The sequence below is a fragment of the Lathyrus oleraceus genome, chromosome 3, assembly GCF_024323335.1.
Source record: "Lathyrus oleraceus cultivar Zhongwan6 chromosome 3, CAAS_Psat_ZW6_1.0, whole genome shotgun sequence".
NCBI lineage: Eukaryota > Viridiplantae > Streptophyta > Magnoliopsida > Fabales > Fabaceae > Lathyrus > Lathyrus oleraceus.
In genome coordinates, this window is record NC_066581.1 from 205,386,021 (window position 1) to 205,458,109 (window position 72,089).

General features: G+C 36.1%; 2 protein-coding genes across 3 annotated transcripts; one reads left to right on the plus strand and one right to left on the minus strand.

Annotated features, from left to right (window-relative positions):
* Positions 1-33,849: 33,849 nt before the first annotated feature.
* Positions 33,850-35,081, minus strand: LOC127126319 (sugar transporter ERD6-like 6). The gene is made up of 6 exons (XM_051055228.1): positions 35,048-35,081; positions 34,905-34,967; positions 34,756-34,815; positions 34,491-34,556; positions 34,343-34,402; positions 33,850-34,238 (listed from the first exon to the last, which is right to left on the minus strand). The coding sequence occupies exons 3-6, from the start codon at positions 34,798-34,800 to the stop codon at positions 33,867-33,869; spliced, it is 543 nt and encodes a 180-aa protein (XP_050911185.1). The 5' UTR covers positions 34,801-34,815; positions 34,905-34,967; positions 35,048-35,081; the 3' UTR covers positions 33,850-33,866.
* Positions 35,082-58,295: 23,214 nt separating this feature from the next.
* Positions 58,296-60,427, plus strand: LOC127126321 (uncharacterized). Of its 2 annotated transcripts, none has more exons than XM_051055229.1 (3): positions 58,296-58,463; positions 59,835-59,942; positions 60,031-60,427. In XM_051055229.1, exons 2-3 carry the CDS (start codon positions 59,849-59,851, stop codon positions 60,174-60,176), a joined length of 240 nt encoding a protein of 79 aa, XP_050911186.1. In that variant the 5' UTR covers positions 58,296-58,463; positions 59,835-59,848; the 3' UTR covers positions 60,177-60,427. The 2 variants fall into 2 exon arrangements, with proteins under 2 accessions (XP_050911186.1, XP_050911187.1); XM_051055230.1 differs by lacking the exon at positions 58,296-58,463 and adding an exon at positions 58,729-58,806.
* The last annotated feature ends 11,662 nt before the right edge of the window (positions 60,428-72,089 follow it).

The window sequence follows — 72,089 nt, forward strand, 5'->3', positions numbered from 1 at the left end:
ACTTTCTCCAGTGGGTCGCTATCCCCAGACTTTATTTGTCTCCTTGGCGAGTAGTACAATTATTGACATCCCCATCGAAATCGCGAGCAAAGTTGTTGTCACTCTCCCCAGCGCGGTTGCCAGCGGATTTGTCTGTTTTCTCAGCACGGTCGCTTTCCTTTTGGAAGACTCGGTAAGTCAGTGGTTTGATACCCGATACCTTACCTTTTCCCCGGCAAAGTCGTCAGTGGAGTTGTTTACTTTCTCCCTATCAGGATGGTTGTTATCCTCAGCAGAGCAGGATTTATTTTCCTATTCCGTGGTTGATTGGGTTGATATCCCGGTATTTTCATCCACTTTCTCCAGCATCTGTCTGCAGAGCGGTTGTTATGGCAGTATTGCCTGTTGAACCTCCTTCAATCCCCGGTATGGTCGGTTGATGACTCCGTTATCCAGAGATTGTATTGATTTCTTGATTACTCTTCGATCCTCAGTAGAGCGGATTTTGTTACAGAATCTGCTGATGTGATCCATCGGATGTATGTTCGCCCCGAGTAGAGAGGCTTGTTGCAGAATCTACTTGTTTGGTGTTTTCCTTCCTCAGTGGGTTGTTCCCCAAGAGAGTAGTTGATGGTATCCCCAGTAGAGTTGCTTGTGCAGCCAAACTCTATCCGGTGACCTTTGCTCCCTCAGTGGGTTGTTCCCCGATGGAGGTATGTTGGATCCGTTTCCATAGCAGTGTTTGCTAGGATCCCCTGCAGATGTTTTGAGATTTTCTCTTGTTCCCCGACAGATTTGTCTTTGTGGCTCTTTGCCTGTTGTGACTTTCTGTGCCCTAGTTGGGATGATCGCTGATCCATCGCTCAGAGATTTGGTATTCTCCAGATATCTCTGATTCTTTTGCTTCTGCTTCCCAGCAGTACTCGCAGATCTTTGCTTTATAGCATGTAGATCTCCAGCAGAATTGGCTTTCCAGTTGGTTTTCCCCTGGAAGTATAATACCGGACGTTGGATTCCTGGACCTGTTGTGTTAGAAATGTCTGTTTTGTCAGCATTTATCAAACATAAATCACGCATAATCATGCATATTCATAAAACATTCAGATATTCATGTTGCATTTTTGCCATATATCCTTTGTTTGTTGTTCCCTGCTATGGTGATATAGATCTTTATAGATCTTCCTAAGCAGATGTCGGGTGTTAAATTTCTCCATATAGAGTCAGCCCATAAGCAGAAAGTGTCTGTCTTTCCTTCTGCAGTTCCCCACTGAGATATACCCTCGTGGATGACGGTTTCTTCCGTTTCCTCCCAGCATATATATTGGGATGGAGTTTTCCTATTTGAGTTATATCCTCATTAGGACGTGTCTTGATTCAGTCTGTCTTTTCGGATCTTTCCTGAATTGACATTTGTCGTCTGTTCATTGTGCTTCCCTGTGGTGATTTTTATCCCCAGTGGAGTTTCGGGCCTCTACCCTTATACCGGTAGTTGTAAGTCCTATTGTTCCTTGTCCTCTTGGCGGGATTTGTGGTTATATACCTTTCATTCCTCCGCAAGAGTCGATTTTGGGCCCCTACCCTTATACCGGTAGTTGTAAGTCCTATTTTCCTGGCTTCTTGGCAGAACTTGTGGTCATATACCTTTTAGTCCCCAGCCAGAGTTGTTGGTTTTCTACCTGATAGTCGGTAGTCGTAAATCCTAATTCCCTGCTCTCCAACAGAGTCTGTGGTCTGTTATAAACCTCATTTTGGTTTCTCGTGCGGATTCGTGATTTATTCTATCCCCACGCAGAGTTTTTGGTTTTCTACCCCGTATTCGGTAGATGTAAACCCCAATTTGTGGTTATTCCCACCAGAGTACGGCTTCTACCCCGTATCCGGTAGTCGTAAGTCCTATCTCTTTTCCCCTAGCAGCGGTAACCTTTGTGGTTCGGTCTGGCTGATGGTGGATCTTCTGTTGTTGTGGTGTTATCCCAAACAGAGTTTTGTTCCCTGTGGTGATTTATATCCCCAGTGGAGTTTGTGGTCTTCTACCCCGTATTCGGTAGCTGTAAATTCTATGTCGCTGTGATTTTTCTCTCCGGCGGAGTTGTATCTTATGATACATGTGGATAATTGCCGGTTGCTAGCAATTTTATCCTCAGCTGAGTCTTTGGTTTCTTACCCAGTAGTCGGTATTGTTAAACCCCTTGTTTCCTCAGCCAGATTTTTGGTCCTCTGCCCCGTATTCGGTAGATGTAAACCCTAATCTCTTTGTGGTTATCTTCATTCAATATTCGATGTTGATATTCCTCCCTGCTTTGGGTAGTTGCTCTTGAGTAAGCACTTGTATTCCCAGCAGTCTTCTGGATCATTGCCGGATGCTTGCAATGTTATCCTTTTGAAGTCGCCAGTGGGTCTTTTCACCGTTTGCTAGTGATTTGTTCCCCGGATCATTGATTGTTTATCAATGTATTCCCAGCTTGTGTGGATAATTGTCGGATGCTTGCAATTTATCCCCAGTGAGTCTTTCATTTACCCTTTTGCTGGTAATGTTGTTACTCCCTTTGATTGGTCATCATTATATGCCTGTTTGGTATCCCGATGCCTCTCTTTTCGGACGATTTATCCTTCATTAACCCTTATACCGGTTGTGGATAATCTTCCATGCGAGTATACTATCCACGTTCTGATGGTAATGGATAATATATCTCATGCACTCTTCAGTTGAAGCCTTTTGTGTTTCCCTGGTCGAGTAAGATTCGTTGTTTCCCTTTGCGGAGTCGAATATTTCTTTGTTGTTGGATAATTGCCGGATGCTTGCAATTTATCCCCTTGAGTTGTCTTTCGTTTACCCGGATGCTTGGTAACGATTGTCTCTCTTTTTGGTTAGTCACCTATTATATACTTCGGTATCCCTGGTGTCTTTCCCTTTCGAGTATATTATTCACGGCCTGCCGGTAATGAATAATATGTCTCATGCGCTCTTTAGTTGGAATCCTTTGTTGATTTTCCCCAACTGAGCAAGATCCGTATTCTTTGTAGGATCGAATGTCCATCCTTTAACCTGTTTGTGTTTCGGATGTGTGTTTTGGCATATATACCAATTCACGTTTTCGGTAGATCACCTATTATATACTTCGGTATCTCTGGTGTTTCTTACCATGCGAGTGTATTATCTACGTTCTGACGGTAATAGATAATATGTCTCATGCGAGTATCTTATCCACGGTCTGCCGGTAGTGGATATTATATCTCATGTACTCTTTGGGTTTGTGTCCCCAGTTGAGTAAGGTTCGTTTTCCCGTTGTGGATTCGGATGTCCATCCTGTAAGTCGATTTTGCTTTTTCAAGCCCTCCTTTCGGATGATGAGTGTCTTGGCATATATACCAATTCACATTTCGGTCGGTCACCTATTATATACCTCGGTATCCCTGGTGTTCCTTTCTGTCTACTCCCTATTATGACCTTGGTCCCCTGTGGAGTTAGATTTTCCTGAGTTTTGTACCCTTTGTTGGTCTTCCTCAGATGTTGGTTGATTGATATCTCCCACCCTTATACCGGTCTTAGATATTCATTCTTCCTGAGTTTGTTACCCTTATACCGGTAACACCTCACTTCTTGTTGCTTTTTCCCAGGAGAGTCTCTTTGTTAGACATTCCCCTGTGGAGTTTCCTTTGGTGATTTTTACCCTTTTCTATATGGGCGTTTCCCCAGTATATGCATTTCCCGGCAGGGAGGTTCTATGTGAATCTTTTCCTGGTCCGAGTCCGGATTTTTATCCGAAGTATCCTTTATGGATAATTGGAGTCAGCTTCTGTCTTTCCAATGGATTTATTTTCCTCCGGAATTCTTTATTCCCCAGTGTGAGTCCTTTGCTTCCCCAGCAAGTTCTCCAGTCCGATGTCTGTTTTCTCCACTCGGAGTCGTGTCTAGTTCACGCTGTGTCAGTTTTGTATCCCTAATCAAAGTCGTGTCCTGCTCACGCATTCTTTTTTCTTACTATCCCCTAAAAGAGTCCCAATAAGAATCTTATTAGAGTCTCTGTTCCTGGTGAGTGTATTACTCCGATGGATCGTCTTTTCTGCTGTGCGAATCATATATTCTCCACAGAATTTGCTTTTGCATGCATACATCTGCAGCATGAGGTCTCTTAGGGACCAAAATTCGTCTCATTACTATTATTTAAGCCCATTCTACCGCGTCGAGATGAAGATTTCTAAACTTCACTTCTCCGGCTAGAATGACCTTAAATAGGGGCATCTGTAAGACCCCAATTTTGGCCCTAAGATCCCTCATGGCCCATATCATATCATATCATGGCCTCAAGGATCATTGCATACCCTAGCTTGCCCTCCTAGTGGGTGGGATACCTTGTGAGTGTGGTTCTTGATCACCAAGCATGTATTGCATTGTATATCATTGCTTTTCATATGTTCACTAACCAAAAGTACAAAAATATTGTCATTTAACCTTGTTTCTTGCAGCTGAAGCTGACTAAGTCAACACAGTCAAATCAGGCATTGAGCAATTGATGGTGGCCATTCTTGAAGAATGTGGGCACCATGATCATTCATAAAGAGTTCATATAACTTGTGATATCATTTGGAATCAAGATCTCAATTGAAAGAGGCTTGGAATTCATCAGAACATGGCCCAGTCAAGAAAAGTCAACAAAAGTCAACTGTGGTCAACTGTGCATTTAATTAGAATTTGGAAGGTGTGGGATGGTTAGAAAGACCTCATTCATGTCCATACAAGACTCATTTGACATTTCAAAGATCAAGGTTGAAGGATTTGAAGTCAGACAAAAAGTTTCCCAAAATGGAAATGACCTGTAATTCTCACCTGCCCAAAATGGAAAGTTTTTCTCCCAAATATTACGTGTCCAAGAAAGCTTCAAATGGAATTTTGTCCAACATGAAAGTTGAAGATCTTGTTCTCACAATTCCAAAATGTCCAAGAACTTGAAGATCCCATGTATGGTTGTCAAGTTATGGTCCAGTGAATTTCAAAAATGACCCATAATCAGGAGGGCATAACTTCCACATGGATTGTCCAAATTGCAAGTTCTTTATATGCACAAACTCCATTTGACATGTACTTTCATGGTGCATAATTGGATTTCTTCAAAAGTGGTCAATGCAAAAGGTCAAATTTCAACTGGACTGTTAAATGAACCAGGGGCAAAATTGTCCAACTTGTGAAATAATTGGAATTTTTGGATGGGGATTTTTGCAACACCTCACAAATGGCATTTGAAACTTGTTGGAATATTCATAACATGCCAAGGCTTCATGGTTTGGAAATTAGCTTTTGAAATGAACTTGAAAAATGGACAAAGTACCATCACATAGTGAAATTGAGAAATATGCATCCAATGGACATGAGACTAATTCCAATAGCTTCCAAATGATATTTGTGGTTTGCTTGAGGTGAAAAACCACTGTTACATTGATCAAAAGCATCCAAGGGCAAAAAAGGCCAAAATACACATACAAGCTACTTTTGCTAATCACCAAGTTTGGCTTAATCATGATTAATTGTTGGATTAAGTGGTAGTATATATAGTTAATTATAACTGTTTTCTCAAGGGACTAATCACAATTCACAAATCCAACAGAAAAATCCAAAGCAAAAACTCTCATTTTCTCTCATTTTGCTCCAACTTTCACAACACTTTTCTTGATCATTTCATCAAGATCTCATCAATTTTGTGCGAATTTCTCTGTTGATTCACAACTTGCAGGTAGTATTGAACTTCTGTTGATCAAGATTGAAGCAAAACCATGGCCGATCCAAGCTGTTGCAAAGTCTTCTTCTCCAATGGCAGTTGGTGATTCTTGATGATCCGTGCATCTTTGAGCTAAAAGAACACCACTATACGCCTTCTGAATCAATATCCTTGATCTGTTTCACTGTGAATTGGAGCTCAACACATCCAGATTCCGCACTGCACACTCTTAAGGTTGGAAATCAAAACTCGCGATTGCCTCAATTATGTTAGGGATTTGGTAGAGTAAATCGTTGTAGAGTAGTCTGAAATTTGTGGATTGTAATTTCGTTGTAAATTGATTGAGTTATCGTCGATTGAAATTTGTATGCGTTATCTTCTTTCGCTCGATTCGCTCCATACATGAGGTTCTGGACGATTTCACTAGGATATTCGAGTTCTACTCGATTAAACCTTTCCAACGGTATGCGTTTCGTCGATTTCCATGGAGATTCGATCTTGCTGGGATTTCCAGCCAAGAACATGGAAGAACTTGATGAAGTTCTTGAAGATTTTCTGCAGAACGCGTTTTGATCCTGAACGCATGGCTTCTATTCAAATTTCGTGTTTCCCTCTACACTCCAGCGAATCAAATGCCGCCACGTCATTTAATTGGACGGTGCCGTTTTGGCCTTGGCATCCAGAATTACGAATCTGCCATTTCATTCATAATTAATTGCTAAAATCTAAATAAATCCTAAATAATTATTTCAATAATTCAACAAAACTTCAAAAAATCATAGATTAACCAATATTCATCCAATTAATTTGGGACTTTTTTTTATGATCTCCATTTTTAATCTACTTTTTTTTTAGGCATAGAAATTTAAGTTGTGCCTGGTAGAAAATTTAATTGGCATAGGGATGTTCATCATGTGTGCTATTTTTATGTGTTTTACCATTTTAATCATAAAATGACCATGCCTTACCCAAATGATTTGAAAATTCACATGATGATTCTTGACCCTCTCCTGGAGATTTTGACATATGATTTGTAATTTTTGGACCTCTGGTTTGTTAGATGTGATTAATTCTTTTTGAGTGTGACAATATGTGTCACACTTTGATATGCTGAGTTTATGAATTATTTTTCCATGCTTCCATTAGGCCTATGGTTCTGATTTTTTGCATGAGATACCTTTGATATGTTAACTTTCAACATGAATTTTTTTGGATTTTAATAATCCATTTTCTAATTGATTAGGATTTTTGTCTACTGCTTAGCATTTTTAGGGCTTTGCTTGTGTCACATTTTTACCTATGTTGCCAAATCCTTATCCCTAACCCTATGAATATGAAACTTGGTGGAGTAGTTTCTAACATGTATAGCTTTCATTTGGCTTTGGTCCCATTAATTTCCCATTTGATATCACTGTTTTACAATTTATTGAAGTTGACATGTGATTTGTAATCTAATTTGGTTGTGTTTTTGCATGCCTTGACATGTTGAATTAATTCCCATAGCTCCACTAGTCCAAATGGCATGAAAATTAACATGTGGCTTGTTGAATGTCCTCTGTTTAGGATATGATTTTTGTGGAATTTTCTATGCTGTTTTGATATTTTTTTGGATGTAATCATTCTGGTTGTCCATATGTGATTCAACATTGGTTACTTTGTCTTAATTTGTGCATAAAATGAAATTAGTGCATAGTTTGGATATGAGACCAATTGGGATCTCTTCTTATTTGAATTATCTTGACTTTGAATCATGATTCACTTGCTGTTTTAAGTTTTTTCCCTCCTTTGGACCCTAGGCTTGGCCTAGTGGTCTTGTTACTTATGTTTGAGCTTGACTTTGACTTTTCAGGTTAAAAAGCTAGTGCCTTAAGGAGGTTGATCCATAATTGAGTTGTTTACTTTGATCATTGTATACTAATTTGTTTGTGTTGTAGGGTGCTTGGTTCACATGGACTTGGTGCTATGCACATCATTGTTTGATTGTTGATTGATTCTTATTGTTGTTGTTTTGTTTATGTTGGGATGCTGATTATATTTGACTGATTTCAGGTACCCTTAGTTGCTCAGTTCTCTTAAGAACTTGCATTGCTTTGCTTAAATAGCAATTTGCATTGAGGTATAGCGCCTTCTTCTTCATGTAGTCTGGAGACCCGGCCTGTTATTTGGCCGGGCAAACTGTCTGAAGTCCTCCTTAAGAGGCGATGTTTGTGATTGTTTATGTTTGTCCCAAGCAGGAAAAGTCCTCATTTGAGGCAATTGGTGGATCAAAGAGATAAGTAGCCTATCTCCCACTATTCTGTGAGTCTTCTCCTTGCTCCCATTACATGGTTGTAGCATTGAGATCCAAACCCAAGATCTATAGAGTCTTCAATCGGGGAAAGAGTTCCATCTTTCTGAACTCCCCCACATTCTTATATTTACATGCTCTCTCGGACTTGAGATAGAAGCAATGAGGCACACCCCTCATACCCTTCCATCTGCTTCACCTTAGCCCCTCAATGGCAAGGTTAAGAGCGACGCTTACCTCTTACAGTGGACTTTCATAGTCAAACCCTTTTGCTTGAGCCTCATTGAATGGTTATAGCGTGTGCTACTTGAATTTATGTGATTGATTACTTGATTCATTTATACATGATTACTTGATTTGCCATTGTGCATTTACTATCATTGATTGCCGTTGTGCATTTATCATCTTTGTTTGCCATCAGTGCATGATCAGTTCTTTTGTCCTTGTGACATTGATGTTTTCCCATTGAGGACAATTGTAAGTCCATATTGATTGGCTTTTGTTCCTATGACATGGAAGAGATAGAGTGTAAGACCTCATTGGTCACTCATATCTTCTTTGCTCTTTGTTTGAGCATTGTTGTTGTATGTGAGGATTCATTGTAAGTCCCTGTGATGTGGCATTTGTATTCCTAGGATCATACTGTGGAGGTTAACATAAGTCCAGATGGATTGGCAGTTGATTTCCCTGTTTTTTTTTTTGTTTTATTCTGATGGAGATTAGTGTAAGTCCATAGAGTGGCTTCTGATATCCTTACTTGTTTTAGGAGACAGGTATAAGACCATTGAGTGGCATCCAGTATCCGCTTTTATTTACTTTCATCTGTTACCATGTTCATTGCTCATTTGTAGCCTATTCCTAAGGACCCACTTGAATCATCTTCTATATGATTTCAAGAGGCGGACCCTCTTAAGAAGTTTTACATACCCACCATTCCATTCATCTCATTGTGTCCTACCTTTTCACACATGTTTAAAAACTTGAAATAAGTGTTGTGCAAACATTCTCACTCTTTCCAAATTAGAAACTTGGACCTTAAGTCCATGATTTTCCAAACTTCATTTTTGTAAATACTTCATTTTGAATTGACTTTAATCATACTTTGACCTTTTGTAAATAATCCAAATAACTTCACCCATTCAAATGATTTTGTGGCTTCGTCCATGTTTGTTAAGTTTTCATACATTAGCTATAGGTTTGATTTACCCTAGTTGGTTGATATTAATCTCACCTATTTGTCCTTAGTTGATTGAATTGTAAGTCTTCCTTGCTTATTATAGGGTTAACCCCTCTCTAGCAAGTTGAAGCTTTTCTCACATGGTGGACTTGTTGTTTCTTAAGGTTGAGTTTTCTCCCGTGGGTAACGTAAGACCTTTGAGCTTGTGTTTTAAAATTGAAACCACTAACTTTTGGAAGTTTTTAGCCGAACTACGAGGTTTTGATCCTGTAAAGGTACGTAGGCAATGGTTATCCATCCAAACACAAAAATAATTAACATGTACATTCTTTTCTCATCATCCCAATCATGTTTGCACATCACTTATGTCATAATAAATAATAATTTTGTACAACAAAGTGTGAAAAGGGCTCCCTAGGAGTACCTAGGACGTGATGGGTGCCTAACACCTTCCCATTGCGTAATTTACCCCTTACCCCGATCTCTGATCTTTTTTCATTAGTTTTCTACGTGTAAAACTTCTTAGGTTTTTGTTCGCTTTTTAACCAGTCCTTAGGATAAATAAAAGTGTGGTGGCGACTCTATATTCATTGTATACATTGCTTGTGATTTAATCAATAGATCATATAGCGACGAATACACCGCTACAACATACAAGGAAAAATTATACTGAAACATTAACACAAGAAAACCTTCCTGCTCTCTAAATCTTCACGAAGCTTTTGCTTATAACGTGAATCACTTTGTTCATACTATTGTGATACTTGCTTATCTTAGAAGCACTCTAGATTACATAAATCTTTTATCTATTGTTTGTTTATTTCCTCAAGTGACTCTGTGTAGTCTGTATACTTGAGAGGGCTAAGAGATTTTTATCTTAGACGTTGTTTGTAATCTTTCAAGATTAGTGGATTAAGTCCTTGTTGAAGGCGAAATCACCTTGGCCGGGTGGACTGGAGTAGCTTTGTGTTATAAGCGAACCAGTATAAAATCATTGTGTGGTTTTCTTTTTGAAAAGCGCTTATTTTTCCAAACAATTCAAACCCCCCCCCCCCCCTTTCTTGTTTTTCTCACCTTCAATTGGTATCAGAGCTACGGCTCTGTTATTGATTTTCTAATCAAACACTTAACCGTGTAGAGAGATCCAGTACGAGAAAAACAATGGCCCACTCAAATGAAAGAGATTCTTACAATGCTAAGCCTCCTGTTTTTGATGGAGAGAAATTTGATTACTGGAAAGATAGAATCGAAAGTTTCTTTCTGGGTTATGATGCTGACCTCTGGGACATAGTCACAGATGGATATACACCTCCAGTCTTAGAAAATGGAGCTGAAGTTCCCAGAAACAAGATGTCAGAAGATCAGAAACGTATCTTCAAAAATCATCACAAGGCCAGAACAATACTTCTAAATGCTATATCATACAACGAATATGAAAAGATCACCAACAGAGAGACAGCCAAAGATATACTTGACTCTCTGAAGATGACCCATGAAGGAAACTCCCAAGTCAAGGAGACGAAGGCTCTGGCGCTTATCCAGAAATATGAAGCCTTCAAAATGGAAGATGACGAAGCTATAGAGGCTATGTTTTCTAGATTTCAAACTCTTATTGCAGGTCTTAAAGTGCTAGACAAAGGATACACGACTGCAGATCATGTTAAGAAGATAGTCAGAAGTCTGCCAAAGAAATGGAGACCTATGGTTACTGATCTGAAGCTGTCAAAGGATCTGAACAATATCAGCCTTGAAGAACTTGTTAGTTCTCTCAGAAGCCATGAGATAGAACTAGAGGAGGATGAGCCTCAGAAAAAGAACAAGTCCGTAGCGCTAAAGTCCAGATCTGAAAGACGGAAACCTGACAGAACCAAAGCTCTCCAGGCAGAAACTGAAGATACTGACGATTCTGAACCAGAAGACTCTGATGATGAAGAAGAGTTGTCCCTACTAACCAGAAGAGTCAAGCAACTCTGGAAAAAGAGGAACAACAACTTCAGAAGACCAAGACCCAGAGGGGATCGATCAGAGTCAACTTCAAAAGGTAAAGCTAACAAAGATATTACCTGTTATGAATGTAAAGAAACAGGTCATTACAGAAATGAATGCCCCAAGCTGAAGAAAGACAACTCTAGAAAAGAAAGCTTCAAGAAAAATACCTTCAGAACAAAGAAAGGATTAATGGGCACCTGGGATGATAGTGAATCTGGATCATCAGAATCTGACTCTGATGAACAGGCCAACGTAGCACTTATGGCTACCACATCCAGCAGCTCAGATGAAGAATCTGAAGAGGTATTTTCTGAACTTTCTCGTTCTGATTTAGAATCATGCTTGTCAGAAACTCTAAGCTCATATCAGAAATTAAAACAAAAGTTTAAAAACATCAAAGGCTGTCTTAAAGCAAAATTTGAAGAATGTAGAGAACTTGAGATAACAATTTTATCACGAGAAGATACAATCAAATCTTTAATGTTAGAAAGAGATGGAGCAAAAAGAAAAAGCTTAGAATTAGAAGAAGCGTTATCTCAAACTCCACAAACTTCTAATGCAATAATTTATAAATACGAAGAAGCCTTTCAAGAATTTCTGAAAAATGGGATAGATAGGAGTATTATGGCATCCATGATTTATGGAGTTAGTCAGAACAATAAAAAGGGAATTGGGTATGATTCTAAGGAAGATAAAACTTCTACCAGTAACCAACTTAAGTCTCCCTTTTCATATCATTACACACACACACAAGAACAAAAATTTAAAAATGCTAGAAAACCCAAAGTTATAAGAAACTCTGGGAAAACTAATCTGAAAGGACCCAAGAGATTCTGGGTACCAAAAGATAAGATTGTGTATGTTGCAGATATCCTATGCAGCAAAGTTCAGACACCAGTCATGGTACCTGGACTCTGGATGCTCGCGACACATGACGGGAAGAAAGTCTATGTTCCAAAGTCTGGAACTTAAAGATGCTGGATTTGTAGGCTTCGGAGGAGATCAGAAAGGAAGGATCATAGGCTCCGGAACTATTGGTAATGGTACTCTTCCCTCTATATCTGATGTTCTTTATGTGGAAGGATTAATGCATAACTTGTTATCCATAAGTCAATTAAGTGATAACGGTTATGATGTAATCTTCAATCAAAAAACATGTAAAGCCATTAATCAGAACGATGGCTCTGTCCTTTTCACAGGCAAGAGGAAAAACAACATTTACAAAATAAATCTTTCTGATTTAAAAGATCAAAATGTTAAATGTCTAATGTCAGTTCACGAAGAGCAATGGATATGGCATAGACGCTTGGGCCACATTAGCATGAGGAAACTTTCTCAGCTAACTAAACTCGAGTTAGTCAGAGGCCTACCTAAACTGAAGTTTTCTTCAGATGCTCTGTGTGAAGCTTGTCAGAAAGGAAAATTTTCAAAAACATCTTTTAAAAAGAAAAATGTTGTTTCTACCTCTAAGCCTCTGGAACTTCTTCACATTGACTTATTTGGTCCTGTGAAAACAGCATCAGTTAATGGAAAGAAGTATGGACTAGTCATTGTTGATGATTACAGTCGCTGGACATGGGTAAAATTCCTAAAGCACAAGAGTGAGTCTCACTCTGTATTCACCAGTTTCTGTTCCAAAGTGCAAAAAGAATTTGACTCTAAAATTATTAGAGTCAGAAGTGATCATGGTGGAGAATTTGAAAACAAAGATTTTGAAGAATTATTTGATTCTAATGGAATATCCCATGATTTCTCCTGCCCTAGAACTCCACAACAAAATGGAGTTGTAGAGAGGAAGAATAGGACACTCCAAGAGATGGCCAGAACCATGATCAATGAAACTAATGTAGCAAAGCACTTTTGGGCAGAAGCTGTAAATACAGCGTGTTACATTCAGAATAGAATCTCTATAAGACCTATTCTAGAAAAGACTCCCTATGAACTGTGTAAAGGAAGAAAACCAAACATTTCATACTTTCATCCTTTTGGATGTTCTTGTTTTATATTAAATACTAAAGAACATCTGAACAAGTTTGATTCCAAAGCACAGAAAGGCATTATGTTAGGATACTCAGAACGCTCTAAAGGCTACAGAGTATACAACACAGAAACCAAAATTGTGGAAGAATCAATTCATGTCAGATTTGATGATAAGCTTGACCCTGAAAAGTCAAAGCTAGTTGAAAAGTTTGCAGATTTGGAAATCACTCTTGTAGAATCTGATAAAACTCCAGAAGCAACTGTCACTCAGAACTCTGAAGAAATTAAATCTCCAGAAATCCCAAAGAAAGTCAAAAGTCGTATCAATGTATCTGAAGATTTGATTCTGGGAAACAAGGACGAACCTGTCAGAACCAGATCCACCTTCAGGACTTCTGAAGATACTCCTCTGGGACTAGTGTCTCTGATTGAGCCTACGTCTTGTGATGAAGCACTTCAGGATAACGACTGGGTGGCAGCTATGCAAGAAGAATTGGATCAATTCTCAAAGAATGATGTCTGGGATCTCGTTCCTAAACCCAGAGGCACTCATGTCATTGGAACCAGATGGGTTTTCAGAAACAAGCTGAACGAGAAAGGAGAAGTTGTCAGAAACAAAGCTCGACTGGTAGCTCAAGGTTACAGTCAACAAGAAGGTATTGACTATAATGAAACCTTTGCTCCAGTCGCGAGGTTAGAATCTATTCGTCTTCTTGTATCTTTTGCTATTAATCACTCTATCAAATTATATCAAATGGATGTCAAGAGTGCATTTCTTAATGGTTATATTTCAGAAGAAGTGTATGTCAATCAACCTCCAGGCTTTGAAAATTCAAATTTTCCAGAACATGTTTTTAAACTTAAGAAATCCTTATATGGACTCAAACAAGCTCCCAGAGCTTGGTATGAACGATTAAGCAATTTTCTTCTGGAACAAAATTTTATCAGAGGGAAAGTTGATTCTACACTCTTCTGTAAAAACCTTAATAATGATCTCATGATATGCCAGATTTATGTTGATGATATTATTTTTGGTTCTGCTAATATCTCTGTTTGCCAAGAATTTTCTAAGTTAATGCAGGCAGAATTTGAGATGAGTTTAATGCAAGAACTAAAGTTCTTTCTGGGAATTCAAATTAATCAAACTCCAGAAGTCACATACGTCCATCAAAATAAATATATTAAAGACGTTCTGAAGAAGTTTGACATGACTGAATGCAACTCTGCAAAAACTCCCATGCACCCAACTTGCATTCTTGAAAAGGAAGAGGTTAGCAACAAGGTTTGTCAGAAGCTCTATCGAGGTATGATAGGCTCTCTTCTCTATCTGACTGCTACTCGTCCTGATATTCTCTTTAGTGTCTGTCTTTGTGCCAGATTCCAATCAGATCCTAGAGAATCTCATTTAACAGCAGTTAAGAGAATTCTTAAGTATCTGAAAGGAACTCCTAACCTGGGCCTGATGTATGAGAAAACATTAGAGTATAGACTCTCGGGTTATTGTGATGCAGATTATGCAGGAGATAGAATAGAACGAAAAAGCACTTCTGGAAATTGCCAGCTTCTGGGAAACAATCTGATATCCTGGGCTAGCAAAAGACAATCAACAATTGCTCTATCAACTGCAGAAGCAGAATATATCTCAGTGTCACTGTGCACAACTCAGATGCTCTGGATGAAGCATCAGTTAGAAGATCTGCAAATCTTTGAGAGTAACATTCCTATCTTTTGTGATAATACTGCTGCTATTTGTTTAAGTAAGAATCCCATTCTACATTCCAGAGCCAAACATATTGAAATAAAACATCATTTTATCAGAGACTATGTTCAGAAAGGGATAGTAACATTGAAGTTCATTGATACTGAACATCAATGGGCAGATATCTTTACTAAGCCTCTAGCTGAAGATAGATTTCTTTTTATCTTAGAACATCTGAACATTAAAAATTGCCCTGAGTGAAGCATGGCTCTGAAAATGTAAAATGAGACTCTGATAAAAACAAATACACTTCTGCCTCTGACTCTGATACTTCTACCAGTTAAGAAGATATCTGAGTTAGAAATCTCCAGGAATCAATCTTTTGGTATTCCTGAAGATCAGATACATCAACACGTGGAGCACTAAGCGTCTAACCCTAGAACTTCTAGACAGCTGTCAAAAGAAATTCAAAGGTCAGAACGTTTGAAATCTCCTTGAGCAGTGTGCGTACTGTGGGATTAGACATTCATTAATTAGTTGTAATCATTTTTTCCCCCAAGCGTGCTTACTTGAGCGTTGTGCTAACGCAATTTAATGTGTCGTTTTGCATGTGTTTTACTTAGAGTATATAAACACTTTTCTCACATTTCACACACTTATCACTCTCACTCACTCTAAAACCCTAAACCCTCTCTGAAGTATTCTCTGCAAGTTCTTTATCTTCATCAATCTTCATCTTCTCTTTCACCATGGACGCTCAACAACAACAAGTCTTTAACTTCTCTCAAGAAATGGAATCAAGTTCTACTGCTCAAACCTCAAGCATTCCAACACCAACGGTTACAGGCGTCACCATAACCCCTGTTTACAAAGAACCCCATGTTCTTGACCGTGAACGCCATATTAACCTTTCAACCCCTTTTGAAGGATTGGACGTGTTGTGTGAATCACTAGTTGATTTCGACAACTTGAAGAGAAATGGCGTTGATCTTACTGAAGAGCTTCGTAAACAAGGATGGGAAAACTATTTCCAAAGGCTTTATGGTCCTGTTTACCCTCTTCTCATCAAGGAGTTCTGGAGGTTTGCAGATGCAGATGACCACTTCATCGTCTCATATGTTCTGGGGGTGAAGACTGTTATTACTGAAAGGTCAATTGCCTCCCTGTTGAACATGGAAAGGAGTGGAGGAAAAAGGATTTACAACATCCCTCCTAGGTCAAAGCGCATTACTGATGTAATCAACCCAACAATTTTCAAACCCAACACTGAAGGAAATCCTTCAAAGAACAAAGAGCTGCATCAGAACCTCAGAGTATGGCTGAAGATTATTCTGGGAACTATTCACCACCGTCCAGCCTCTAACTCCTCTGACTACATCAATGCAGACCAGAAATGCATTCTGTACTGCATTCAGAAGGGTGTGAAGATCTGCCTCCCTGCTCTCCTTTTCAGATATCTGAGAGATTCTGTCAAAGAAACCAGAAACAACATGAAGCCCAGATCCTACATTCCTCTGGGAAGATTGTTATCTGATGTCTTCATTGAGAATGGGCTGGTGGATCATCTGGAGAAGGCCAAGCTGATGCTAGATCTGGCAATAGATGTTGGGAAGCCTCTGAATGCCAGAAATCTCAAGAGTATGGGGATAATTAAGAAGATTCATGTCAGACCCACTCTGGATACATCCTGGGATTGTTTGAAAGATCAGAGGAAGATGCCTCATGGCCTTGCCAGGTTCTTCAAAAATGAACCCAGAGATGCTGTTGCTATCTATCTTCAGCGTCTGCTGGATGATGGTGTTGACATCTCTGACTTCAGCCTTGACGACTGTCTGGATTCAGAAGAAGATTTCGTCAGATACAAGAGAGGTCTCTCTGAGAAGAAGATAGCACCTCCGGCAAAGAAGGCAAGACTTGAAGAAGCTTCTGGAAGCAGATCTTCAGCTCCTCTGAATATATCTACTGGTACGTCTGTTCCTTCTGTTACCACTAATCCTCTGATGGCTTCTTCTAACCCTCTCTCTTCACAACCTATTTTTACTACCTCTGAAATCCCACCTTCAACCACCAGAACCTCCCAACCTTCACCAGTTCTAAATGTAGCCCGTACATTCATACCTCCCTTTGAACCTAAACAAACCTACCAAAGCACTTCCTCTTCATCATCCTCAGAACCAGAATCACCCCCATATGTTTCCATCTCTTCTGACCCAGAATATCCTGACCCTGATTCCCCAACCATAGCCACAATTTATGCTCATAAACTTGCTTCACAACAACAAACACAAACACAATCTGAAGCAACTTCACCTCCACCACAACAAACAACCACCATACCTTCTGTAACTCAACCCTCTGAACCCCACACCTCTGATATCACCCCACCAAACATCTCCGCTGCACCTGAAGCTGAAACTGAACCCTTAGATTTAAACCCTCTTTACGCTTCACCCCAAACATCTGAACCTCAACTAGAAGCAGAATCTGAACCCCAACCTGAATCAGAATCTGAACCTCACACATTAAATCTCAGCCCTTCAAACTCTCCACCTCATACCTCTGAACCTGAACATGAACCTGAACTTTCTACACCTACCCTTGAGGAAGCCATCATGCAGGTAGCAGAAGCTTCAGTACAAAAGGTCAAGTCTCTGACCACTAACTCTGAAATCAGTGATGATCCTAAATCTGTAAGGACACACTGGAACAGAGTCATTGGCTGGATGACCTCTGAGTCTTTTAGACTGAAGAGCATATCTGAACAAGTCAGAAATGGCTACATCAGAGATGCTGAGGCAAGACTCCAGGAGAGACTTGCCAGAGAGGCTGAAGCCAGGAGGCTAGAGGAAGAGAGATTAGCCAAGGAAGCTGAAGAAGAAGCACGAAGACTGGAAGAAGAAGAAAAAGCTCGTCAAGCTGAAATCCTAAGGGAAAAGGAAGCTGAAGCTAAGGCTCTGGCGGATGCAGAAGCACAAGCTGCTGCTGAAGCTGAAGCTCAGCAGGCTCTGACTCTGGGGGAGTCCTCTTCTGTGATCCCTATGGTTCTTCAGACTCTGAAAGAACTTAAGCAAGATCAGAATGAACTCCGGGCCAGAATGGACAAGCAAGATACTATCAACGACAACATCCAGAACATGCTTGCAATGCTGCTTCAGAGAATGCCTCCGCCTCCGAACCCCTAGGCACTTAGGATTTTTATTTATTTTGCTTGCCTGTTGTTTCTTTTTTCTTTGCCTTCTCTGGATCTGATGTTTTCTTATTTTTTGTTTTTGTGCTTCTATTTTAATACAATGTTTTTCTCTTCCATTATTTATTTTTTACCATGTCTTTTTGATTCTGACAAAAAGGGGGAGAAGTCATTAATAGCTCTGATGAAAATATTGTCTAATACCTTAAGCATTCTGCAACATATTTCTCTTAAAATAAAATTATCTAACTTGGACTTAAGAAATTGCAGAAAGTTTCAGAAACCTCTTTACTTAAGAAACTCTGGTAAGAACTTCTGAACTCCCTAGCACTATCTCAGGGGGAGCTTCTGTCTATCTAATCTAATATTATTCATGTTTCATCTGCTAATTAAGGTTGTTTTGTCATCATCAAAAAGGGGGAGATTGTAAGAACAAAAATTATTCTACAACAGATTCCTTGATTTTGATGATAACAAAGGATGAAACCAAAAATGGCACCCTAACGAAAAGTTTCTGAGTGTGCAGGGTTCTAAAGAAAGAAGGAAGAAATCTGATGATGTCATCAGATACAAAACCAGATCAGATACAAATCATCAAATGATCAGAAGCATCTGAAGTGAAAACAAGTTCAAGAAAGTCTAACTCTGAGCAAAACAACAAGTATCAGAAGCATCTGAACAAGAAGTAGCTCTAAAAGTTCTGACTCTGAACAACGCTATCTCTAAGCTCCAGAAGTTATCAGCGCTATCTGAAGAAACTATCTGAGATCTACGTCAGAAGCAAGATTCCAAGACTCTCCAGAAACACAAATACTCTGAGCATGGAATTGCTAAGCATGAAAGAGTAACGTTAAAGTCAAGTAAAGATTTGCAAATGGTTTTCCTAATTAAGAAAGAGACGTTAATCTCCAATTTCAATAAAGGAGATACTACTTGTGGTAAGTAGTCATTTCAAGGAGAAAAAGTTATCCTGCAGAAGCTGTTTATGTTATGGCGTAAATTCATCTTATTACTCATCAGTTTTAACTACTACCTCATTGATCTATATAAAGGATTGCAAATCAACATTCAAAAACTACTACACATACAAGGAAAAATTATACTGAAACATTAACACAAGAAAACCTTCCTGCTCTCTAAATCTTCACGAAGCTTTTGCTTATAACGTGAATCACTTTGTTCATACTATTGTAATACTTGCTTATCTTAGAAGCACTCTAGATTACATAAATCTTTTATCTATTGTTTGTTTATTTCCTCAAGTGACTCTGTGTAGTCTGTATACTTGAGAGGGCTAAGAGATTTTTATCTTAGACGTTGTTTGTAATCTTTCAAGATTAGTGGATTAAGTCCTTGTTGAAGGCGAAATCACCTTGGCCGGGTGGACTGGAGTAGCTTTGTGTTATAAACGAACCAGTATAAAATCATTGTGTGGTTTTCTTTTTGAAAAGCGCTTATTTTTCCAAACAATTCAAACCCCCCCTTTCTTGTTTTTCTCACCTTCAATTATGCAGGTTGATCCTAAAACCCATTGAACATAATGATCCAACACCATCTCCCAATTTTGAATCCCCTGTATTCGAGGCAGAGGAAGATGATGTTGAAGGGATTCCTGATGAGATTACCCGTCTCCTTGAGCACGAGAAGAAGATCATTCAGCCGCACCTTGAAGATTTGGAAACAGTCAACTTGGGGTCTGAGGATTGTGTTCGTATGGTGAAGATTGGGGCACTCCTTGAAGAGTCTGTCAAGAAGGGATTGATTGAGTTGCCACGAGAATATTCCGATATCTTTGCTTGGTCGTATGAAGACATGCCGGGTCTAGATACTGATATTGTGCAACATTTCCTGCCTTTGAAACCTGAGTGCGTGCCTGTGAAGCAGAAGCTCAGAAGAACTCATCCAGATATGGCAGTGAAGATCAAAGAGGAAGTTCAGAAGCAAATTGATGCGGGGTTTCTGGTGACTTCTACATATCCTCAATGGGTGGCCAATATCGTGCCTGTTCCTAAGAAGGACGGAAAAGTCCGTATGTGTGTTGATTACAGAGATTTGAATAAAGCTAGTCCGAAAGATGATTTTCCTCTACCACACATTGACATGTTGGTAGACAATACAGCTAAATTCAAAGTCTTTTCCTTTATGGACGGATTTTCCGGATATAATCAAATCAAGATGGCACCCGAAGATATGGAGAAGACAACATTCATCACACCTTGGGGAACATTCTGTTATCGAGTGATGCCCTTCGGTTTGAAGAACGCCGGAGCCACGTATCAACGAGCTATGACTACCTTGTTTCATGATATGATGCACAAGGAGATAGAGGTCTATGTTGATGATATGATTGCTAAGTCTCGAACGGAAGTTGAACATGTTGAGCATTTGTTGAAGCTTTTTCAGCGTCTGAGGAAGTTTAGACTTCGTCTGAATCCGAACAAATGTATATTTGGAGTCCGTTCCGGCAAGTTGTTGGGTTTCGTTGTTAGCGAGAGAGGTATTGAAGTTGATCCTGCAAAGGTCAAAGCAATACAAGAGATGCCTGCACCCAAAACTGAGAAGCAAGTCCGAGGTTTTCTTGGCCGCTTGAATTACATTTCCAGATTTATATCCCACATGACTGCCACATGTGCGCCGATATTCAAGCTCCTTCGGAAAGATCAGTCTCATGATTGGACCGAAGATTGCCAGAAAGCTTTCGACAGTATCAAGGAGTATCTGTCTGAACCTCCGATCTTGTCTCCGCCTATGGAAGGAAGACCTCTGATTATGTATTTGACTGTTCTTGAAGACTCGATGGGTTGTGTACTCGGTCAACAAGATGAATCAGGGAAGAAAGAATCTGCTATCTACTACCTCAGTAAGAAGTTTACTGATTGTGAGTCTCGGTACTCTATGCTTGAGAAGACGTGTTGTGCTTTGGCTTGGGCAGCTAAGCGTTTGCGCCAGTACATGATAAATCATACAACTTGGTTGATATCCAGGATGGATCCAATTAAGTATATCTTCGAGAAGCCTGCTTTAACTGGGAGGATTGCCCGTTGGCAGATGTTGTTGTCTGAGTATGATATTGAGTATCGAGCTCAGAAAGCTATCAAAGGTAGTATCTTGGCTGACCATTTAGCGCACCAGCCGATTGAAGATCATCAGTCAGTTCAGTATGACTTCCCTGATGAGGAGATTCTGTATTTGAAAATGAAAGATTGTGATGAGCCTACACTTGATGAGGGTCCGGAACCTGGTTCCAGATGGACGATGGTGTTTGATGGCGCTGTAAATTAATATGGAAACGGAATTGGGGCGGTGATCATTACTCCTCAGGGCACACATATTCCGCTTACAGCAAGGCTAACTTTCAAATGCACGAATAATATGGCAGAATACGAGGCCTGTATTATGGGACTGGAAGAATGTATTGATTTGAGAATCAAACATCTTGATGTATATGGTGATTCGGCCCTGGTTGTCAATCAGATCAAGGGTGAATGGGAGACGAATCAACCCAGTCTTATTTCATACAGAGATTATGCAAGGAGGATTTCAACGTTCTTTACAGAAGTTGATTTTCATCATATTCCTCGAGAGGATAATCGGATGGCAGATGCTCTTGCTACACTTGCTTCCATGATTGTTGTGAAGTATTGGAATGAAGTTCCCAACATTGCCGTGATGCGCTTGGATAGACCAGCTCACGTATTTGCAGTAGAAGAAGTGAATGATGACAAGCCTTGGTATTTTGATATCAAGAATTTCCTCCAGAACCAGGTCTACCCGCCTGGGGCATCTGTGAAAGATAGGAAAACTTTGAGAAGGTTGTCAGGCAGTTTCTACCTCAGTGGTGAAGTGCTGTATAAGAGAAATTTTGACATGGTTTTGCTCAGATGCGTGGATAGAAACGAAGCAAACCTGTTGATGACTGAGGTCCATGAGGGTTCATTTGGTACTCATTCCAATGGACATGCCATGGCTAGAAAGATGTTGAGAGCAGGCTACTATTGGCTGACAATGGAGTCTGACTGCTGCAAGTATGTGAAGAAGTGCCACAAGTGTCAGATTTATGCGGATAAGATTCATATTCCTCCGACACTTCTGAATGTGATTTCATCACCATGGCCTTTCTCTATGTGGGGAATTGACATGATCGGCATGATTGAACCGAAAGCGTCCAACGAACACAGGTTTATTCTCGTAGCAATTGATTACTTCACCAAATGGGTCGAAGCCGCTTCGTATGCGAATGTGACCAGGCAGGTGGTTGTGAAGTTTATCAAGAACCAGCTGATTTGCCGTTATGGTGTGCCAGAGAGGATCATTACTGATAATGGATCTAATCTGAATAATAAAATGATGGATGAGTTGTGCGCCGAGTTCAAGATTGCACACCATAATTCCTCTCCCTATAGACCTAAGATGAATGGGGATGTTGAAGCTGCTAACAAGAATATCAAGAAGATCATCGAGAAGATGACAGTTACATACAAAGATTGGCATGAGATGCTACCATTTGCTTTGCATGGATATCGTACATCTATACGCACTTCAACAGGGGAAACCCCTTTCTCTCTTGTTTACGGCATGGAGGCTGTTCTCCCAGTAGAGGTGGAGATCCCATCAATGAGAGTCTTGATGGAAGCCAAGTTGACTGATGCTGAATGGATTCAGAGTCGTTATGACCAATTGAATTTGATTGAAGAGAAACGATTGACTGCCATGTGCCATGGTCAGTTATATCAGCAGAGAATGAAGAAAGCATTCGATAAGAAGGTCAAGCCTCGTGTGTTCCGAGAAGGTGACCTCGTGCTCAAGAAAGTCTTGTCTTTCGTGCCCGATTCCAGGGGCAAGTGGACTCCAAACTATGAGGGTCCATATGTTGTTAAGAGAGCCTTTTCAGGCGGTGCTTTGATGCTTACAACAATGGATGGGGTGGATTTCACTCGTCCTGTGAATTCAGATGCAGTCAAGAAATACTTTGCCTAAAGAAAAAAAGTATATGCAAATGAAAAACAGAATAGCTCGCTAAGTTGAAAACCCGAAAGGGCGGCTTAGGCAAAAATGAGCGTCTCGATGGAGAACCCGCAAGGGTGATCCAGGAAAAAGTTAGAGACTTAAAAAAGTATATTTGCATCCCGCTAGATTGAGTACCTCACCCTGGGGCAATCTAGGCAATAATTAGGGATTTGGCAAGTAACTGCATCCTGACAAGACTTTCTGTTCCACAGCCGTCTTTTCGTCAGAGATTCTCGATTCGTCGTCGACTGAAGCTTCGAATACATCGAGATTCAAATTGGTAGAGAAAGGATCATTATGTTCAATGTAGCCCTCTCCCAATATATATCACTGATTTCAAATTTGTACAGATCTATGGAGTCTTGCCATTTGCAGGCTACCATTCCATCAAATCAATTTGAGCTTTTTATCCAATTATTTGCACTCTTATTTGTTTCAATTCAACAAATGTTTTGCATGTTTTAATTGATAAAATATCATTGTTTTAAACAAAGAATTTTTCAAATTTTTGTTTTAAACAAAGTGAACATTCATTATGATGAAAGGATACTTAAGAATCTCTCAGTGCTCTCCCGAGGGTGGCATGATTTCCAACAGGTAAGACATTTGTTCATATTCCTGGCATTGGTTGTATCCTCTTTATCCCGCTTTTTGTTGGGGTTGTCCCCCAAGCAGAATTTATTGGTGGGGTTGTTCCCCAGTATAGTCGCTAGCAGAGGTGTTGTTGAAGACTTCGTTTTCTTCTCCAGCAGTAGTCTCTCCCCAGTGCAGTCGCCAGCGGAGTTGTTGTTTCTCTCCTCAGCATGGTTGCTTTCCATTTTTCCCAGCTTAGTCTGCAGAATGGTTGTTGTGGCAGTTTTTGCCTATTGAAAACTCTCTCAATCCCCAGTAGGGTCGGTTGGTGGCTCTAGCGTCCCAAAGATTGGAGTGGTTTCCTGATTTGCTTGTGATCCCAGTAGAGTGGCTTATTGCAGAATCTACTTGTGTGATCCGTCGGATATATGTTCTCCCCGAGTAGAGTGGCGTGTTGCAGAATCTACTTGTGTGGTGCTTTCTCCTTCAGTGGTTTGTTCCCTAGAAGGATAGCTTACAGCTTTCCCCAGCAGAGTTGCTTGTGCAGTTAGATTCTACTTGGATGATTCTCCTGTAGTGGGTTGTTCCCCGGAGTTGTTTGGAGTTGCTCTTGCGGCAGTTCTTGTTTGTTTCTCAGTTAATACTGGGATCCCCTGCAGAATCTCGAGATTCTCTCGTTCCCCTACAGATTGGTCTTGGTGGCTGCTTGCCTGTTGTGACTTTCTGTACCCTTGTTGGGTTGGTTATGGATCCATCACTAAGAGATTCTGCGATATCTCTTGTTTTGCCTCCCCCAGATCTTTGCTTTTTAGCATGTGGATCTCCGCAGATTGGCTTTCCAGTTGGTTTTCCCCTGGAAGTATAGTACCGGGCGGTTGATTCCTGGGCCTGTTGTGTTAGATATGTCTGTTTTGTCAGCATTCATCAAACATAAATTACGCATATTCATGCATATTCATAAAACATTCAGATATTCATGTTGCATTGTTTGCCATATATCTCTTGTTTGTTGTTCTCCTGCTATGGGTGATATAGATCTCTTCAATATATCTTCCCAAGCAGATGTCGGGTGTTAAAATCTCTCCATATAGAGTCAGCCCCGTAAGCAGAAAGTGTCTGTATTTTCCTTCTGCAGTTCCCCGCTGAGATTATCCTCGTGGATGACGGTTTCTTCCGTTTCCTCCCAACACATATATTGGGATGGATGTTCCTATGGAGTTATATCCTCATAGAATGAGTCTTGATTTAGTTTGTCTTTTCGGTTTGGTCCCGAATTGGCACTTGTCAACCGTTTCTTGTGCTTCCCTATGGAATGAGCGAATGATTTGCCCAGTAACCGGCATTAATTCTTTTATCCCCAGCGGAGTTTTTTGAGCCTCTACCCAGTAACCGGTAGTTGTAAGTCCTATGTTCTTGCGTCTTGGCGGAATTTGTGGTTATATACCTTTTATTCCTCAGCAAGAGTTGTTGGTTTTCTACCCAGTAGTCGGTAGTCGTAAATCCTGTTTGCCTGCTCTCCAGCAGTTTTGTGGTTTGTTATAAACCCTATTATTTGTTTCCCGTGCGGATTTGTGATTTTTTTCCATCCCCACGTGGAGTTGTCGGTTTTCTACCCAGTAGTCGGTAGATGTAAACCCTAATTCGTATACCCCCACCAGAGTATGGCTACTACCCCGTATTCGGTAGTTGTAAGTCCTATCTCTTTTCCCCTATCAGAGGTAATCTTTGTGGTTCGTTCTGGTTGATGGTGGATTTTGTGCTGTTGTGGTTTTATCCCCAACAGAGTTTGCGTTTCCTTGTGGAATAAGTTGAATAAGTGCTCAGTATTTGGCCTTCATTCACCCTGCCCCCAGTGGAGTCTGTGGTCTTCTACCCCGTATTCGGTAGTTGTAAATCCCATGTTTTGGTTGTTCTCTCCCATCGGAGTTTTGTACGTTGTGGTACAGTTGGATAATTGCCGGATGCTTGCAATTTTATCCCAGCTGAGTTTTTGGTTTTCTACCCAGTAGTCGGTAGTGGTAAACCTCTTGTTTCCTCAGTCAGACTTTTGGTATTCTACCCCGTATTCGGTAGTTGTAAACCCTAATTTCTCCTCTTTGCAGAGTTAACCTTGTTGTTCATCCTAACCGATGACGGTTACTCGTTGTGGTTATCTTCATTCAATATTTGATGTTGATATTTCTCCTTTTACTTGTGGATAATTGTCGGTTGCTAGCAATTGTATCCCCAGCAAGTTGTTTTCTGGATAATTGCCGTATGCTTGCAATTTTATCCTCTTTGAAGTCGCCAGTGGGTCTTTTCACCGTTTGCTAGTGATTTGTTCCCCGGATTATTGATTGATTCTCAATATACCCCCAGCTAGTCTTTATGGATAATTGCTGTTTATGCAATTCATCCCCGGATCATTGATTTTTGTACCAATGCATCCTCAGCAGATCGCCTTTCATTTACCCGTTTGCTTGGTAATGATTGTTGCCCCTTTGATTGGTCATCTTTATATACCTAGTTTTGGTGTCCCGATGCCTTTCTTTTCGGTCGATTTATCCTTTGTTAACCCAGTAACCGGTTGTGGATAATCTTCCATGCGAGTATGTTATCCACGTTCTGACGGTAATGGATAATATATCTCATGCACTCTTCAGTTGAAACCTTTTGTGTTTCCCTAGTCGAGTAAGATTCGTTATTTCCCTTTTGCGGAGTCGAATGTTTGTTGTTTCGGATAATTGCCGGATGCTTACAATTTATCCCCTTTGAGTTGTCTTTCGTTTACCCGAGGCTTGGTATCGATTGTCTCTCTTTTTGGTTAGTCACCTATTATATACTTCGGTATCTCTGGTGTCTTTTCCTTTCCGAGTATATTATTCACGGTCTGCCGGTAATGAATAATATACCTCTTTCACTCTTTGGTTGGAATCCTTTGTTGATCTTCCCCCAGTAGAGTAAGATTCGTATTCTTTGGAGAATCGAATATCCATCCTTTAACCAGTTTGTGTTTCGGATGATGAGTGTTTTGGCATATATACCTATCCACGTTTTCGGTAGATCACCTATTATATACCCAGTAACCGGTATCCCTGGTGTTTCTTACCATGCGAGTGTATTATCTACGTTCTGACGGTAATAGATAATATATCTCATGCGAGTATTCTATCCACGTTCTGACGGTAATGGATATTATATCTCATGCACTCTTTGGGTTTGTGTCCCCAGTTGAGTAAGATTCGTTTTCCCGTTGTGGATTCGAATGTCCATCATGTAAGTCGATTTGCTTTTTTCAAGCCCTCCTTTCGGATGATGAGTGTTTTGGCATATATACCAATTCACGTTTCGGTCGGTCACCTATTATATACCTCGGTATCCCTGGTGTTCCTTCCTTTCTGCTCCCTATTATGACCTTGGTCCCCTGTGGAGTCAGATTTTCCTGAGTTTATGTACCTTTCTCAGGTCTTTCTCAGATGTTTGGTCGATTGATATCTCTCACCCTTATACTGGTCTTAGATATTCATTCTTCCTGAGTTTGTTACCCTTATACCGGTGACACCTCATATCCTTGTTGCTTTTCCCCGTGAGAGTCTCTTTGGTAGACACTTCTCCAGTGGAGTATCCTGTTGTGATTTTTACCCTTTGCTGTATTGGCGTTTTCCCCAATATGTGCAATTTTTCCCGGCAGGGAGGTTCTTTGTGAATCGTTCCTTGGTCCGAGTCCGGATTTTTATCCGAAGTATCCTTTGTGGATAATCTGAGTCAGCTTGTGTCTTTCCAATGGATGTGTTTCCTTTGGAAATCTTCTGATCCCCAGTGTGAGTCCTTTACTTCCCCAGTAAAGTCTCTAGTCTGTTTTGTTTTTCCCCAAATCAAAGTCGTGTCCTGCTCACGCATTTCTTTTCATTTTTTATCCCCATAAGAGTCCTGTTAGAGTCTCTGTTCCTGGTGAGTGTATTACTCCGACGGATCGTCTTTTCTTCTGTGTGAACCATATCTCCACAGAGTTGGTGTCTTTTACATGCATACATTTGCATCATGAGGTCTCTTAGGGACCAAAATTTGTCTCATTACTGTTATTTAAGCCCATTCTACCGCGTCGATATGAAGATTTCTAAACTTCACTTCTCCGGGTAGAATGACCTTAAATAGGGGCATCTGTAAGACCCCAATTTTGTCCCTAAGATCCCTCATAGCATCATGTCATATCATATCATTGCCTCAAGGATCATTGTGCACCTTGCTTGCCTCTTAGTGGGTGGGTTGTCTTGTGAGTGTGGTTTTTGATCACCAAGCATGTTTAGCATTTGTATATCATCGCTTCTCATTTGTTTATTAACCCAAAAGTACAAAAATATTGTCATTTAACCTTGTTACTTGCAGATGAAGCAACATTAGGTCAAGACAGTCAATGCAGCCATTGAGCCATAGTTGATGGCCATTCTTGAAGAATTTGGGCACCATGATCATTCATAAGAGATTCATATGAGTTGTGACATCATTTGGAATCAAGATCTCAAGTGGTAGAGGCTTGAAATTCATCAAAGCATGGCTCAGTCAACCAAAACCCTAGCAAAGTCAACTGTGGTCAACTGTGCATTTAATCAGGGATTTGATGGTGGGAGATGGTTGGAAAGGTCTCATTCATATCCATACAAGCCTCATATAACATGTCAAACATCATCCTTGAGGAATTGGAGGTCAGACAAAAAGTTTCCCAAAATAGCAAGTGACCTGTAATTTCCAATTGCCAAAAATGGAAAGGTCTTCTCCTCAAATTTACATCATCAAGCAAGCTTCAAATAAAATTTTGTCCAACATGAAAGTTGAAGATCTTGCTCTTGCCTTTCCAAAAAGTCCAAGAACATCCATTTCTCATCTGTGGTTGGCAAGTTATGATCAAATCATTTTCAAGAAATCTTGAACTTCAAGGAGGCATAACTCTTGAACCAAATGGCCAATTCATGTGATTCTTTTTTGAGCAAATCCCATTTGACATGAGCTATCATAACCCATCATTACATTTCATTAAAAATCATCACATAAAAAGTCCATTTTTCAAGTAATTCATTTTGAATTTTTGGAGGGAAATAGTGAATTTGAAAACCATGCATCATTTTCATGCCAAACCAATTCAAATGGCTTTAAAACAGGTTTTGTGACTTGCTGCAAGAAGAATTACACTGTTCCATTGGTTGCATTTGGAAAAGGGCATTTTTGCCAAATTGCATAACAAGCTTCATTTCACTAATCCATTTTTATTTGGCCTAATCATGTTTAGCAAGTGGATTAACAGGTACTATAAGATCTTAATCATAACAGAAAATCGAAATCAACAATCACAATCTCAGATCCAAATCAAAAATCATCTCAATTCTCTCAAATTCTCTCAATTTTCTTCAACTTTTTTCCATCGATTTTCTTGATTTCTTTTGCCTGCTCTTTGTTCCAATCATCACTTGTAGGCTTTGTGAAGATCTGTTGAAGCAAGATCGGGGAGAATACTTGAAGATCGTGACTGTTGAAGCAAGCTCACTCACATGGCAGTTGGAATTTCAAGGAGAATCTTGCATTGTTGAGCTACTTCTTTGCTTCCATACATCTTCTTCATCATTGTAGAATTACTGTTTCACACTTTCAGGCATTGAGAAGCTCAATTCCAGCTCTGCATCATTAACAAGGTGAGAATTCGACGCTCCTAATTTGTGAAATCAATGTATGCGTCGTGTAGATCTTGGCATGTAGGTCATGTTAAACTTTGAATCGTGTAATTTCGTTAAGTTTTGAGTTAGCTATGCTGTTTTGAACTTTGACATGAGAAACTTCCATTGCTCGATCTGGTTAACATGCTTAGAATTAGGAAAAGTTATTGCTGGATTAATGATGTGTGATGCATGACGTTTCGATTGATATGTGGATTGTGAATTTCTGTGAACTTTGGATCTTGAGATGATGAACACGATGAGTTTGTGAAGAACATTAGGGTTTCGTGTCCAGATCTTGCTTTGATCCGTCCTTAGCCTGGCCTGCATGCGTGTTTCTGTTTTCTGCGCATGGACTGGTCCACTTGCCAGCTTCTCATTGGTCAAGCGTTTCACTTAAGTGAAACGCAGCGTAGCATGTTGGCGCCGGTTTTTGAATGTTCTTGATATTTACAAGTTTGCCATGCGCTCCATTATTTTCATTTTATTTTCCAAATTTTTATTTCATTTCATGATCAATCTTCAAAAAATCATAAAAACTTCATGGATGATCCAAATTGAATGGGATTTTCTGCATTGATCTCCATTTTTCCCCTAGTGTTTTACTAGCATGATAGCAAAAGTTGTGCACGGCCTGTTTTTATTTGGGTCTAAGGGTTTTGTTCATGTATGCTTTTTGACTATGCTTTACCATTTTGTTTGTGAAATCATGATGCTTGAACCTATGAACATGAAATTTTACATGTGTAATCTAGACTCATTCCTGGTCATTTTGGTATATGGTTTTTGATTTTTGCATTCCTGGATTTTGAGATATGATGTGATCTTTGGAGGTGTGACAATGTATGTCACACCATTTCTTATTCATGTTCTTGATTTTATTTTCCATGCTTAGGCTATTGCAATTGCCCTGAAATTTTGCATGTTGAATCTTCTGGATGTCTAGTTTGAGCATGATTTTTCCTGGAATTTTTGAATGCATTTTCTATTTGTTTGAGAATTTTCCCTCTGTTTGACCAATTGTGAACATTTTGTGAGTCATGATCTCATATGTTTTGTGAAATTCTTGTGGCTTATTGGATGGACTTGAAATTTGGCATGTGTATTATAGACATCTTGAAGTTTGCCATGGCTTTGGTTTCATTCATTTATCATATTTGGTTGCTGTTTTATGCTTACTTGAAGTTGATGCATGATTTAGTGACTTGTATGAGCTTGTTTGAATATGCTTTGACTTAGGGATTTTAATTGACTTGCTTCCCTTTATCCAATTGACATGATTGTTGGTGTGCTGCTCATTGAATGTGTTCTGTTTAAGCATGATTTTTCTTGAAATTTATTGAGCCATTTTGGTATTGATTTGCTTGTGTTCATTCTGTTTGCTCCAATGTGTTTCAACTTGTATAGTTTGACATGATTTGCTTAGGAAATGCAATTGGTGAATAGTTTTGATATGAGACCAATTAGACTTTGTTCTTATTTGATTAATCTTGATTTTGATCAACTTTCATGTTCTGTTTTGGTCTATTTCTCCTCCTTTGACCCTAGGCTTTGGCCTAAGGGTTTACTTCTCATGTTTGAGTTTGATTTTCAGGTTGAAGAAGCAATTGCTTTAAGGAGATTAATTCAAGTTGATTGAGTTTGGTTTATTTGATTGTTATGAACTAACTTGGTTTGTTTTGTAGGATGCTAGCTCATTTCATTTGAGTGTGTGCTTTGCACATGTGATTGATTGTGTTGACTGTTGGTTCTTATCTTGTCTGTTTTGACTTTGTGATTGGTGTACTGATTATATTTGATTGATTTCAGGTACATTAGTTGCTATAGTTCCTTTGTGAACTTGCTATTGCTTTGCTTTGCTTAAGCATTGAGGTAGAATCTCTTGTCTCCATGTAGTCTGGAAGACCTGGCCTGTTACTTGGCCAGGCACCTGTCTGAAGTCCTCCTTAAGAGGCAATGTTTGTGATTGTTTAATTTTGTCCCCAAGCAGGTAAAGTCCTTCTAATGAGGCAATTGGTAGATAGAAGAGATATGTAGCCTATCTCCTACTATTCTGTGTGTCACTCACCTTGCTCACACCACATGTGTTGATGCCTAGTGAGTAAAAACCCAAGATCTATCGAGTCATTAACTTGTGGAGAGAATTCCAACTTTCTGAACTCCCACACCTTCTGATATTCAATGCTCTCCCTGACCAGGGATAAGAGCAATGAGGCACACCCCTCATATCCTTTCATCTGCTTCACCTTGGCTCTCAATGTCAAGGTTAAGAGCACCATTTACCCTATTCCAGTTGACTTTAAAGTCTAACCCTTTGATTGAGCCTAATTGCTTGGTTATAGTGTGTGCTAAATGACTTTGTTTGATTGATTGCTTGTTGCATCTGCACATGTTTGTTTGCTTGCCTTTGTGCACTCATCATCATTGATTGTTCATTATTGCATGATCATCATTTCACATCTTTGTGATCCATCTTTGATTTGCCCATTGAGGACAACTGTAAGTCCATTCATTGGCCATTGTTCCTATGATTTGGAAGGGATAGAGTGTAAGACCATTTCATTTGGCCACTCATGTCCATTGCTTAGTGCTTGTTTGTTTGTTGTATGTGAGGATACAATTATAAGTCCATGTTGTTGGCATTTGCACTCCTATGATCATCCTTTGGAGGTTGGTATAAGTCCAGATAGATTGGCATCTGACATCCATGTTTTGTGTTACCTTAGGAGATTGGAATAAGTCCATTTATTGGCATCTGATATCCGCTTTTGTTTGTGAGATTGGTATAAGTCCATTGATGGCATCCGGTATCATTGTTTGTTTTAGGAGGTTGGTGTAAATCCATTTATTGGTATCCGGAATCCGCTTTTGTTTGTGAGATTGGTATAAGTCCATTGATGGCTTCCGGTATCACCTTGCTTTATTTTGCTTATTGCTCATTGCCTATTCCTAAGGACGCACTTGAATCATCTTCTATATGATCTCAAGAGGTGAACCTTTCTGAGAAGTTTTACACTCCATTCTCCATACCCTCTTTGTCCTAAACCTTTTCACTTGTTGACTTTTAAAACTTTGACTTGTTGTGCAAACATTCTCATCTCTTTTCAAATTAGAAACCTGGACCCTAAGTCCTTGACTTTTCAAACTCCATTTCATAACACTTCTTTGAATCAATCTTAATCATACCTTGACCATGTTTTGTGAATACTCATAATCAATTAACTTCACCCATTCAATCGTTTTGTGGCTTTGTCCATTGTTAATATGTTTTCATGCATTAGCCTTAGGTTTCAATTACCATAGTGGTTGATGTAAATCTTACCTTGTCCTTAGTGAGTTGATTGTAAGTCTTCCATACTTATTATAGGGTTAACCCCTCACTAGTATGTTGAAGCCGTCCTCGCATGGTGGATTGTTGATTCAGATTGAGTTTTCTCCCATTGGTAATGAAAAGCCTTAGTGCTTGTGTTTTAAAATGAACTCACAAACTTTTGGAAGTCTTTTAGCCGAACTACGGCGTTTTGATCCTTACCTTTGATGGAAGGTACGTAGGCAACGGGTTCATCCGTTCAAACACAAAAATAATAAAAATGTACATTCCTTTCTCACCATCCCATTCATGTTTGCACAATGTGTCAAAAACAAATAAACATTTTTTATACAACAAGTGTGAAAAGGGCTCCCTAGGAGTACCTAGGACGTGATGGGTGCCTAACACCTTCCCATTGCGTAATTTACCCCTTATCCAGATTCTCTTATCTTTTTCATTAGTTTTCTACGTGTAAAACTTCTTAGGCTTTTGTTCGCTTTTTAGCCAGTCCTTTGGATAAATAAAAGTGCGGTGGCGACTCGATTCTTTGTATACTTTGCTTATGGTTTAATCAATAAATCATATAGCGACGAATACACCGCTACACATAGGTAAAGACAGCGCTTTTTTTCCTGGTGAAAGCGCTCTTTAAAGTGGCTCTTTAAGCCCTTTAAGGGCCACTTTAGAGGGCGCTTTTTAAAGAAAGCGCCCTCTAAAGTGGAAACTTTTAAGGGTTTAGAGGGCGCTTTTACTGGAAAGCACCCTCTAAAGTGGAAACCTTTAAGGGTTTAGAGGGCGCTTTTATTGGAAAGCGCCCTCTAAAGTGGAAATTTAAAGGGTTTAGAGGGCGCTTATTTTGGAAAGCGCCCTCTAAAGTGGGTGGTTATTTAACATTTACATGCATCACATGTCTCTGTGACCATATTTTCATTTCAGGTTATGTTGCAGCCACAAGAGGTAACCAGAAGAAAATGGCATACAGCTGTTTGTTATAATTCACAAGAGCAACTAAAGGTTCTTTTTATGCTTTTATAATATTAAAATGCAAATACTGATATATGCTTATTGTTTATATGATCCTCTTGCTATTTGAAATGTCATGAACCGAAACCACTGCTACTCTAATTGAAATGTATAATAACCACTCTCTTTCATTTATTTGTTTATAATCAATCAATTACAACAAAAATGCAAGTATGCTGCTAGATTAGAAAATCACACTGTTTTGGTATTTTTCATATTTAACAAGACCAAAGAGCACAAAAATGAATTGAGTTGATTCAGAAAAAAAATATGAATGTGAATACATGAGTGAACACTAGCTGAAGTGCTACTCGAAAGGAAACTTCATCTGAAAAACTGTTGTATTTCTTCAAGAGTTTTTCCCTTTGTCTCGGGGACCCAAATGGCAACAAATCCTGCTGTGAAAACACACACTGCAGTATATATTGTGAAGGTTCCTGATAAAAACATAGGAAGCTTCTGGTTAGAAACAATAGATATTTATAGAAAATTAACATAGGCAATGCACACAAACCTCCCAAACTCCAATCCAAGAGCAAATTTGCTGTTAATGTAACCAACCAGGAAAAGAACCAATTGGCAAGTGTTGCAAAACTTCCAGCTAGGCCTTTGATGTTAATCGGAAGAATCTATTATGTAAAATATATTCAACACATCAACTATCACATTATATTACAACAAAGGTTTGTTCATATAGGGTTGTCATGCATATTATTATTGAAGAAAATTGTACCTCAGACATTATAATCCATGGCATTGCTCCTAATCCCAGAGAGAATGCAATAACCATGACCTGAAAGAAATTGAAAGTTTATAATAATGAAGTTAGGGAAACAAACAATAGAAACCATCATTTGTGTAATAAAGTTGTATTTACACACCACAACTCCAGCCACCGATACGAGGCTCAATGTCGCATATAAATCAGAATCTGGTGATATATATTCCTGAGAGCAAATTCAACATAAAATATATTATCCATATAAAAAACCAAAAATATAAAGAAGAATTTACTGATATATAATCCTGTGAATCTGTGTTACAAATTTCTGAATATTTATGCACGAATGCATGTGTAATATCTAGTTAATGTATTATGTATATATAAAAATAAACAAAAAAAATGTTCAAAAAAATTATTATTACCTTCAAGTAGAATGATATTGAAACAACCAAAAGACTCAAAGCCATTGCAGATGAAGAAACCTGCAATAGGAGATTTTGATTAATCTCTTATTACCCTCCAAACAAATAGTAATGTGAATGCAAAAATTATCGAAAAAGCTCAGACTCACAATAAGTAAAAGCCGGCGACCAGATTTGTCTGCTAACCACAAAGTTAAAATCGTAGCAAGAACCTAAATGACATGTAAATATTGTTCAGATTATGGTCTGATAAATTTGGAACGTTACAAATTTAGTTTCCTTTCGGTCGAACCTGAACAGCACCGACTCCAAATGTTGCTACATCACTCGAAACAATTTTGGTTTATTGAGTTAGTTTCTCAACATTTTCAGATATCTCTGACTTCAATAGCATGAGAATGTATGAACCATGCATTAAGTATTAGTGGTATGCACTAATTTGTAGCATAGTTATATATCGTCATATAGTTTTTACAAAAGATAAACATTGACTAGAAAATATATATGTAAAATTGTATAATGGTCTAACTGAAAGCTAACAGAAGAATAGTCGACTCTAATTTACTCTATCAAATAACATCCATACCTAAACTTCTTAAGTTACTAGCTACGCTATGTATGCTAGAATAAATACACTCATAAGCTGCATAGTGTACCTTTGATTGGTAGAAGGTGTTTTAGATATTGCTGCCTCCTTTTTCTATATCGAGAAACAAATGGAACAATTGGTGAAATTTAACCCATAATGCCTAGTCTCCATTTCTAGCATTGCAACACAATAATTATTGTTGAGAATACTCAATAAATGTATGAACCAAGAAAAATGAAACCAAAAATGAACAATAGCGAACGTCAGAAGAGAAACCAAGTAATATGAAGATTAGAAAAATACATATGGTGTCAAAATCGAACAGCTAACAACGAATTAATAGAATGAGGAAACATCGTAGATCTAACAGAGGTGGAAGGAGAACGCCTTAGAAGTAGCGAAAATCGTAGCAGTGAGAACCCTAACGTGAAAAAGAACGAAAATAACAGAGAGTGAAATAACAAAACGCGCAGTATGTTATAATTTTAATGTTTACTAAAGGGGGCCTTAGAGGGCGCTTGTGGAAAAAAAGCGCCCTCTAAAGGGGGCCTAAGAGGGCGCTTATGAAAGCGCTCTCTAAGGCTTTCCAAAAGCGCTTTATAAACTGGAAATGCACATGGACTTATAGAGCGTTTTTTTAAAAGCGCCCTCTAAGGGTAACCTTAGAGGGCGCTTTCTAAAAAGCGCCCTGTATTGTTGTCCCTCTATCTCCTCCTTATTTTTTCGCTTCACCTTAGAGGGCGCTTTATTACAAAAGCGCCCTCTAAAGTGCGCTGTCTATTCCAGTTGTTCGCTCCTTATTTTTTCGCTTCACTTTAGAGTGCGCTTTTGTAATAAAGCGCCCTCTAAGGTGCGCTGTCTATTCCAGTTTTTGGCGTAGTGTGCTTACATTCCAAAAGTTATTATGCAATCTAAGGTCTTGCAAGAAGGATCTAAGTAAAACATCTGAGAAATAAGCTAAGCAACATAAGAAGATCTGGTAAGAACCTCTAAACCTTCTCAAGTATCAGATTTAGAGGAAGATTGCTTATCTCAGGGGGAGTCACAATACATCTGACTCTTTATCTACCTTCCCTTTATTGTTATGAAGTATCATTATTTCATCAACAGTCTAAAGTTTTGTCATCATCAAAAAGGGGGAGATTGTTAGAACAAGATTTTGGTTATGCAATTTATCCTTAAGTTTTGATGATAATAAAGGATGAAACATTTTGGTACCCCGATAAAATTCTATAAGTGTGCAGGGCTCTAACATTAAATGCATATGATGTAATAAACTCTAAATGCCAAACAAGTCCAGAATAGCTGACTAAAAGCTAAGAGTGTTCGCTCTGACGACTCAAAACTCTGACACGTTGCATCTGAAGTATCCCTCATCTGAAGTTTCTAAGGATCACTACATCTGAGGAATGAAAGGTTAAATATTAATCAAGAGCCTCTAATGAAAACATCAGGCAACTATATGAAGAATACAAGATCTGAGTGAAGTATCTGAATTCTGCACACTCTATTTCTCACCAGTCAAATCAAATCAAGACTTAACAACGAAGTATTCTAAAATGGTATAAATCTATATATGGAGAAAATTAAGTACTCTCCTAAAATGTTATGGAAAGGATAACAAACTTAATGACAATTAAGTCCCATCATTGGTAAGATATCATCATCAATGCTTTATCCAATGGTATCATCTCCAAGCACTATAAAAAGGTTCAACCATCTTCATACCATGACACGAAGTTATTAAACAAGAATTATGTTCATCAAAATTCAATTATTCACTAATTCTTGCTCCACATATTCACACGAGTTGTTGCTCTTAGTGTGAGATTCAGTTGTTCTTACCGTGTTCATTTTGCTTACCTAGAAGCACTTAACACCTTTTTGTATTTATATAATAGTTGTTGTACAATTCCTCAAGTGACTTGTGAAGTCAGTAGACTTGAGAGGGCTAAGATACCTTTGTACTCTTAGACGTTGTTGTAATCTTTCAAGATTAGTGGATTAAGTCCTTTTTGAAGGAGAAATCACATTGGTAGGGTGGACTGAAGTAACTTTGAATTTTAAGCGAACCAGGATAACTTCTGTGTTGTTTATCTTTGAATTGTGTGTGTAGAAACTCGAAAAGTTTTTATTATCTGTGAAAATAATTCAAACCCCCATTTCTTATTTTTCTTTACCTTCATCATATGGGTTGTTGTATTCTTTGGTACTCCCTACATTGTTAATAGACACATGGTTGGCTGAATAATCTTCAAATAACTCTACACCTCCACATTAAAACACAAGCTACTTCAGCAACATATGTCACGACATTTACTAAATCAGAAATTGACACTTCATGGGTGTCATTACGGATTTCATCATATTGTGAATTTGGTCCACCTGAACAACAAGTGCAATAATTTCATTAATGTCACACAAACTCTAAATGGTTTATTGTTGATAATGGAAAATGTAGCTCTAGTTGTTGGTCATTGGCATGTGTTAGTTGTGATACTCTCAATCAATTCATATCCCTAAGTGTATGACTTGGATAATAAGGCTCCACTAGATGACACATCCAACATATTTCTTGAAGATAACACACGTGGACATTGTCTCATTAGCTCCTTAAAGTTTTTCGAAGCGTCAAACAATGGTTCATACTCTCCTTATATGAATTAAGTGATTTCACTCCTTTTTTTTTCATTTTTCACGTGAGGAGAATAGTTGGCTAGAAATTTCTCAACCAAAGTAATCCATGTGGCTATGAGGAGGCTTTGTGGAAGTTTTGTGATAACTTTTGCATACTTCTATCATCTTATGGTAATCTTTATCCCTTAGCGTTGTAACTCAACCCTAATTCATCCTTTTAGAATTTCTCCAAATTAGTGTCAGCTCATAAGTCACAATCATATCCAACTTTTTCTAGCAGAAATGACCAATTGGGCTAACGAAATAGATTTTAGAGGACTAACATGTAATAATTTTTTTTAGTTAAATGACTAAAGTGAAACATTAAATTAAATTAAGGGACTAAACCATACATTAAGCCTAAATAAAACATACCAAATTTAAAATAGAGTTTTTGATTCAAAGAAGTTTTATTATAAGTAAATCATACAAATTTAAAAAATAGATTTTATAAATAAATCATACAAATTGAAGTCACGCACTTATTAATGCATGCTTATTTTATTTTAAGATCAAATACTTTTTTTTGTACCTTATCTTGTATTTGTGATTTAATTTAGTCCCTTAACTTTAAAAAAAAACTATTTTAATCTCAACTTTTCAAAACGTATCACGTTATTCTTTTCCGTTCAAATGTCATTAAAAATGTTAATATTTGATAACATCTAACATACAACTTCTTGTGACCGATTCGGCAACGTTAAAATGGTTAATAAAAGATGGTTTCAAGACTTTAACTACCTTATTCTTTTTCGTCATCAAACTCACACAATCTAAAATTTTTAAATCCAAAAAAATCAAACACCTAATGAAATCAATAAAATGATATTGTAATTTGGGATTTTCTTATCTAAATGCATCTAGTAAAACTTGTTTTAATAGAGGTATTTTGTAGGTCTTGAAATGCCAGGGTTGACAAGTACGTCAACAAATTTATTAATTAGAATGTTACTGTTTATCTTCATCAAATACCTTCGAAAAACAATGTCACTTCTCGAGCACTAAAGTCAATTACAAAAAATAAAAACGGAATTCAACTTTGTATTTTTTTCTTCTCTCCACAAACAAACAAAAATTAACTATATTTTTATTTTTTATGAAATAAAAACAATAAGGTTTAAGAAGAAAAGAACATGAAGTTCACGGGTTTTGGAAAGCACATGTATATGTTTTTTTTCTAAAAGTCACAATTGATTTTAATTGAAGTTAATTTTTACTTTTGTTTTTGAGTTTCAATGAGAGTGAATAACAATGAGTATACCTAGGGGTGTTCGCGGTGCGGTTTGGGCGGTTTTGACGATAAAAATCATCCGAACCGCAAGAGAAAAAAGCATGCGGTTCGGTTTGGTTCGGTTGGCTTTTAGAAATAAAATCAAACCAAACCAAACCAAACCAAACCAATACAGTTTGGATTGGTTCGGTTGGTTCGGTTTTTTACAATATTTTTATTGAGCTATACATACACCTATAGAGAACAACATAACTTTGTATTTAGTCATTCATACATTACTAAATAACATCAAAATTTATCATATTTAGACAAAAACTTCGCATTTAATATACACAAAATTAGATTAGACAAAAATGGAATAAAAAACATATATATATAATAGTAGAATAAAATAATATCAAATACATTATAATAAAACATAAAAAATATATGAGAGGAGACATTAGAGAAGATGAAAAAAAAACATAAGAGATGCGGGATTGAGAAGAAATGTGCGATAAAAATGTAACTGGAAGAGAAAATAGTAACATAAAAGATAAAAAAGAAAGAACATAAGAGATGAAATATTATAGTAGAAAAGGCGAAATGTACACAGTAAAGAAGATGAGAAGAATGTGCGATACTACTAGGAGAAATATTTAAGAAGGTTGAAATTGAAACCCTAAGTGTGAGTAAGAGAAAATCGTTTTTAATTGTAAGGTTAAGGCATACTAAGTTTGAGTTTTGTATTGGATGTGGGATAATTGAAGTTTGAGTTGTAACATAATGCGGTTTGGTTTGGTTTAGTTCGGTTTGAAAAATACAAACCGCAAACCAAACCAAACCGTGCGGTTTTGTTAGAGAATGACCCAAACACATCCGAACTAAATGCAGTTTTTTGCGGTTTTAGTTTGGTTTGGTTTGGTTTGCGGTTTTCTATTGGGTTAGTTTGGTTTTGAACACCCCTAAATATACCTTCAAAAACACATTTGAGTTTTCTGAGCTTTCATAAAATTGAATATATTTAGGGAAGAAAATGAAGAATAATGATTAAAATCTAAAAAATATTCTAGTAATTAAATTTTTTTTATCGCAAAGTCAGTCACAAAATTAAGATTATTTTAAAATTAAGAAATTAAAATAATCTTTTTAAAAGTTAAAATTCTATATTATAGACTTCACTACAACATAAAAGACGAAAATAGATATTTAACTTGATTTTAATAAATCAGTTTTTAATATCAATATATAATTGCAAATCAATTGAAATAAAGAAAAATTTATGTGAAATGAAGTTAAATATTAATAATAAGATAATGGTACAAAAACATTCATTATTAATTTTATAAGGATATTGCGTGTTAAGATTAACATTTATTTATTCATTTTTAATGTCAGTACATAATTGTAAATCAATTGAAATAAAAAAAGTTTATAATAAATAAAGTCAAATATTAATAATAAAATAATAGTGTAAACAACCTTCATTATTAATTTTATAAGATTTTGACTTATTAGGGCTCACATTTTTGGTATCATGACAACCTTAAATACATACATATTAAGATTCTTTGAAAATTATACACATGAACTCTCAGTTCAATATTCAGAAATCAATTAACACAAAACTCAAAATTTCAACCGTTACAACCAAAACAACAACATGCAATAAATTATCATCAGAATCAAACACTTCAGCAAGAAAACTCACCTTCTTGAACACAATATTTATTACAATGTAATTTGATTGGATGAATGTGTAAGAAAGGTTTTTTTATACAAGATAAACACAATTTAGAGAATAAAATGAATAATATATTGATAAAAGATAAAATATATTACATCAATTACAATTTCGAGTCTTATTTTCTCATTTAAATAATCTCTAATAGTTTGTTTTCTTTTATTAAAATCATTGTTTAAAAAAAGTTTGAATCTTAACTCTTGATTTTGTTTTTATAATCTTTTATAGTTTATTTTTGTTTTTTAAATATTTGTTTCCTAAATTTATTCAAATTAAAATTCCCCCTTAAAAATAGATTTTAAATAGCTTATTAAACTGTCTTTAAAAAAACCCTATAAATAAATAGGTATATCTCTACTCTTCACATCATAATTTGCATATTTCCCTCGCTCTTCGTCATATAATTTGAGATCGAGATATATATTCTACTTTTACGTCATTCATGATGATTTTTAGAACTGCAATCAACGATCTCATATCTTTTAAACTTCGAAACTTCATCCTCTCAAAGCTACAAGCTTTCTTTTCGGATTATCGACCCAATTTGAAGTTTTTTTTATAGAAGATAAACACAATTTAGAGAATAAAATGAATAATATATTGATAAAAAATAAAATATATTACATCAATTATCATTTCGAGTCTTATTTTCTCATTTAAATAATCATTGAATCTTAACTCTTGATTTTATTTTTATAATCTTTTATAGTTTATTTTTGTTTTTTAAATATTTGTTTCCTAAATTTATTCAAATTAAAATTCCCCCTTAAAAATAGATTTTAAATAGCTTATGAAACTGTCTCTAAAAAATTCTATAAATAAATAGGTATATCTCTGCTCTTCACATCATAATTTGCATATTTCCCTCACTCTTCGCCATAAATTTGAGATCGGGATATATATTCTACTTTTACGTCATTCATGATGATTTTTAGAACTGCAATCAACGATCTCATATCTTTCAAACTTCGAAACTTTATCCTCTCAAAGCTACAAGCTTTCTTTTCGGATTATCGACCCAATTTGAAGTTTTTTTTATACAAGATAAACACAATTTAGAGAATAAAATGAATAATATATTGATAAAAAATAAAATATATTACATCAATTACAATTTCGAGTCTTATTTTCTCATTTAAATAATCTTCAATAGTTTGTTTCCTTTTTTTTAAATCATTGTTTAAAAAAGTTTGAATCTTAACTCTTGATTTTGTTTTTATAATCTTTTATAGTTTATTTTTGTTTTTTAAATATTTGTTTCCTAAATTTATTCAAATTAAAATTCCCCCTTAAAAATAGATTTTAAATAGCTTATGAAACTGTCTTTAAAAAACCCTATAAATAAATAGGTATATCTCGCCTGTTCACATCATAATTTGCATATTTCCCTCACTCTTCGCCATATAATTTGAGATCGAGATATATATTCTACTTTTACGTCATTCATGATGATTTTTAGAACTGCAATCAACGATCTCATATCTTTCAAACTTCGAAACTTCATCATCTCAAAGCTACACGCTTTCTTTTCGGATTATCGACCTAATAATGAAGTTTCACTTCAAATTGATCGGATGCAGCCAAAGAATATCTATCTATTAAAATATACAACACTTACAAATCCTTCAAAATTGTAAAATATCCAAACACAACAACGATGTTTTAGCTTTTGATGGAAAACAAGTAGTGACAGATGAATTTGAAAAAATAAAAGTAAAATGGAAGCTTATTCAATGGATTTGTATTAATAGTTAAAATATAATATTTTTTATACACATGCATTTTAAAAAATATCTTACATTTCTATGCAATTTATGTGCAATCATATATGCAAAAACAATAAAAAAATACAAAGGAACATACGAAAAGAATAAATCAAATAAATATATATATGGTTATTTTTTAAAAATTACTCTTTAAATAAATGATAAATACATAAATATAGTACGGGTTAATCAATATATATAACATTCATGCTCACATGACATGCATGACTTAAAAAAATCATGTTTTATATATGAAGAATATGGAAGATACATATTATTTGTGTCGAGTATGTAGTTGGTAGCATTCTTTTTTATTGAAATGTATGATTTTAAGAGTCATATTTAATTCATAAAAATAAAGAAAAATCAATTATGTGTGAATTATCTAATATTCAAAATTAAGTTTTTAATTTAAAACTAATAATATATTAATCATATTTTTATTTTTATTTTCTTTAATGAGCATACATAACACTTAATTTTCTATATTAAAAGTAAAATTAAAAAAAAAAAAGTTGTTCAGATGGATTCACCTCTTAAAGCTACCAACTAAGAAGTCTTAACGAGATAAAATAAAATTCAATTTTATAATAAATTCAAAATTAAATTATTAATTATAAGTATTTAAGTTTGATATATAATTTGAACTAACACCAATCAGAGTTGTTGAGGGACTATCTCGTCCGTCTCAATGAAGTCACCATCAAGGTTGTCTCTCTGAATTAAGAAATGTTTGTGGGGGAATTCCAAAATAGACTCAAGGTGGGACACTTCAATTAATCTCGCGCCCAAAAGTCAACATTCACGTTATTCGAGGTAGTCGCCAGGATGGAGTGTTATATCAAGGATGAAGAAAGTAATGCATAGAAGAAGGCTTGTGATGTCAATGAGCGCATTCCAAACACCGATAACTCTCATCCCTCAAGGAAAAACAGTTATACCTCACCCGTGAAAGATAAATATACATTCAAAAGGGCGGGGAAGGAGAAAAATAGTTTCACGCCGTTAAACACCCGCCGAGAACAAATCTGGCACGAGGTACTCCACATGCACAACATCCCAACACCACCTCCCCCAGGTCCGAGGTGATGGGATCTGAGCCTGAAAGATGGTGTAAGTTCCACGGGGTAAAAGAATATTATACCGACGGCTGCTACTAGTTAAAGAAGGAAATAGAAAAGTTGATATATGAGGGCCGCCTCAAGAAGTACGTGAAGGCAGATGTTAGACGATAGGCCTAGATCTAGAGGGGGTGAATAGATCACAAATTTAAAATTTTAATCAAAATTGGTTATAAAAAAGTTTATAGCGCAGAAGAAAGTTTCAAAAATTTCCCGAATCAAAAATCGTCTAACCGAACCTACTATCAAAACGCTCGGATATGCGTAGAGGTGTCAATGAAATGATAATAATCCACAAGTCAATCAACAACAACTAATCGCAACTAGTTGAATACAAATAGGAAACGTCTATCTCCAACAAACAAAACACAAAAAAAAAAATTAAGTCAGACAATTTGTCAAACACTTAGTGTGCGATCAACAATGTTTGTAACTTTATGTAGTGTTTATTGTTCTTAGAAATCCAATCACAATCAAATGGTTTATGATCTAAACAGCGACACAAATTTCAAAACGCATTCAAAACTATGAACCAAACAATGTTGATCAAATGATCAATGCAATCGATAATTTGCAAACCACAAAATAAAAGAGATAAAGATAGAGAGTACACAATGATTTATTTAGGCAGTTCCCCAATCGAGCTCGCTATGGGTAAGTCTGCCCTCAATTAGAATTTGAATTGAGATATTATATTATATTTTACTTTGCAAATTTTGTGTATACAAGAGATTAAGAAATCAAACTATACAAACGCTAAGTTTGATGTTGACTCTACCACCTCCAAAACCCTTGATCAATCTTGATCAAGTAACTAACTACGCCGCTTCAATTCACCTGTTGTTGCAACTTCCTTGAAAAACACCCTTTGTCCCAAGGCTTTCACCCAATTGAATTAATCCCAAGTGTATGATCATGTAACCAACAATGCTGCTTCAATTCATATGTTCTTTCTACTCCCTTGCAAGACACTCCTTGTCCAAGGCTTTCACCTGGTTGAATTAATCCCAAACGCACACTTGTTGAAACCCAAGATTTTCCAACACGATCCACCATCTCATGCTACTCCCTTGTAAGGCACCCCTTGTCCCAAGGTTTTCACTTGATCAAATCCGAATTGCACAATCTTGTCCAAAACCTTCCAGCCCTAAAAGATCTCGAAGGAAAACCCCAACTCGGTTTTCTGACTTGAATCCCTCAAAGTTCTCAACCAATATTCTCGGTACAATAAACCTAATTGGACGTTATCAACCCTAATCTAGATGGCACCCAATAAAAAAATGATTATGTGTAGTTTGATTGTGTGTATGCATATATGGAGTTGAAGATGATGAGAATTGTTTGAAATCCTGGATTCATGTAGGTTTTACTCACTCTAGAAACCTTACTTAAGAATGATGCATTTATGAAGTATTTTTTTGCATTAGTGATTTGAAGGCAAAAAGGAATGCAAAAGAAATGGAAAAGAATGAAAAAATTCAAGATTTAAGGTTTATAGGTTGGTCTATACGAGTCATGTGTCTACCTATACAAGTCATGTGTTGACCTGTTTGAAGTATAGGTCAACCTATAAAGGTCATGTGCTCTTTATAGGTCGACCTGACAAGAAGGCACATGGAACAGAGCCTACAGGATTTAATAATATAGTATGGGTGTCGACCTGTACACTCCATGTGTCGACCTATGCTGAAGAAAATTTCCTATAGGCCGACCTAAAGTCGTATGTGTCGACCTATGCTAAAGAAAATATTCTATTGGTCGACCTAAAGTCGTATGTGTCGACCTATGCAGTGTTTTTCACACAAAAACTCATTTTTTGATGCATACATGTCTTTTATAAGTATTTTCTTGATGCATGAATCCTTTCTAAATCATTTCCAATCATGTTGACATGCTTCCTAATGCTAAAATTCACAATGCACAATGCACATCTAGAACCAGTTGATACCGTCCAATGTACAAAAACGCTAAAATTTCTCCTAGTTTTGACATCTATCAAAACACATATAAACGGAAAGTTGGACTCACATACTCCCCATCTTTTATGATGGAAAAACTTGAGACGATGTGTTTCTTGTTCATGAAAAACTCCCCCTGAATGTGTGCATCATAGCTTTATATATTTCTCCCTCTTTGACAACATAAAAAAGAGACAGAACACACTATTATCAGTATCATATATTTAATATATAATACATAGGAAATTTCAAAGATAAGAAGTGCACTCATATATATCTATCCTATATGAAAACACACAAGATTAATAAACACAACCATATTAAACAATAACTATAATCATTCAATGCAACAACCAAAATACTATCATTGTCTTAAATTCAAAATAGCAGAGTTATATTTGGTTAATACATATACCAAAAGCAACAAACAAACCAGAAATAATATGAAGATGCATACAGACTCAAAGCATGATTCAATAAAATGCATGATAACACATGAGACTAAAATACATAATCCAAGATAAAATGCACAACATTTCATTCAAGTATCACTTCATATTCTTCCATGTCCTCTTGGCATAGATCTTTCTACCCTATGTCAGCCTTGTCCTTCATTGTGATATTTACAATCCAAGAAGTCACACATCTCTCTGTAGAACCTTTCATAATTACCTGATTCTGCTTCTTGGGCTGAGATCACATGATTAATCCTAGCCAGAACAACATCATAATTAACGTCCATATCAGTCTGTAGGGGCAACAGAGACTCTGTCACGTATGCGTTGTTGCATCAGACGAAACTGCTCCATTTATGTAGCTTCAAAAGTCTCACGTCATTTGCACTCCTCCGCATATCTCTCGTCTTGTCTCATCTATTGAAAAACTGAAGCAAGAAACCTTGCTTTTCATGTAGCCATGAGTAGAATATGCGAATAAGATCCTCATTGTAATTCCGAGCAAGTTGTAGGAAATAGTCAATCTGTTGATGCTCAACAAGCTTAACAACATCAGGTATATCCAAGTAACCAATTGTAACCGGCTTCCACATAAATTATTTCACTACAAGATAAGTTTGATGCTTTAAATCAAAACCCTTGGCATACTTCTTGGAAACCAAAGTAAATGGATTTTCAGCAGCAATAGTAGAGGTAGTATCCTTGTTTTTGTCCTTAACATTTCTCTTGGGCTTAGAGAGCTTTTAAGCCATGGGAAATGTTGAAATGAAGTGCGTACACAAAGTCTTTGACAAAATGTTTGAATGAAAAATAAATGAGTATGAGAGATTGTGAATACCCACACACTCAAACAAGACACACAATAAAAAAAAACACAAAGAAGTGAAGATAAATCACAAATAGGTGAAGAATTAGGATATTTGGTGAGATTTGGTGAAATGGTTTTTTTTGAAAGAGAATGAATGAAATAGATGAAAAATACAAATGATTTGATAGAAATGAAACTGTTAATAATGTGGGATGGATAAAACAAGAAGAATTCAATATGGATTAAGAAACTTTCAAGGTGCAAAAGGAAATTTAGGGAGTCAAAAGTTTTGTGCATGCAAGAGAGTAAAGAAAATGAAGAAAAATGACCCAATCTGTATTTATGAGTCAATCTCAGCATGAATGTATCGACCTATCAAGCTCACAGGTAGACACATACTGAAGCGAATACCCAAGAAATAAAAAAATGTTTTATGTGTTGACACATCCATTGAATATGTCGACACATGTTGTATGAACTTTGACAAATTCAAAAACTTAATATTATGTGTCGACCTATACGAATTTCGTGCCGACATATGATGTACAAAACTTAGAAAATTAACACTTGTGAACTTTAGATAAATTTTTAGATAACTCAATTTAACTCATGCATAAATGATTGAATGAGAGACACATGCATATGATAATTTTTCATGGTTTGCGAGCTAAAATTATGCAAACATGCAAATATAGACATGAAATGGTCAGAGATATATATCAAATGTGAAGACAATAGAATAAGATCACTATAAATATGTAAATTGAAAACACACATTGGTTACACATGAAATTTTTAGAAGTGAACACTTATCACATATATCATACACATAGTACATCATATACCTTTAATAAATAAACAGGTAAAAGAAATACTTATTAAACAAAGCAAGAAAAAGGATTAAACGAGGTGACCTCACCGGACGAATGAAGGAGGATGCACATGCATTCCACAAGGAACTCTCGAATGAAAGTTAGAATGAATGCAAAACGTGTCAAACACAATCAAAACCAAAACGCTCTTATCACTTTTCTCTTTGTACAAGTACTTGAAAGTGCGATTAATAATGTATCTATGAAGATTATTGATTTGATGACCATTGGAGATTCTCCTATTCAAAATAAGACCGTCCACTATAGCTGGACTTTCAACCTTCCCCTTTTCACGATTTTTATCTTATTCTTTCTCATGTTCCACCGCTTTTAGGCTGATTAATTACTTTTTCGGGTTCTTTGAGAATGTCTTGTGAAGTTATACATATATCATGAAAAGAAACACATATCCCAAAATTTCTCGGATAGAAAACATTAATAATAATCAACACACTTTTACCAATTAAATAAACACTAAAAGTTAACCCTTTTTGTAACACAACCCATCTTGCTTGCCACATAGTCAAAGCAATAAGGAGATGTCACCCATATTCTGCATTAATCTTCCACAATAGAGATCTTACACTATCTTCATAGAGCCAAGACATTTATCCTGCAAGATCAACGAAAAGTGTTAGGTACCATCTTCATTGGATCCTTGAGGATTAGTGAAACATTGGTTGCATTTAGGCAACCATTGAAAAAAAAAATATCTTTAGGAACACAAAATCTCCTAAAATTGCATTTTCAATAGTGTAACCTTTCTTGCAACCATAATGATAAGATAAATTGTACCCCATGTCCTCATCATCGGATTTCTCATCGTTACTCGTTTTACAATCACTTTGCTCAATGGTTTGAGGATTTTGATCTTAAAGTCTTTAGAGAAATAGACTTCATCACTTCTTCCTTGTCTTTACATTTCTCCTTCTTTGCCTTCTTTTCATACTCTTTTTCATGTTTTTCTGAGCAAGAGAGTTATTGCTCATGCTCTTCCAGTTTGCCAAACAAAGTAGTGAGATCAAGTACTTTAAGATCATCGCCTCTTTGATTGTGGTGACCTTGGGTTGTCATTCCCTATTAAGACATCTCAAAACCCTATTAGTAGCAATATCATTGGAAATAGGCTTACCTAGGGCATTCAACTAGTTAATAAGATGTGTAAATCTTTTTTGCATGTTGGTAATGGTTTCACCATGCTTCATACGAAAGAGTTCAAACTCATGATTCAATGTGTTGACTCTAGCTTGTTTGATATCATTAGTTCCCTCATGGGAAATTTCTAATACGCCCCACATAGCTTTGGCGGTTTCACAATGGGAAACACGATAATACTCATCAACACCAAAAGCGGATATGATAATATTTTATGTTGTAACCCAACATTTTCCCTCCCTTTTTCACTTTTCATCTGACCCTTGACTTAAGATTCATTTGCGTTCATTCATATGCATCATGCATTCATGTTAATAAAATCTCATAGATTCAAAGTTAAGGGTTAATTAAAACTAGGGTTTTGTTTAAGTACTGGAGTTTGGCTCATCATATGAGGGGAAACCCTAATTTCATGCCCTTTCGGATCGTGGTTCAAGAAGACTATAACCATGACATACCTTTATGCATTCAAAATCCTAGCCTTGTAGCCTTGATTATTATCCATCTATCTAGGAGGTCATTCAATTTGTATCATTCATTCAATAGTCTAATTATTTGCATTGCATTGTACACTTAATTTCATTTCTTGCTTAAGCTAACTTTTGATCAACTGTTGACTTTTTGACCAACCAGTTAACTAAAGTCAACAAATCAAATTTGGATTGTTTATATAGCACCATGTTAAACCATTTCATTTTTATGTCACTTAGGACCATTTGTTAACTAACTTTGATTGTAATAACTTTGATTGTAATAACTTTTCCATTTGTAATACAATTTGAGATAAGAAAGCTTAATGCACTTTCATATGTAGTAGAGCATTGCACATCATAAGCCAATTCCATTTGCAACACAATTCATTGACTTTCCATTTCTAATTTATAACATTTCTAATTCATCTTCCAATGGGTGAGACTTTTGATATTGTTGTTGAGATTTGTTTGGATCGGTTGGCAAAAGTGCTGACGTTTTCTAATAACCCTAGCAGCAATACAAAAACAAAAAGAGGAAATAATAACGGAGGTTATAACTAAGTATTGACACAAGTAACACTTGTTCAAACCATTTGAATTCATTCTAAACCCTTTTTCGATTTAATTTTGCAAAACTTTCAATTAACATTTTTGACCATTTCAGCTAAGATGATTTCAATTGAAACCATGTCAACATTCAATTTCCAACTATTAAGACCATTCATTTTCCCTTTCAATTTATATTACAGTATTCAAATTGAAACCAACATTCAAACTTACAAACCATATTTACAATTTTAATCGATAACATTCACATTCAAAGCTACAAACCAAAAATACAAAAGTTACAATTTCCATTAATGGATAATTCAAATCCATTCTAAGATGATCATAGCATTCCAAATTCTTCAAGCCATATCCAATATGCGAGCAACTTTCCAAATCCATTCCAAACCGAGCTTGATGCTACTTTTCCAATTCGATTCCTGCACAAACCAAACTTGAATTAATATCCATAACAAAATTAACCACATAATCCAAAACCGTTCACAGCAATCATCATTTTTCACTTCTAACTAATTCCATTACTAATCTATCTAACAGTAAAACCAACGCCCATCTGCGATATAACTTGGACAGTGCAACAGAGTTCGATCCTAACAAAAAATTTCACAACTAATATAGCTGCAGGAATACTTATTACAGAAGCGGGAAATGATTTATTTAACAGTATTTGGAAACTTCATTTCAACTTCAAATTACTAACTACATCTACATCTCAATTGGTTGAAATTTCACTGTCAAATTCACAATAACTCAAATCCATTCCATTGTTCTAACCAATTCTTCATGTCTCTAACCAAATTCATAACATAAATTAGAAGATAACATCAGGTCATATACTGTCAGACTCACATGTAAAGTTCAAAATAATTCGAAACAATAAACATGCATCATGATCTTGTCGAAGCGAACACACCAACCTGTCACAATGTAATCCAAAAGCAACTTTGGTTAAAACTGAACCATTAACCTATAATTAATTAATTCACTTTTATAGAAAACCAAACTGAATAAGGAATAACCAAATTAACACCAACATGACAACAATTTGAGTTCAAGTACCAACATCAATTTCAAGTTAATGAACCAAGAGTTTTTTGCATAACAAACTGATAAGCCGAAAACAGGTGTTAGCAGATCCAAGATTAGTTATTTTGTTTGAAGCTAAGTAACATATAACCGTTTCATAAAAATAGTCCAAGTAACTTGATTTAACTAACAGAAAGCCCACAAAATCACAAGCTAACTCGGCTAACAGGCTTAATACCTAACCACTCATTCAACAGAAATAGAGGCAAAGTCATCAAAGCCCGGTTAACAAACTCATAAACAAAAACAGTTCATAACAGAAATCATAAGCCTCCTACAAAAGTTCAAACTAACTAACTAACTAACCTATTAATCGAATTCTAACAGATAACTAACAGAAGTTAATCTTCTAACTGATTTGAGCTAGAACAATTAACAGAATCATAACTCTGTTAGTTCCAATCACTCTATATATTTCCCTCATCATACCTCAGTTCAAAAAAAGATCACCATTTTGCACAACACTCTCGCACTGCAACCATTTGGCAAACTCACAGAATCGCATCACTCACAATTAATTTTACACACCTTTAATTTGCTTAATTCATGTAGTTTAGTCAAGTTTTAATTAGGAACTACTTAATATTATTTTACTTGTTTAAACTTTAACATTAGGATCTAATTCTGATTAATTTATTTAATTAGATTTTAATTAGGATTAGTCATATTTAGTTAGGTTAATTAAATTATTAATTAATTTAATTAGAATATTCACTTTAGAATAAATAGAAATGTAAGTCTTATTTTCTTTAGGTTAGATCTTAATCAGACCACATTAGAATAATTAGAAAGATTAGGATTTATCAATTTTCAATTGAATGTTGATTTTTAAAAACTATATTCCCTATTTGTTTCATTTGTACGTAATGATCATTTTGCTCTTAAGGTTTAAAATCTTGATTTTAACACATGATCCCTTAGTTTAGAGCTTTAATCAAATTTGTCTGATTTTTAATTCAATAGGATATTATTGTACATAGTGCAACTATCATTTCAATCCCACCGATTAGTGTTGACCAAAGGACATTTTGGTCAACCAAATCCTTTGTAATCATGTTGTAAATCACAAGCCTATTTCAAGTGATCAAAAGACCCTTGATCACTTAATATGGCAATTTATTTTTGCTCAAGCTATAGTGGATATGCTGAATCTCAGAAGCTCAACACCTCAAGGTTCAAATGCAAGATCAAGACTTCCAAGTTAACATCTGTCAAGCATATCTAGCAAAGTGGACTACTTCTCAAGCACGACAAAGGTATCAACACTTGACAAGTACGATTCAAATTGTAAGCCATGAGTCTTAAGTAATGAGGAATGATGAGACGAAGTTTCTCCTACCCTTGTCTAAAGTGACTTTACGCACGTGGCGTATGCCCTAGCTATTCAAAGCATTCACCATCATTCATCGACTTTAGCACCATTCGTATCAAACAATTGTCAAGTTTTCTCAATACAACAAACAACATAGCATCACCAAGATCAATAATCAGAAGCCTCTAATAACACTTGTCAATCATGATAAGGGTTACACGTTATGAGCCTTAAGTAATGAGGAATGATAAAACAAAGTCTCTCCTACCCTTGTTGTCTAGAGTGACTTTGCGTACGGGGCGTAGGCCCTAGCTATTCAAAGCATTCATCTTTGTTCCTAGACTTTAGTATAATGTGAATTATGTAATTGACAAGTCTTCTTCAAGCAAGCATCAATCATTCAACGCTTCAATAGTGAGACACCATTGCACATAAATCCTCCTTCAGTATCAGACTCTCCTCCTGGATGTTCATACATTTCTTGGGATCATTGTCTTGGGGTCACATACCCATTTCTCAATCAATTGCTTCATGTGTTGCCTATCAATTCAGACTATGGCATACTTTGTTGCTTGCCCTCAAGGTGCAGACCTTGGCAACTTCTTTTAGCCTATGGAGTTCAGACTCTGGCTTTATTCTTTGCCTATGAGGTACAGACCTTGGCATCTCGCCCATACAGTTCAGACTATGACATCTTTGTTTTCTGCCCTATAAGGTTGTAGACCTTGGCATTCTTGCTACGTTGAGTTCAGAGTCTGGCAACTCTTGATTATGTCCATATAGTTCAGACTATGGCATCTTAAATTATTTGCCTATAAGGTATAGACGTTGACATTTAGCACATGAAGTATAGACTTTAACTTCGTTTCTTGCCAACAAGGTGCAAACCTTGGCAACCTCTTTCAGCCTGTGGAGTACATACCCTAACTTTATTCATTGCCTGTAAGATACAGATCTTGGCATCCTTTCCCCCATTGAGTTCAGACTCTGACCACCTTGATTTTGTCTATACAATACGGACTTTGACATATCATTCTGCCTTGCAGTTCGGACTTTGGCATTCATTTATTCAGCCCTTGGAGTTCAAACTCTAGCTACCTCTTTCATTGCCTTATAGTTCAGACTTTGGCATCATACTCTTTTTACCTTATGGAGTTCAAACGCTGGCATTCAAATAAGTTCCTTTGCCTTATATAGTTCAGACTACGACATGCTTATACATCTTGCCCATGGAGTTCAAACTCTAGCAACCTTTGACATTGGCTTGAAGTTCAGACTTTGGTACCATATTCCTTTTACCCTTATTGAGTTCAGACTCTCAGAACCTATTCCATGCCTTTCTTTTAGTTCATACTGTGGCATTCATCTATCTTTCCCTATGGAGTTCAGACTTTGGTTATATCTCACTTGTCCTTATGGTTGATTACCATCATTGGTTAGTGCCATGTCCTTGCTTGTTAAGCAATCTACCTTGCCTCTAGGCAATCCTATCAAATTTCCTTTTGTTTTCAGCCATAGTAGGCTAAACTACGATTGCTCTGATTTTCTCATTGCACAATGAGAATACGTAGGCACGAGGGTTCGAATCCTCTGCGAGCATGCTTATTTATTAGTCCCTCCTTAGGGCATTCCTCCATCCATATCCATGATGCATTCATGATAATACCTTCATTCATTTCATGTGATATACCAGTTATATTTGAGGCAAATACACTATATCTTTGAGCTCCATCTTGCGTCACCTTGTGAACCAAAAGATGTTTGGATCGTCCTCAAACACTTAATTCACCTTATTTTCGACTATACCATATAGTGGCAGCCCTGCTAGTCCATATATCAATCAACGCCAGTTTTACTCTTGGGTTCATATTTCACCCCTTGTTCGAGTTCAAACACACTTATCCTTTGGTTCATACGATACCCTGATCACAATTATTTTCATCTCCCACCACTAGTTATTTGAACTACGGAGCTCTGAATTCATCATTGCATTATGAGGATATGTAGGCATGAGGGCCCCAATCCTCACCGAGCACTTTATCTATTCTTTTCCTTTTCACTCATTCTTTTGCGAGTAATTATTTGATATCACACTCATTCGAGCGAGAATAATTAAAATGGTTCATATGGAGTACCATGGATGTTTGGGGTGTTAATACCTTCCCATTGTATAACCGACTTCCTTACCCATCATATCTCTTTCCCCCGGTTTTTATTGATGTTTTCCCTTTCCTTCAAAAATAAATAAAGTTTGATGGAGACTCTGTTGTATCTTCGAGGGTGCGATGCGTTCAGCTATATTTCCGCTAGCTTAACCTAGATCTAAGGGGGGGGGGGGGGGGGGGGGGGGGGGGGGGGGGGTGAATAAATCACAATTTTAAAATTTGAACCAAATTTGGTTTTGAAAAAGTTTATAACGCAGAAGCAAGTTTCAAAAATTTCTCGGATCAAAAATCGTCTAACCAAACCTATTATCAAAAAGCTCAAATATGCATAGAGGTGTCAATGCAATGATAATAATCCACAAGTCAATCAACAACAACTAATCATAACTAGTTGAATACAACACAATAGGAAAAGTCTATCTCCAATGAACAAAACACACACAAAATTAAGTCAAGCAATTTGTCGAGCACTTAGTGTGCGATCAACAGTGTTTGGAATTTTATGTAGTGCTTGTTGTTCTTAGAAGTCTAATCACAACCAAATGGTTTATGATTTAAACAACAACAAAAATTTCAAAACACATTCAAAATTATGATCCAAACAATGTTGATCAAATGATCAATGCAAACGACAGTTTGTAAAATATAAAATAAAAGAGATAGATAGATAGATAGATAGATAGATAAAGATATAGAAATAAAGATAAAGATAGAGATAGATATAGAGATAGAGATAGAGATAGAAATAGAGATAGAGATAAATAGATAGATAGATAGATAGATGGATGGATAGATAGATAAATAGATAGATAGATGGATGGATGGATGGATGGATGGATAGATAGATAGATAGATAGATAGATAGATAGATAGATAGATAGATAGATAGATAGATAGATAGATAGATAGATAGATAGATGGATGGATAGATAGATAGATGGATGGATGGATAGATCGATAGATAGATAGATCGATAGATAGATAGATAGATGTATATATATATATATATATATATATATATATATATATATATATATATATATCTATATATATATATATATATATATATAGAGAGAGAGAGAGAGAGAGAGAGAGAGAGAGCGAGAGAGAGAGCGAGAGAGAGAGAGAGAGAGAGAGAGAGAGAAGATAGATAGATTGATAGATAGATAGATAGATAGATAGATAGATAGATAGATAGATAAAGAGAGAGAGAGTGTGTGTGAGTACACAAGGATTTATTTAGGCAGTTCCTTAATCGACCTCGTTATGGGTATGTCTGCCCTCACTTCGAATTCGAATTGAGATATTATATTATATCTTACTTTACAAAATATGAGTATACAAGAGATGAAAAAATTGAATTATACAAACCCTAAGTTTGATGTTGATTATACAACCTCCAAAACCCTTGATCAAGCTTGATAAACTAACTAACCATACAACTTCAATTCACCTGTTGTTGCTACTTCTTTGCAAGGTACCCCTTGTCCCAAGGATTTCACCAGAATGAATTAACGCCAAGCGCATGACCATGTAACCAACAATGCCGCTTCAATTCACCCATTCTTTCTACTTCCTTGCAAGGCAATCCTTGTCCCAAGGCTTTCACCCACTTGAATTAATCTCAAGCACACACTTATTGAAACACAAGATTTTCCAACACGATCCACCATCTCACGCTACTCCCTTGCAAGGCACCCCTTATCCCAAGGCTTTCACTCGATCAAATCTGAATTGCACAAACCTTCTAGCCCTAAGATATCTTGAAGGAAAACCCCAACTCGATTTTCTGAATTGAATCCCTCAAAGTTCTCAACCAATGTTCTCGATACAATAAACCTAATCAGACGTTATCAACCCCAATCTAGACGACACACAATAAAAAAATGATTATGTGTAGTTTGATTGTGCGTATGCATATGTGGGGTTGAAGATGATGAGAATTCTTTGATATCCTGGATTCATGTAGGTTTTACTCACTCTAGAAACCTTCCTTGAGAATGATACATGTATGAAGTATTTATATGCATTAGTGATTTGAAGGTAAAGAGGAATGCAAAAGGAATTGAAAAGAATGTAAAAAATCATAATTTAAGGTCTATAGGTCGACCTATACAAGTCATGTGTCTACCTGTTTAAAACATATGGAACAGAGTCTACAGGCTTTAATAATGCAATATGGGTGTCGACCTGTACACTCTATGTGTCAACCTATGCTGAAGAAAATTTTCTATAGGTCAACCTAAAGTCGTATGTGTCGACCTATGCTGAAGAAAATATTTTATAGGTCGACCTAAAGTCGTATGTGTCGACCTATGCAGTGTTTTTCACATAAAAACTCATTTTTTTGATGCCTAAAAGTCTTTTCTTGATTCATGAATCCTTTCTAAATCATTTCCAATCATGTTGACATGCTTCATAATGCTAAAATACACAATGAACACCTAGAATCAGTTGATATCATCCAATGTACAAAAACGTTAAAGTTTCTCCTAGTTTTGACATCATTCAAAACACATCTAAACGGAAAGTTGCACGCATAACAAACTCCTCCAATCAGGCAGAACAATGTAACTCGCTCAAGAGAGAATGTGCCAAAATCCCATGAAGGGTGACTCCTCCAATGTTGTTGCAGCTTTGGTGAAGAAGGGACACACATGGAATACGATGTTCCAACATGTGTGCAACATTTGGCCCTCGTTCAGCAAACCAATGTTGTTGCGTTAGAGCAAAATTCTGGTTCATATTCAATCAAATTTGTTGCTATATTTTAGTAATGCATTTGTGTAATTTTTTTACAGTTGTTGAAGATCAAAACAATTTAAATGGAGATTTAAATTTGAATTTTAATTAAAAATAAATCATATCTTTTATTGGAGATTTTTATGGAACGAATCATACCCAACAATATTTGCATTTATTCTGGACGAAATTAAATCAAATTCCCATTTGAAAAAACTCAGGAGAAGCATTTCTATTTAAGGAGACTCAAACCTAGAGTTTGAGGTGTGCATGTTTTAAAGGCTCTTTGTGTTAGGATTTATATTTTTTAGTCTATGTTTGAGTTATTGTAGTGTATCACTCTAGCACCTCCATTTATATCTTAAGACATAGAGGTTGGTTTCCTTTTTTAGTCTTTGTTTCTTGTATTCCACGCTAATGTTTTGATAAGGATTATTGTTGAATCTATTTATATACACCACTTTATGTTTCAGTAACTTAGCATAATTATTGGTTTGTCTTATTTGAATTCTAAATTCAATAATCAATAGAGTTGTTATTGAAGTTGATCACTAGAGATTAGTGATTGAGAAAAAGTGATACATGTTCTCATATTTAAGGGAATTCCTAAATAGAAAGTCACTAGGATTTGGAAGAGATATTTAACATCATGGATTTGATGTTCATATAAGATTAATTGTACTAGTTCATTAACGGAAGACGATTATTCACACATGAAGCTCTATCAGTGTACAATTATTTTTTGATCTATTTACTTTAAAATACCGGAGATGATGATATTTAATGGAGAATAGAGAGATGTCATATTGAAATCTAGAGAGGTGCAAATAGAAAATATCTCAACTGTGTAATCATACAATAATGGGCCAAGTTGATAAGGCCAATAAATTATAGAATCTAAAATGACTATGGCAACATTTCTGGCTCTCTCGGAGTAGTAGAAGTCGCGCTTCTCTGTCATTTCTTCATTTTGCATCATCGCACAAATCTAATAGATCTCAAGCTTCAGGTACGAAACCCTAACCCTAGAAATCTTCTCTCTATGTTTATTCGATCCGTTCTCTCAATTTTCTATCTATTATTTGTGTGTACCGATCAAATTCTATTTCGTTTGAAACTGTTGTTATTCGTCTCGATTGCTTCGATCCTATGATAAACGAATAGGCTCCAATTCTTACTGTTCGTTTCAATTTTAGTTTTCGTTTTTTCGAATTTATTTTTCTTCAATTGATTCTGCATATCCTGTATTTAATTGTTATTGGAATTTAGGTTAATCAAATTTTGAGTTGGATTTTTGTGCAATTTTGATTCCCTTTCTTGATTCTCGATTGTCAAATTCAATCTGATCTATAGTAAGTTACAAATTTTTTCTTTGAAATGCAATTACGCTTCTAATATACTCTGTTGTTAATACGTGATATACTATGCTTTCACCTTGCCTCTTTTTTTCTTTGCCGTACACGTGGCTTCAATGAAGCTACAGTTCTGATATATTTTGTAAATGAGGGTTTTACTTTCTTCAGTAATGCCCTTAAAAAAACCTTTTAGGTGTTACTCCAGAAACTTATTCAAATCAATTCTGTTATGGTGTTGGGTTGTACTTTGTTGTTTGTACATAATCCACAGTAATTATATTAATTAATGTTCTGAAATGTTCGCATCAATATAGGGGTTGTCAAATTTTAACTGTATTAACTTTGATTATGCCTCTACGGTATGTATTTAATTGATATACAATGAGACTGCAAAACCCTTTTACACTTTAATCTCAAGTACCATGGTAGGTTTATATTGTCATGTTTTTAAAATGATTTAGTTAAAATTAAGATTTGGAGAAACTGTGAGATTTAATTGGATGAAATTACATTACCATTGAACTCTTATTTATTTATTTTGCATGTATGGGTTGGAATCTAATATCACTGTGTTCCTAGTTGGGGTTGGAATCTAATATCACTGTGTTCCTAGTTGGGGTTGGAATCTAATATCACTGTGTTCCTAGTTGGGGTTGGAATGTAATATCACCGTGTTCCTAGTTGGGGTTGGAATGTAATATCACTGTGTTCCTAGTTGGGGCTGGAATCTCATATCACCTTGTTCCTAGGTGTTAGTATGTTTAGCTTTAAGTGGCTTATATTGAGATTTAATATCAAAGTGATTTCATTTGTCATGTTTATGAGTAGATAGCATTAGAGGAATCTTGTTTGGTTTATGCTTTTGTCTGAAATCAGTCCTGATTGTTGATGTCACAATTTTTTGTCAGTTTCTTCCTTTGTTTTATGTTAAGAGATGTATATTTCTCTCCTTTAGTCATTCTCTTTATTTATTTCAATGGAGTTAATGACTTCAATGAAGTTAACTATTTTTTGTACTTATTCAGGTTTATTTTTCATCATGTCGGGCAAGTACGTCATAGCTGCTACAGTTGCAACGTTTGGATTTGCTTGGGTCTGTGACCATTATGTTTCAGACAAAAAGTTATTTGGAGGTAAGTTGTGAATTTCTGTAGGGATTGATTTGTGTTATGTTGTGCTGTGGCTGTATCAGCTGTATGTAACTTCAAATTCTTTCTTCAGGTTCTGTGTGTGCCACTGCTTCAAACGAGAAGTGGTTTGAAGAGACCGACAAGAAGTTTCAGGCATGGCCTCGCACTGCTGGTCCACCAGTTGTGATGAATCCTATTACTCGCCAGAATTTCATTGTGAAGTCTCGTGAGTCTTGAGTTTAGTTGTTCATTGATTTTGAATTAATTGATTCGCCTTTGTCATGAAATATGGTGCCATAAATGATAGATGCTGTTGAGATGAAACTCTTGCAGTCTAATTAGTGTTTGGGTGGGTTTTACCATGTGAATGTTTTTTGTCTAAATAATACGTTGAGGCAATCTTCAATTGGTTGATACATATTATTATTTTGAAATTCTATGTTCTATGAATAGCACAAAGTGTTTATGGGAACAATTTTTCCTTTACAGTAATTGTCTCTATTTGTAGATGATTCATTTAGAAAAAGGGTCCGACTTAGCGCAAGCTTTACATTGCCGTAGAGCTGCCCATTGAAAAGCTTTTTTCTTCTTCTGTTTGTAGAGATGCCTTTGATTTTTTTTGGGTTTTTTCGTTTTTTGACAAACATTTTGTTTGTTACTAATAAAAGAACTAGACATATTATACATATTTCGACGACCAGACTTTTTTCTCCTTCTGACGTTTTACTACTCCTATGTTTTATTCTCAACGTTATTTTTGGAATGCATTATAAAATTAACTAGTAATTTTTTACTTGACCAATCTCAAGACACATTACAATTCAAAGGAAATAGAACAAGAAATCAGGAAATAGATAGTAGAATGAGAAGCGTAAGGATAGAATGATTTTTTTTTTGGCAATCTTGTAAGTGAAGCTCATATCTAAATAGTTAGATTTACCTCTGTTCATGTCGTCTACTTGTTCTTTTTAAAAACCAGAAAGCTATTACGGTACTCCATGCCCCTCAAAAGTTATTCAATAGTTGAAAAAGAAGTTCTAGGAACATTGAAATACTATTTCCCCTAGTGCATTAAAAATGAGGAATGATTTCTATTACTAGGTATTTAAGGAGGATTTTTTTAAATATAGAATGATTTTTTTAAAACATGTCGGATAATTATATTTTAAAAATTTCATATCGTGGCTAATTCAATCTTTGAATTTTTTTTTATATAATTTCTGAATTTTGTAAGTGGCAAATTCCGAATTATTTATATCATATGTTAAAAATACATGTGTATTTATTTTAAATGGGGAATAGTAAATTTTCTATATTTTCATTTCATTATGAGCTAATTTAATTAGATCTTTTGTGTTTTTTGAATTTTTTTTATAGATTTAATTGAAATACATTGATATTCTAAAGAGATTTTACAATGGGAGTTAATGAACTTACGGGTGATGGTGATGAATCGACAGTGTAAATCTGGGTGATGGTGATGAATCGACATTGTAAACTTTTTTACACTGACAATACATAGTAATTAATTTCATATTTTATTATACAAAAAATTTAGAATATATTTTTATTGGATATTTAAAAATCGGTAAGGCTATGAGAATAAAAATGGGAGGATTATGTAAAAATTTTAAAAAATCAGTAGCAAAAAATTATATTTTTTCAAAGAGGTCTAATGTCCAACAACAAAAAGAATCTTAACAACAATTAATTCTTCGATTGAATCAATATTCTCAATCGCCCTCACACCAAACCTCGTAACAACAATTAATTCTTCATACACCCCACAACTATGCCACTAGGATACAAACCTCTATTTTTTTTAACAAAACCTACTATTCAGTTGTCATTACTATCCTTATGATACTTCCACACCTAGGGGTGGCAAAGCGGGCTCGGGCCGCGGGGCATGCCCGTTTTGCCCGCACTTTTGTGTGGGGCGGGCCAAGGATTTAGGCCCTCACCCTCAAATGTGTCCGCCCCGCCCCGCCCCGTTTTTTTCGCGGGTTTTTGCGGGCATGTGTATTTACATAGATTTTTGTATTTTTAGGCTTAAAGAGTGCAGTGCCCGCGGACTTTCCCCGCCCCGCCCTCACATTTTTGCGGGGCGGGTCTAAGTTTTAGGCCCACATCCTCAACTATGACCGCCCCGCCCCGCCCCGTTTTTTGCGGGCTTTTGCGGGGCGGGCCTAAACGGGACGGGCATGCCCGTTTGCCACCCCCACACCCAACACTCCCATCATCCAAGCAAGCTCCATCTGTATTCGGCTTAACCCACCACAAAGCTGACGATTTTCAACTAATCAACCTCACTTCTTTAGTTGACCTAATTATTTTATGCAACCTTGACTGCATTGTTGTAGTCTTGCACAAGAAAAGTGACAAAATCAAAAGGTTATTCGGTCTAACATAGTGATCCTCGTGATTTTTCTTGTTAATCCCACCCTTGACACGACATAGTCTAAAAATCTTCCCACTCTCCACCTTCCATTCCATTTTATTGTTCACGTTAGAATTAATCCACCACATAAATATTAAATGACGAAAATATTGGGATTCTATCCAACATTTAAGGTAAAATGATATTTTTGATAAGTGTGTTTATCGATTTTTTAGAAATCCAATATGTATTTACTTAGTAGCTATTTTTCACACTAGAAAATTTGATAGGAAAAATTATGCTTAATTTTTTTTATTTAGTTACTTTCAATGAATGGAGATTGTACTACTGAGATTACATCAACAATTTTGTATGGTCTACAATAGTTTGAATCTTGTATAAATATGTTTCAAGTGTTGTAAATCTGAATTAGAGTTACTAAGAACAACACTTTCATAAATCTGAAGTTCAAACTTGAGAATCTCTTATATTATAGCAAAAATTAAAGAGTGGTTAAGATTGATATTTGTTATCTCAAGATTGACGTTGATAGGAAGATAAGGTTCAAGAAGTTTGAGTTTAAGTCGGTGGAAAATGGAAGAACAATGTGGAATGTGGAGTACATTTCAACACTAGAAAATTAAGGGTCATATTGAGTTGGATGTGACCCTTACAAGATCAATTCTAAAAAATGATGAAACTAGTGATGATGATATGCTATTTTAGTTTTATGTTATGTTTAAGTCAAGTTAATTTTATGTTAATGTCTAAGTTTATGTCAAGCTTGTTGGTGATTTTAGTATCATCAATGTATTTTAGTAGTAATGTGATTTACTATAGGGCGATGCAATTATGCGTTAAAGCTTGGAAACGAGTTAGGGGTAGTGCGGAGTGCACGCTCGTCGAGCCAACGTATAATTGAATGCGAATAATTGAAACAGGGTTCCAAGGGACGAAGCCCCTGCCGGGGTGCGGGGCAGCGCCCCGTTTGAAATTTTCTTTTGAACAGTTGAACCCTTTCCCAACCGACGTAACCGTTTCTGAACAGTTGCGTCTTTTCGGTTTCTGTTATTGATTTCCTATATAAGGAGTCATTTGGCCTCAGTTTAAAAGGGATAACGAAACCAAACTTTCTCTCTACATTCCTGAACATTTCTCTTTGCCAGAAACAAATTGTTCTTCAAGAATTATCCCCACAAAGATTTCGTGAACCCAGGCAAGAATAGGGTCGAAATACTTTGTTCGGAAAGTGTACGAACACGATTCTTCGAAGTTATCCAGGATTATCATACCTGATTCTCTAACAAACGAACAAAGTAATTTCTGATAATCATGGCTGGAAGCTATTCTGATGCTGATGTTTGAAAGATTGAAGTTTTATAAGGTCACCTTTGGTCAATTTTGACTAAAAAGGGGGAGAAGTGCTGATATTTGTGGAAGTTGTATGTGGCTGGACAGAAGGACAACTATTATTGAGAGAAGTGCACAGGTGCTAAAACAAAATGTTGGTGCTACAACAGAATGTTGTTCTGTTTACAGATGTCAAAGAGGATGTCTGATATGGTGCACAAATGTTGATGTTGAAGCAGATGTCAGTAGGACATTCTGGCTGGTACAGGTGCTGGAGTTACAATAGCTGTTATGTTCATAGAGAATGTTTGTTGTATGCACAAATTTAGGGGGAGAAGGAGTACCCTTGTGCATTTGTGTGTCTTACTAGTTGCATCCATAACTAGTAATTCTGTTTGTTGCACAGATTTAGGGGGAGGAGAAGTACCCTTGTGCATGTGTACATTACTAGTAGCCATAGCTAGTAATTGTTTTGCTTCTGCTGCTGTTTAAACTACTGTTATGTTGTTTAACTGCTGATAATTTACCTTGTGAACAAAAAGGACAGATATATGTTTTAGCCAAAATTTGCCAAAGGGGGAGTTTGTTGATTCTAAGTGTTGGCAGAAATTTTGGTAAAACAAAGAGTGTTCACAAGATGTTATGTGTAGGTGTTTAATTGGCTGCATTGTATGGTAAAACACTAGCTGGACTCTAATGTCTTGACTGATGTCATGACATGCTGTGGAGGTGTTTGTTTGACTGCATTGTATGTTAGAATATCTAGTTGTACTTTTATGTCTTGGCTGATGTCATGACATACTTGAGTAGTATACTGCAAGATTAGCTAATACAGGATTTATTGAATGTCAAACTGGATGTTATGACATTCATCCCTGTCAGCAGATACTGAGGAATAGAACAGTTGGTGTTCTGTTGGAACTCAGTATTTATTTTCAATCTGGTTATCAAGGAAATACCAGACCTGGCATAAGGCCTACTGTCTGAATGTCAAACTGGATGTTATGACATTCATCATTGACAGCATATACTGAACAATAGGCAGAGTAATTTTCTGCTACACTTCAGTATGTATCTCAGTCTGTTCTTCAGGAGGATAACAGACCTGACATAAGGCTAATTGTGTAAATGTCAAATTGGATGTCTTGACATTTATTAATGTACGCTGATACTGAGGTATGGACAGATTGGTCCTGTACAGTTCAACAAATTTGTACAGTCTGTTTTCAGGAAAAATAGACTTAGCATATGGACCTTGATTTGGATGTCAAACTGAGTGTTGTGACATTCATTCCTGACAGCGTATGCTATATTGTAGGTTGTTTAGTTTTTCTGTTTCAGCATTTTTCTCAGGCTATTCTTCAGGGATTCAACAGCTGAGAGAAAATCCAGGAAACCAACAACCAAGCTACAATTAATGAACCTAACAAATAGCCTATTTGTTAGTAACCTAGATGTGGAATTTAGGGGAACTTGCGTGACCTTAATTTCAGGAAAATACAAGTACAAGGCCCAAGTGCTGCAATATAAAAGGATGACAATCCTTCATTCAGAACTGGGGATTTTGAGACGTGAAGATTTAGTGTGTTCATCATACTTCACTGCTGTATTTTTGTGTGTCTTGTATTAGACGTATCGTGTAAGCCAAGCTATTATCACTGAGATGATAGCATTGGTATAGGGTGTTCATTGAGTTGTAAGTGTTGTGTAACTCTAAGCTTTTAAGCGTGGGTGCTGTGTATCTTGATCAAAGCTGTTAAGCACAATCAAGAGTTGTTTGAAGTGTGTCTTCACAAGTGTATTTAATAGTAATTAAAGGTTGTAATCACTGAGGTGATTGAGGGGGAGTGAGTAGGAACTCTGATCTTAGTGTAAGATTGAAATTGCATTAGGTAGGTATTAAGTGATAGGGTTAAACAGTTGGTTTAAGGTCTGAATTAATACTACTAATAGTGGATTTCCTCCCTGGCTTGGTAGCCCCCAGACGTAGGTCATGTTGGACTGAACTGGGTAAACAATTACTTGTGTTATTTACTGCACTTACTTTTAAGTTTTGCATAATTCTTGTCTGCGCAGAATCGGATGTCATAACAACCTGTGTGACATCGAAAGTCTGATAACTAGAATTTCATTATGTGTGATGTCTTAACAAGAGATATCCTATGTACCTGCTGGAGTTCAAGAACATGTGCATGCAGGATTGTTTCAGAATGCCACATACAATGCCATGACTTCTGATATTGGATGTACCTGCTGGAGCTTAATTGAAAGATATGTTCATGCAGAATTGTTTCAGATGACATACACAAGGTCATGACATCTGATATGGCTGTACCTGCTGGAAGTTATAAAAGGAATTATTGGATTATGCAGGATTTTTCCAGGATGTCAGACCCGATGTCATGACATCCTGTACACAGAACATTCAGTATGAATGTTTGGTGTTTTGTGATTGCACAATTAATGGCAATCTTTGTATGATTGAAGATATGATTAGCTGGCGCATTCAATCATGGATTACAACCAGATTTACTTATTTTCCAAGGAGATCTATACAGCTGTTATAAAAAGATTTGATTGGAAAATAGATTTAGGGTTTTCAAGATGTCCAAGCCCAACTGGATGCTTTTATAAAAAGGGACTTAGAAAACCTGTTTGAATACACAACCAAGACTGAGTGAAATATAGAGAGAGAGCTAGGGTTTGTGTCTGTTTAGTCGTAAGACTTGTAGGTCATTCAAGTCATCCATTGATGATTGAATTGGACTGATTTGTGGTTGTAATTTGTCACTCTAAAGCTGTTAAGCAAGAGTGTGTGTCTTCTTGATCAAAGATGTGAAGCAAGATCAAGAGTGTGTCTTCTTGATTGAAACTGTGAAGTAAAATCAAGAGTGTGTAATTGAAAAGTATTTTCTTTTCACAAGGGATTGTTGTTTAAAATCACTGGTGTGTGATTGTAGGGAAGTGAGTGGGTTCTCATATCTAAGAGTGCTTAGGTAGAAATTGCACGGGTAGAGATTAGGTGATAAAGACTGTAACTTGTTGAAGTGTACGGAGAATCTTTGAACTAATTCTATTTTAGTGAATTTCCTTCCTGGCTTGGTAGCCCCCAGACGTAAGTGAGTTGCACTGAACTGGGTTAACAATTGTTTGTGTTATTCGCTTTACCATTCTGTTTTTGTTTATCCATTGTTTATTACTAGATATTAGTGTCGTGACATTACCGTCGACATCTTATATCTGATACTAGAATTTCATAGATTATGGTTGATAACGTCCAATGAAGTTTGTTGTACAGAGAATATTGGATTGAGAACTTTGAGTGATTCAAATCAGAAAACCGAGTTGGGGTTTTCCTTCAAGATCTTTTAGGGTTTAAAGGTTTTAGACAAGATTGTGCAATTCGGATCCGATCGAGTGAAATCCTTGGGACAAGGGGTGCCTTGAAAGGGAGTAACGTGATACAGTGAATCATGTTGGTAAATCTTGGGTTTCAACAAGTGTGCGCTTGGGATTAATTCAACCGGATGAAAGCCTTGGGACAAGGAGTGCCTTGCAAGGAAGTATCAAGAACAAATGAATTGAAGTGACAATGTTGGTTACATGATCATGCACTTGGGATTAATTCAGTTAAGTGAAAGCTTTGGGACAAGGGGTGCCTTGCAAGGAAGTAGCAACAACATGTGAATTGAAGCGACATGGTTAGTTACTTGATCAAGATTGATTAAGGGTTTTGGAGGTGGTAGAGTCAACATCAAATTTAGGATTTGTAGAGTTCAATATCTTCATCTCTTGTATACACATATTTTGCAAAGTAAGATATAATATAATACCTTAATTTGAATTTGAATTGAGGGTAGACTTACCCATAGCAAGGTCGATTGAGGAAAACGCTAAACAAATCCGTGGGCTCTCTCGAGCTCTGAGAGCGAGATCTCGCGATCCTAGATCGCTCGCCTCGATCTCTGCTCTCTCGCTGCCCACCTACCGCCCTCTCCCCGACCTCTGCCCTCCAGCGAGATCGAGCTTCGGAGAGTCTCTCGCGCTCTCTTCTCTCTCTGTCTCTAGCTCTCTCTTCTCTCTCTCTCTCTCTCTCTCTCTCTCTCTCTCTCTCTCTCTCTCTCCCCCTCCCTCCCTCCCTCCCTCCCTCCCTCCCTCCCTCTCTCTCTCTCTCTCTCTCTCTCTCTCTCTCTCTCTCTCTCTCTCTATATATATATATATATATATATATATTATATATATATATATATATATATATATATATATATATATATATATATATATATATATATATATATATATATATATATATATTGTGGTTTGCAAATTGTCGATTATATTGATCATTTGATCAACATTGTTTGGAGTATAATTTTGAATGTGTTTTGAAATTTGTGTTGTTGTGTAGATCACAAATCATTTGGCATTGATTGGATTTCTAAGAACAACACACTACATAAAGCTCCAAACATTTTTGATCGCGCACTAAGTGTTCGACAAATTGCTTGATTTAATTTTTTGTTTGTTTTGTTCATTGGAGATAGACTTTTCCTATTGTATTGTATTCAACTAATTGTAATTAGTTGTTGTTGATTGACTTGCGGATTATTATCATTGCATTGAAACCTCTACGCATATCCAAGATTTTTGATAGTAGGTTCCGTTTGAGGACTTTTGATCCGGGAAATGTTTGAAACTTGCTTCCGCGCTATAAACTTTTTCAAAACCAATTTTGGTTAAAGTTTTAAACTTGTATATATTCACCCCTCTCTAGATCTAGATCTTTCATCTAACAACTATATAAAGGTTGATCATAATATTATTTTTATTATTCATTTAGACTTATGAAAATGTTGGTGCGGTATTTAGGTCATAGGAAGAAGTAGTTATAGCTAATGTCGACGCAGATGAATACAAAGATTTAGAAGAGAAGTGAGTGTTGTAAAATCTTTTTATTTGAAGAATACACTAATGTGTTTTTTTTAAATTGTATTTTTTTATTAAGGATCCATTTTTATTATTTTCCTCGGACCTCTAAAAAGTCGAGATCGAACTTGTTGATATGCATCAGTAATAACATTTTTGAATATATAAAGGTTACAAGCTTCATATATTCAAAATTACCAAAACTTATTCAGTAAAAAAAATAAGTCGCTGAGACTACACCAGTAAATCACAAAGTTACCATGCAGAAAAGACAAAACTTTAAAAAATAATTGTTTACATGCTAGAAATTTCCCATGCACAACATCTTCAATCCACTCAAAATCCCCACAAAATCAGGTTGGTTCCTTCATGATTCTAACAGTTTTCTCTCCTTCTTATCCGTCACATGATTTACAACACACACGCAAGCGCGCGCACACAAGAACCTACATTAATGTTCACTAAACTAACAAAAAAACCTAGCAACTAACGGTAGCAATAACTCTGAAACATAATCTTACAACTCTGCTATGTTTTCCAAAACCCTGAAAGCTCCTTTTCCAGAAGCAGTTAGAGTTTCTAATCGAAGCACTGTCCTAGCTTGAGAATTAAACATCCATCACCGTAGAAAAAATCACAGTATTCGTAAAGAAATTAGAAGAAGAAGAATCCTTAAAACAGAAGCAAAAAGCGATCAATAAAGTTATGAAAGCTCACCTGAGGTAGTATTGTCATCATCAGAAACTCGCCGGAGTCTCAGAGCTTCGATGAGGTTTTTTTGTTTCCTTTGTTTCATTTTCACGCTTAATGTTGTTGTGTTGTTGATGGAAAACCTTGAATCATATTTTGAATGCTTGGATTTGGGATGTTTGAGGGGTAACTTTTGTAAGTTAGGATTTACTCTGTAAGTGGCAAATTCCGAATTATTTATATCATATGTTAAAAATACATGTATATTTATTTTAAATGGGGGAATAGTAAATTTTCTATTTTTCATTTCATCATGGGCTAATTTAATCATGATTAGATCTTTGTGCTTTTTGAATTTTTTATGGATTTAATTTTTATTTTAAAAACTTATGGATAGAGTAATTAATTTCATTTTTTATTATGAAAAAAAATTTAGAATATATTTTTATTGGATATTTAAAAATTGGTAAGGATATGAGAATAAAAATGGGAGGATTATACCGAGCACTCCACACCAGAACCGCACCTTGCACCTGACAGTCCCATACATTTAAAAAAAATATCAATTTCAATCCTCTTATAATTTATCTCTTCAAAACATATGTAAAAATCTAAAAAAATCAGTAGCAAAAAATTATATTTTTTAAATTCAAAGAGGTCTAATGTCCAACAACAAAAAGAATCTTAACAATTAATTCTTCGATTGAATCAACATTCTCAATCGTCCTCACACCAAGCCTCGTAACAACAATTAGTTCTTCATACACCCCACAACTACGCCACTAGCATACTACACACCTCTATTCAGTTGTCATTACTATCCTTATGATACTTCCACAGCCAACACTCCCATCATCCAAGCAAGCTTCCATCTGTATTCGGCTTAACCCACCATAAAGCTGACGATTTTCAACTAATCAACCTCATTTCTTTGGTTGGCCTAATTATTTTATGTAACCTTGACTGCATTTTCGTAGTCTTGCACAAGAAAAGTGACAAAATCAAAAGGGTTATCTTGTTTCTCCAACCCCTCACACGACAGTCCAAAAATCTTCCCACTCTCCACCTTCCATTCCATTTTGTTGTTCATGTTAGAATTAATCCACCACATTAAATGACGAAAAGATTGGGATTCTACCCAATATTTAAGGTAAAATGATGTTTTTGATAAGTGTCTTTATCGATTTTTTAGAAATCCGATATGAATTTACTTAGTAGCTGTATTTTTCACACTAGAAAATTTGATAGGAAAAATTATGCTTAATTTTTTTTTATTTAGTTACTTTCAATGAATGGAGATTGTATTGCTGAGATTACATCAACAATTTTGTATGGTCTACAATAGTTTGAATCTTGTATTAATATGTTTCAAGTGTTGTTAGGAAATCATTAAAAAAAATCAATACTTTTACCTTCCATTTGTTTAATTTATCAATATAAATCATCCATTTGAATTAGAGTTACTAAGAACAACACTTTCATAAATCTGAAGTTCAAATTTGAGAATCTCTTATATTATAGCAAAAATTAAAGAATGGTTAAGATCGATAATTGTTCTCTCAAGATTGACGTTGATATGAAGATAAGGTTCAAGAAATTTGAGTTTAAGTCGGAGGAAAATGGAAAAACAATGTGGAGTATATTTCAACATTAGAAAACTAAGGGTCATATTGAGTTGGATGTGAACCTTGCAAGATCAATTCTAAAAAATTATGAAACCAGTGATGATGATATGCTATTTTAGTTTTATGTTATGTTTAAGTCAAGTTAATTTTATGTTAATGTCAAGTTTATAATGTTAGGTTAATGTCAAGTTTATGCAACGAAAAATCATGAAACAACATTAATTCAAGATACACCAATAAGATATGATACACCAAAAAAAAAATTTATATCGATCCACCGCGTATAATATATGCAATCTACGCTGCTAAAACATATACCTCGTCATTTGGGTTTATGAAAGTCATAAGATTTTCAAAAGAAAATTTATTGTTTGCATCTTCTAATGATCGATTGTCATTCTTCAATTTTGTCCAACTTAATTTGCATATATATTTTACTTTCTCAAATTATTTTCATCTGCATCAATATGATCATTTATTCTCGTCATGTATTGTCATTATTTTAAAACCATTCATTTGGTTGGCCATTAAATCATCAATCAAAATATGATAAGAGGTATAGATACACTTAGAGGTCAAAAGAGGGGAAATGTCATTAAATCATCTCATCCTTTTAAATGAATATTTTGTCCTCTTTTATTTTTATTTTCATTTTTTGTTTTGTTTTTAATCTTCATTTTTAATAAAAAATTACACAATGGATAAACTTGCATTAGTAAAAAGTAATTAATTTGCATTACTATCAAAGATTCATTTGCATATATACAAAGATAACATTAGTAAAAATCCATATGCATGAGTAATAACCAAACAACTCACAATTAATATATAGGGCCGACTTTGAGAAGGGTAAGAAGATCCTTACTCCAGATTTCTAAATTAAAGGATTTTATTTTGTTTTAAAATAAGTAAAATATATAATTAATATTATATTAAATAAATTATAAAATAAAAAATAAATATGAACTTATCAAATGTGGAGTGAAAGTAGATCAAATTTGAACATAATAGTAAAGATTGTGGATTTGATCCTTTTGATTTTTTTTAATTACCGTTACATCCTTTTTCTAATTAGTGTTGCATATATTTTTTTAATTATCATGATAAATGTTAATGGTTTAAACTATTTAAATATGAATAGAAAATTATAAAAATTAAATAAAATTGAAGACTTAATTT

What these genes read in the sequence shown, in the direction of transcription:
- LOC127126319 (XM_051055228.1), bottom strand. Translation starts at nt 34,800, where the DNA reads ATGGCTTTGAGTCTTTTGGTTGTTTCAATATCATTCTACTTGAAG. An exon ending in CAATATCATTCTACTTGAAG is followed by an intron (nt 34,557 to 34,755) that starts GTAATAATAATT and finishes ATTTGCTCTCAG; the next exon opens with GAATATATATCACCAGATTC. An exon ending in CATGGATTATAATGTCTGAG is followed by an intron (nt 34,239 to 34,342) that starts GTACAATTTTCT and finishes TTTACATAATAG; the next exon opens with ATTCTTCCGATTAACATCAA.
- LOC127126321 (XM_051055229.1), top strand. Translation starts at nt 59,849, where the DNA reads ATGTCGGGCAAGTACGTCATAGCTGCTACAGTTGCAACGTTTGGATTT. An exon ending in AGACAAAAAGTTATTTGGAG is followed by an intron (nt 59,943 to 60,030) that starts GTAAGTTGTGAA and finishes TTCTTTCTTCAG; the next exon opens with GTTCTGTGTGTGCCACTGCT.